This window comes from Benincasa hispida, chromosome 4, assembly GCF_027475165.1.
Source record: "Benincasa hispida cultivar pf3 chromosome 4, pf3_genome.v1.1, whole genome shotgun sequence".
NCBI lineage: Eukaryota > Viridiplantae > Streptophyta > Magnoliopsida > Cucurbitales > Cucurbitaceae > Benincasa > Benincasa hispida.
This window is the reverse complement of record NC_143481.1, coordinates 58,349,864-58,421,952: the sequence shown is the minus strand read 5'-3', so window position 1 is coordinate 58,421,952 and position 72,089 is coordinate 58,349,864. Positions and strand designations below refer to the sequence as shown.

The window sequence follows — 72,089 nt, the reverse complement described above, 5'->3', positions numbered from 1 at the left end:
TGTATCTTTCTCTCAATCTATCTTACTTTTTTCATTTTAAATTCATGCAATTTATTTTACTCTTAACTCAAACTCAAAATCCTCGTTTTTATTGTTTTCCAAAGGCCAATTTAGCTTAGAGAAGTTTTATCTTAGGCTCCCTGTGGTTCGACCCAATCTTGCCATTGATACAACTTATTAGTTGAAGTACTACATTGTGAATATAAATATTATTTGATTGATAGAAAGCCCCAACAACTTTATATTTGTATTGATTTCAATATTGTGAGTATAATCTCTAATATTTGATCATTATTTGATACTTTCTCTCGAAAAGTAATCTCTAATATTCGATCATTATTTGATACTTTCTTTCGAAAAGTAAAATTGTCTTGAGGGTTTTGCAGCTTGTTCTCAAGGTTGATTTGTCTCGAGAACTTTGTAGCTTGTTCTCAGACGTAGATTTTTCTCGAGGATTTTTCAGCTTGTTCTTGAAGCTATAGTTCTTGGGTTTGGAAAACATCTATTTTTTTTAAAGTGATTTTGGTCTTTAAAGACGTTTTTTTTAAGAGTTTGGAGAGTGTTATGCTTTATGGATTATCTCTCCAAAATTTCATCTGGAGTCTAGATTTTTGCTCTAGATCTTCTTTGAAGTTTTCAACTTCAAGAGCTTCAGAGAGTTTTATGATCTGTTGTAGTCTTCTAATCTTTAAAGCTTTAGAAGCATTATGTTCTTCACATTTTTAGAGCGATTCTTTCTTTCCTCCTTTCTCAAAGCCTCACATGGGCTTGGGTGTGGTTACTTATGAGCCCAGAAACTGGGCTTGGTCTAAGCCCAATCTTTTATTTGGCTGAATTTTCCACCATGAGTTTAAAATGGGTTGGATTTTGGGTCCAAACAAAAACTTAAATTATTTGACCCAATTTAATATTTTCAGTTTCAATTCAACTATTTAACTAAATTTATCGATCATGGTCTAGACTTAATCATTATTGAAATCGATTAGCCTGTCATCGTGATCAAATGACCAAATTGAAGACACGTGATATCTTTTTCATTTGTCTGTCTCCAAATTTTTAATTTAGGGGCACAATAATTCGTAAGTGACCCTAAACTAATAAAATGGTTTTCTTCATGATATGATAACTAGTGATTGACCAAAAATTCTCTTCCACCAATGTCAATCGACTTTTCTATAAAATTATAAAAACAAACAAATTTGGAATAATATTTAGACTAATAAACAAACATTTTACAAATTTTAAATAAGTTAACATACTTATTTATTTACACTATATTCATATTAGTGACATTTTATTGCTTGTTTTGTTTATTTTATCAATTCTTTTTTTTAATGATATAATGAAAATGTTGATTTGCTCCTTTTGTAGATACTGAAATCATGGACATGAAATTAACAACGTAAAATTATTAATTAAAGTCACATTTAATTCCCTGAAAACATAAGATAACTCGTTTTAATTAACTAATTAACAAGTTTTTTATTCTAGTAGAGTAATAAAGAATAATAATAAGAAAATTCATTAATGGTAATCTAAAAAATGAGCAAATTTGATTACATTTATTGTTGTTGATTATGTTCGTTGTTATTTACTTGTGCTATGTAATCGTGATGGAATGATAGGCCCATAACCAAATTCGTAATCAACAAATGCAATTTGATTGTGGAGTTGAGAGTGATCGATCCAATTGCATCTTGAAAATTACGTGGGATCCACTAGATTCCGTTATAGATACTATTATTGTTATAGTAGGAGAATTATAAATTTATCACCGTGTGATCATAATAAATATCGTTACTAATTGATCTAAATGGTAATGGTAACGATAACTGTAGGAAGACAATGATACTAGATAATGCAAAACTAAACATCCTTAATCATAATCAAATTACTTTAGCAAAATACCTAAGTAAACATGATAAAAAGAATAATTCATTTACGTTTGTGATTGAGGTTCATTACGGTTGATTCATCGATGAAATCTCGTTACGATTATACCAAATTTGATTACATATTTATAAAGCTAGTCTAAATTGTAGGAATAAATATATGAAAGAAAAACAAGATATAAAAAGATAAAAAGTTAAAATAGTGAAGTGAGAAGTGAGAAAAAAAAATTTTACTTTTTGAAAATATATGAAATATTATGAATCATAATTCTTAAGTACTAAATAAGAATATAGCCATTTAATCTTTATTTTCATTTGTTCAAAAGAAAAGATCTTTATTTCCATTGTCATCTTCTCATTTTAGTCCATCCATTAATAACTATCACCCTTTTTAATTTTCTTTTGAGATTTTTATTTTCTGCTTGTTTTCGAAAAGAATAAGAAATATATATTTTATTTTTGAAGAAATAGTTTATGAAATTATAAAGCTAAGAGTTTCGTGATACATTTTATAATATTTTCTTAGACACGGAGATTTGAACTTTGGATCTCAAAAAATTTATTTCATATACATAACTCTATTTGTTATTTAAGATGATTTATTATTAGTATTATTATCATTATAATCATGGCTATTTTCAAATATAGGAAAATGAACCAAAATATTTATAACTAATAGCAAAATATCAGAGTAGAGTATATCATAGACACATATAGTAGTCTTTTGTTATCTATTTGTAATAATATGTGTTTGAGATGTAAACTATTTTAGTTTGAGAAGAAAAATATGAAACACTGTAGCAAAGAATAAAAAATGATGAACGTAAAATAGTAAAATCTGTAACAAATAATAAATATTATAGCAAATAGAAGTTTTGAAATAATGTTGACTGTAACTAATTGAAAAATACAAAATAGTATTTACGTAAGAGGTAGTTATTATAGTTTTATGATAGTTTTTGCCTTAAACAGTCGCATAGTGATTACTTTTGTCATCAATTATTTTTGAAGTACAAAGTTATTATTTGATGGTAAATCACAATTAATCATATTGGACTCATCTAGTCTAAAGAAATGCAGGCCTAAGCCCAATAAGCTGATAACAATATTTGGATTTGGGTTAAAGCTGTTCTAACTTTCATAGTTTAGTCAATAAATCAAGTCTATAAAAACAGATAGGGTAACTAGATAAAAGACCATATTTTATTAACAGTTTTGAAATGAAGTCTTTTTTTTTTTTTTTTTTTTTTTTTTTTTTTTTTTTTTTTTTTTTTTTTTTTTTTTTTGAAAGAAATGACCAAGCTTGAGTTAAATTGAGTGGATATTAATTATTTGTGAAGTTAATAAAATTGTGCTCGGAAGTACAAGGTTAGGTTGAGTTGGGCCAAAGGTATCAATGCGGTTTTTCGTAACTTAAAATAATCTGATTTTATGTGAATTTTTTTTTTGTTTTACTTTTTGGTGTAATCATTCAATTATACACATATTTTTCTAAGTTTTCAGTACTCAATTGAAAATAATTAAATTAGATTTTTACATATTTACGTTTTGCTTCTTTTTTTAACAAAATTTTAAATAAATGACCCGATTAACCCGAATCAACCTAATCCAAATATTTCATGGTTGAGTTGGGTTTGGTTCATTTTTTAATAAGGGTTATTTGAGTTGAAAAAATTTACAACCTGAACAATTAGATTGAGTCTGAAAGTTTTTCAACCCAACCCAACCCATGAATACCCTTATCATGAATGAATCGTTCAAGTCTATTGGTTGCTGTTAAAAAATTCAATAGATTGCTCTTTTCGGTGGATTTTGTGAATACTACGTATTTATGGATTTTGAAGACTTTTGTAGACATTATAGTCTTACTTATGGATTTTGTAGTTGAAAATATTGTTGCTTTTATCTTGAATTTTGTAGACATTATTGTCTTTCTTGTGAATTTTGGAGACTTGTTTTGTTATCATAGGTTTTGGATATTGTTATTGTGGAATCTTATATGTTGGCATTTTATTGGTGAATAGTATTTTAATTTGATTCCATGTATGTTTCTTTTATTTCAATGAATATTATATAGTCGATTCATATCTTTGAACATTATTAGGGTATTTAACATTTTCCATATGAGATCGTGAGTAAAGAACTAAGATCCTTTCAATTTTTTTTTTAAGAGAACTGACGGAACCGAACCAACCCAACCCATTTTTTATGGGTTGGTTTGGTTTGGGTTCATAATTTAACAAGGGTTAGTTTTCGTTAGAAAAATACACGAATCGAAGCATCGGATTGGACCTAAAATAACCTTAAACCCAACCCAACCAACCCACGAATACTCCTAATAATAACTTTAGAACTTCATATATATTCAAATTTGTGCATGTAACTTTTATACTTAAAGTATATAAAATACTCATATTTCATCCTAGCAACAAAACTACAATGTTAGATACTCTTTGATATTTACATTAGATTAAAATTTCATGGGTAAGAATTAAAAAATATCATTGTTTAAAAAAAACATACTATTTATTATATTATTATTATTATTATTTTGAAATATTAGAAAGAAACTAGCTATCTAGATTCTAATCGTGGTATGATTTTCCATTTTTTTTTAGTTAAACAACAAAAAGGTATGGGGATTTGACCTACTCTAGTTGATAAAACAAAAGAAACTATCCAACTCTGATAAGAGTAGGGCCTTACCAAAACCCTAGACATCTAGCTTCACTTCAGGGAAATAAATCCTAAAGGTATGACTTCACTAAGCTTTTTACAACTCAAGAAAAAGAAAGATTCTCTAGACAAAAACCTCCCTAGCTAACTGCAATCCAAACCTCACCTCACCTTCCCAAGAAGTCCCACACCTGAAAGTAGAATCACTAAAGAAGGGTTCATCCCGCGTTCGTTTAGTATTGCTTTGTCTTCGCCATCTGTATCTTACTGGCGTGAGAGCTACCAAAACTAAAAGAAAATGAATGAAGAAGGCTTTATATCTCTATCCTTTCTGTCATCCTGGTCTGGGCTCTCACGTGTTCGGGGTCTGATTAGATCAACCAGCGACCGGTTTATTTACTCCAACTATTCCAAGAGTCTCCACTAGTTGAACCCCGTCTAGTAGACTCCCTATTTGGTAATAGGATATACTAGCATGCAACGAAAGCAAACAGAATCAATAAAAATTCTAATTACATTTATTTTAAGTTCTAAAGCATGCTTTTGCAAAAAATCACAAGTGGATTTTAAATAAAAATACCTTTGATGAATTCTTCCAAAACCAAGCCGCTCTTCACGTTAATTCAGCTTCAAAACGTTAGTGAACCACCAAGAGATCTTCTCTACTATTCTCGGCCTTGAATTTGAGTGGTGAAACTCGAATTTGAGTGAATTGTTTAGGTAAAGTTTCTGGATTTGAGAGGAAGAATATGAAGCTTGTAAAACTTTTTTTTTTTTACAGCAACAACACTTTCTAATCTCAGGCTATTGAGAGGTTTTTATCCTTCTTCAGCATGCAAGCACATCAGATCAACCACCATTCCAGCACCTACTTGAAGATTTAAGTGGAATTATGTGTGATTGCATGAAGAACACCTCATGCTTGGGTCAAAAGTGGAAAAAACCCACTTTCTCATTTTTTCTATTTTCAAACTAATTTCCAAATTTCCAAATTTATTTCTTTTAATTAACTCTGTAATTAATCAAATTCTCAATTAATCAAATCTAAAATTACAAAATCAAATTTCTTAAATTGAATTTTAAAATTGAAAATTAATTTGATTTTAAATTAATTAAACATTCATGTTTAAAATTTAATGTGTGATCAATTTAATATTTGATTTTAAATTAATTAAACATATTTAATTAATTAATTAATTTAATATCAAATATTAAATTGATCACACATTTAATTTTAAACATGAATCTCATTCATGTAATTAATATTTAAATCAACATTTAAATATAATTTTGTTTAATTTCAAAAAATTAAACGTTAATTATATCATATATATAATTAAACAAACCCTAATTTGATTTTGAACTTATTCAAATTCAAACCCTAATTCAATTTGAACAATTCAAATTGATAATATTCCAAATTCACTCAATTTAATAATTCAAGGTGTTCATGTTTTACGAGCTAGTAGAGGGACCTATGGACCTACAGATCATGAGCTCCAACAATTTAAGATTAATTGGCTAATACTCTTTAGACCAAATGAATCAGTATTCGTTAACTATCAAGTCATACCACTATAGCTCGATAGTTGCACTCTGCTCACTGTAGATATATTTGTGTCCACATGATTTAACCATAACCAATAAGTCGACCATTTACAGGTTATTTGTAATAATGGTTGGGTCAATATGTTGTTTTACCCCCGATATTACGTTTCGTTCCTTAAGTTTCTACTGATTCTCTAATGAACAATTGGTTTATGATCTAATCACTAAACCGGATCTCTCTCGAGCTAATGAGAGGGTGGAGCCCCTTGTTCAAGACATGGATTCAGTACTTAATAGAACAATTTTTCTCCTATCCCTAAATCGGGTAGGCATGAATTCCTTATTGTACTCTATGTTCCTAGCTATCTACCCGATCTTACCCCTGAAATGGGACGCTTATTGAGTTGGCGTTGTTGAGTCAACCCTCACCTATGGAAATCTAAGGATAATCTCAAATAAACAGGAGTTCATAGTTAGCTTAAGATTAAAATCGAGTTACCTAATTCATCTAAGCGAAATAGTCAGTCTTAAATAGTAAACAATATTATAAAATAAGAGTGACTTATTTCTTCGCAAACTCATTGCATAGGACGCCCCCACTCTTCATGTCAATGCATGAACGAATCCGAATCACTTCGTTTGTAACACCTTTACAACAACTTGTAATCGCTACAAAGTAGGCTGCATCCAATAGTGTTACCAAAATAAGACACCCAACCTTATTCGTATACTATAGACCATTTTGGCTATTTACTCAAACTTGATCCATCTTTATGTCTCTACAAAAAGTTCAAGTATTCATGTAATAGCCATGGAGCTTAGTTTATTGGATTTAGACTTTATGAATGCAATTTAAAGATTCAATAACAACTTTATTGAAGAAATATTGAATAACATCTTTATTGATAATAGAATGTGTCTTACAAAATGCAAGTTTTAGGACACACAACCCAACATTTGGCTCATCCCCTTCGTCAACTCTTTGATCAGGATACTATTACCTAGGTTCCTAAAGTTTGAATGGATGGCACAGCGTAGGTGGCAAGCTGTTATGGAGAGAGAGAACCTTTCGGTTTCCCTCGAGGGAGTACCCTAAAACACCTGAGTATAGTTAAAAAAAAAAAAAAAATCCTTTAAGAAATAGGGGCCATCCACCAAAGATGGCAATGGGAAAGATGGGGGCATTAATGAGGTAACTTATGCTATGAGCTACTCTGGTATGTTGTTATGAGCTGCTCTGGTGCTCAATCTTAGGTCTTAGATGTGAGTCAGGTCATGATAAAGAAGGTTCGGTGGTTGTATAATTCCCAAGCAGAAAGTCGTCTACTTGTAAAGTCTAAACGAAACAACTTTCGCTTTCCATAACCAAAATGAAAGAAAGCCAACTTCATTACATATATGATATGGTACCTCTTGAGATTGAAATCTCTTTACTACTGGTACAATCACCTCTCACGAGGTTGAAGTAGAGCCAAAATCTGTCCCATTGACCTGGCCAATCTCTCGGGTGTAATGTCTGAGTTGACATGTGCATTCTAAAATATTTCCATCATTTGTTCTCACTAGTGCTTTGAAGTTAAAAGAAGACCTAAGCCTAAACTAATTGACCCGACTCAATTTTCCTTTTTCTTTTTTTTTCTTGTTACAATTTATGCATGTAGTCTTGATACTCAAAGTAGACAAGATACTATCTTTTTAATAAGATCGACAAACTTACAACATACTTACAAATTTGTAGAATTTGAATGGAAAATGAACAAAAAAAAAAAAGGCCACGAAAGAATTCGAGTTTTTTTTTTTTTTGACATCGATGTAAAATCGTACTTTAGGATTTATTATATTTAGTGCATTATATGTGTCACTATTCATAAACATGACATAAATTCTAACAACATTGTGTCCAAAATTTAAAAATGCATGTTTTAAAAAAAAAAAAAAAAAAAAAAAGAATACATCTATTTGTCTGATGAAAAAACACATCTCCATTTCAATTATTTTAAGAAAATAACACCGCCTGCCTTCTCTTCTGAGAAAGTTTTTTTTCCCTTCATATTATAGAAAAAAAGTTCCAGATTTTGAATATTTTTCTCCCAACTTTAGAAATCTTTCTAATATCCATTATTTGGGTTCTAATTTTATCATTGTTTTTTTTTTAATACAAAAAACCACAACATTCTTAATGTCATTGCTTATTTGTGTTCAGAAATTTTTCATTGTTGATGTTAATTAAACTTGTTCAAGGTGAAAATTATGTAGCTAAGGAGATTGATTCTATCCATCAAATCGAAAATTTATTTGATTAAGTATGGAGACTAATTCATAGGGTTGTCCATAGAGCTGGAGGAGACTAACCTTATGAAAGTAAAAATTATGCCGAAGTATTGTATGCTTGCACATGCTTGAATCACTAGTGTAATAAATCCGACGATCTACAGCAGATAACAACTGGCTTGATTAATTATCCGAGAAGTTGATTAGCTAAATAACCATTACAAAATCTATTTCTATATAATTGAGAGGACTCGTGATATTTGAGGTACGCAGAAACACAATCTAACTCCCTATTCTCTAGCTCTCTAAACAAATACTAAATTGATCACTAGAGTGTTGGTGGTCGTGCACCACACTGGTGCAAGTTTTTCCTCTATTGTGCAGGATGATTGTTCGATTCCTCTGAAAGTACAAATTCACAGTTGGTACCAAATTTCGATATCAACAAAACAGATCTTCATGCTTCACTAGCTTCAAATGAGCTTCTCTGTAACATCATACTATACAGTGTTTTGAAGTCTTCCAAATGGCAAAAAACATTGTGACTTATGGAATGGAAGTTTTTGAGATTTGATTGTGATAAATGAGTTGATTTGGATTTTTTTTTTTTTTTTTTTAAAGAATTATGAGTTCTTGAGATTTTTATTTAGATGAGATTTTTTTCAGTTTTCAATTTTCTTATTGTTGGTTAAATCTTGAAAAAATCTTACTTCAATAAATTTCTTGGGTTTTATTTTTTACGTTTATTCTTTTTGGAGGCAACTAAGAGGCAACCACAATGATTATTTTAGGGATGATAAAGAAGAAAAATGAACAAATATAACATAATTAAATTATATATATAAACACGTATTAAATCCAAACAAAAAATAGTTAAAACCAAATTTCAAATTCAAACTAAAAAAATCCAATATCTATTGTGCGACCAAAATTACAACTAAGAACAGAAAAAAAAAAATACCTTTTATGACCTGAATATCTTGATCAAATCGTTGGATAGCTTTGACAAAAATAGTAGAAATTACCCACAAAATTTGCCTAATGAGGTCTAAGAAATCGCTAAATTTGAGCAGCTTCCACGTCGAGACTTCATGAGATCTCGTGCTAGTTTCGATGAAAATACCAAACACTGAATACATTGTTAAATTGTATGTGTACAAACTATACAACGTTTAACTATTAAGGTGAGAGAGAAAACAAGAATAAAAGAAGTGAGAATAAGAAAATACATTGTAAGATACATGGTTGAAAATTTAGGTTATCTAACACATGACCAGACTTGTCACACGGGATGTTTCAACATTTCCAGACACATCATAAATAAACACAGAAAACTAAATCCAGAACAAAATACAAAGTTTGGTAATCCAGTTCGGTGCAATACCACCTACATTTGGGGGCAGTGTGCTCGTGGAAAGATATATCTACTAATATAAAGTCAAGCAATTGTAACTATGTACTTATCTGGAATTAAATTACAGTGACAATAGAATAGCCCAACTTAGAGAACGATCACTTAGATTCCCCTTAAATGTAAGACTCCCTCTCAATGAAACTCAAGCTCCCCTTAAATGTGAGATCTCAACTTCAACGTACTTAGACTCCCCTTAAGTATATGAATATTAGAGAATGATCACTTAGGCTCCCCCTAAGTGTGAGACTTCTTATCTACCAGTATCTTTCCACCTTCTTGTGAATATCTCTTCACGTTATGAATTTAGGCTTCCTTAAGTTAGAGAATCTCTTCTCAAGAGATAATGTCTTGGGCTCCCTCTAAGACCAACCAATCTTCTCACGTCGCATGCTTCAACAACAAACATCGGCACAACTTCAAAATCAACAAAGATTCTAAATCAAAGTTCAACTATCACAAAAATATAACTTGTTTTGAATGAATCAATAAGATCTAGAGACAATCAAGATCAACAATGGCGAAAGCTTCACAATCTTATAGATTGACACACTTGTGTTTTTGGCACAAACACAAGACAATTGCTTGAATATTTTTCAAAACGACCAAACCTAAAATAGAACAAAATCATCATATATATTTAGGTATGGTTGAGAATATATTCAACGAAAGAATAAATCAACTCTGCAAGGAAAAATGCAGCAGAACACGAATTCTGAAAAATCCTGCTAATAGATAAGGAAAAAATATTCTGTGGATTTTTCTGTTCGTCACGTAACAATGTCATAGGTAATGTCACCACATGTTGTATCAACATTGCAAAGGACAAGAAACCACACCAATAAATATGTATTACACATATCAACATCTAAGGAACCAATCTCAAGTAAAAATTAGCACAACAAGGAATATATTACATAAACATGTTGCTCAAGTTTTACCTCCAATAACAAACACTCTAAGATAGTGACATAAATATAAAAAAAAAAAATGCAAATGTAGTGTTGAAAACTAGACAAATGAAACTTTTTTTTGACATTGATTTACATCAAAATGGTCTTTAAACAAATACCTTGTAAAATGGAAAATGCATAAAGCATGAAGTTTGAATCTAGTTTTACTGTCCCTACATTCACTACAGGAATTCTGACTTCTCCTGACGTCACATTTCGTCGGGAAAGTGTGGAAAATTCGTCGAGAGAGGATCTCCTGATGCATAAACGGTCGTCGAGAGTTTGATCGGGAGAAATTCATCGGGAGAGGATCTCCCGACGAACTTTTGAACGGCGTCGGGAGTTCCTGGAACTCCCAACGCCTAGTATACGGTGTCGGGAGCTCCCCCTAACGCGGCATCGGGAGTTCCCCCATAACTCCCAATGCCACGTAAGCGTCGGGAGTTCCCCATAACTTCCGACACCACATAGGCATCCGGAGTTCCACCATAACTCCCGACACTGTTTTAGAGTGCGTCGGGGGATCCTATATGCATGGGGTGTATTAAAATCTAATATATCGTTTGAAATTTTTAAAAATTTGATCTAAAATCCTGTAAAACATATTATACCAAATAAAGATTCACATAAACGAAAATGAAGTCCATTTTATAACAAGTAAAAAATTACATTATCCAAACGAAGTCGATACTAGAAATTACAATATCCAAACGAAGTCGATAAACATTCATATCAGAAATACATATAAGAAGTAAAATGAAAACAACATCTAGAACATTTTTCGAACACAGCATCTTCGATAATTGTCCCAGCTCATCTCCGAACAGAATTCTACAATAAAACAAAAACATTGAAATGTTATATCGATAAACAATTCAAATTCACGTTCAAACTCCAATACGGGTGGTAATGAACATCCAAACGAGTAAACAATGATGACCAACACATATAAAACTCAAATTTGTCCCCAAAATGGTTTGATGAATGAATATATGAAACTGGATGTAACTTAGACTACAGCTAACTATTGCTCTTTGCATTAATAATTTACGTTTAAAAGGAAAATAGAGAGGATCATCCCAATAAAACAACACTACTTTCTCCATATTTTGCTTCTAATCACAACAACGAAGACAATAAATGACAAAGTTGTTTCTTCTTTCTTTGACAACAAACAGAGTTTTTTAAATACCAAATAAACCAAATGGAGAGAATAAGAGTAAAAACAAGTGAGAAAAAAAAAATTAAAACAATATGTGACCCAAGAAAAATTTAGAAAGCTAATCAAATTGCATTGGCAACAAAAAAAAAATGGTCATCCATACAAAAATTTTATAAATCAACTTTTGAGAATCCTTACAAAAATCTCATAAAACAATATGTAATTTTAATTTTAGTTGCATTTGTGTGTGGTATGTGGCATCATTATCAACCAAATCAGAGCAAGATGCAAGGAGAGAGCAAGAGGCCATGAGAAAGAGAGAAAATGAATGTGGCTGAAATAAGGGGCAGATGAAAGTCTAAACTTTAAAGAATAGTATAGGAGAAAGCAAGAGGCAAGGAGAGAGCAAGAGGTAGGAAGAGAGCGAGAGGCGGGGAAAGAGCGAGATTCAGGGAGAGAACGAGATTCATGGAGAGCGAGAGGCAGGGAGAGAGCGAGATTCAGGGAGAGAGCGAGATTCATGGACTGTGATTAGGCTTTTGAAAAATCAAGGCATGGTGGATGCTTATCTAATTTGTATGAGAGTGTTGAAGCTTTAAATGACACATATTTACAACCAAATCAGAGCAAAGACACCCTTTTGAAGTCTAAAGTTTCACATTTCCACAAAATAGTGCAACTACACAGGCAAAAAGAAATGTGAGAGGAGGGTTTGTGAAGGATGTGGTTACTTACATGGTGATGGATGATTTGACTGTGAAACCAATGTCCACCCTTTCTAGTATTACTCTCTTGAACAAGTTTAATATCAAAGAAGTTGGTGCTTTGATGGAGAAATTCATTACTTTGGATGTCAATCAGGGTGTGAAGTTGCTGAGGGCATCTTTGCAATCCAAGACTGTTCTTACAGATGTCTAAACTTTAAAGAATAGTATAGGAGAGAGCGAGAAGCAGGGAGAGAGCGAGATTCAGGGAGAGAGCGAGATTCATGGACTGTGATTAGGATTTTGAAAAATCAAGGCATGGTGGGACGCTTATCCAATTTGTATGAGAGTGTTGAACTTTAAATGACACATATTTACAACCAAATCAGAGTAAAGACACCCTTTTAAAGCCTATTCACTGTCTGGCTCTACCTTGATTTTGCCTAATATTGAATCTTCAGCTGATCAAATGAAGTTATATATGTGCTCTTATAGATGTGACTATAAAGTTTCTAGTAATCCTAATTATCTTTGTCCGAGTTGTTCGTATGTTATGAACCAAGTCTGTGAATTTGTGAATCCACCTAATAGTGCGACTACACAGGCAAAAAAAAAATGTAGGAGGAGGATTTGTGAAGGATGTGGTTACTTACATGGTGATAGATTATTTGACTGTGAAACCAATGTCCACTATTTCTAGTATTACTCTCCTGAAAAAAGTTTAATATCAAAGAAGTTGGTGCTTTGGTGGAGAAAATCATTACTTTGGATGTCAACTAGGGTATGAAGCTGCTGAGGGCATCTTTGCAATCCAAGACTGTTCTTACAGATGTCTAAACTTTAAAGAATAGTATAGGAGAGAGCGAGAGGCAGGGAGAGAGTGAGATTCAGGGAGAGAGCGAGATTCATGGAGAGAGCGAGATTCAGGGACTGTGATTGGGCTTTTGAAACATCAAGGCATGGTGGGATGCTTATATAATTTGTATGAGAGTGTTGAAGATTTAAATGACACATATTTACAACCAAATCAGGGTGTGAAGCTGCTGAGGGCATCTTGCAATCCAAGACTGTTCTTACAGACGTCTAAACTTTAAAGAATAGTATAAGAGAGAGAGAGCGAGAGGCAGGGAGAGAGCAAGATTCATGGAGAGAGCGAGATTCAGGGACTGTGATTAGGCTTTTGAAACATCAAGGCATGGTGGGCTGCTTATATAATTTGTATGAGAGTGCTGAAGCTTTAAATGACACATATTTACAACTAAATCAGGGTGTGAAGCTGCTGAGGGCATCTTTGCAATCCAAGGCTGTTCTTACAGATGTCTAAACTTTAAAGAATAGTATAGGAGAGAGCGAGAGGCAGGGAGAGAGCGAGATTCAGGGACTATGATTAGGCTTTTGAAACATCAAGGCATGGTGGGATGCTTAATTTGTATGAGAGTGTTGAAGCTTTAAATGACACATATTTACAACCAAATCAGGGTGTGAAGCTGCTGAAGGCATCTTTGCAATCCAAGACTGTTCTTACAAATGTCTAAACTTTAAAGAATAGTATAGGAGAGAGTGAGAGGTGGGGAGAGAGCGAGAGGCAGGGAGAGAGCAACATACAGTTGAATAAAAAGTCAAAAAAAGAGGCAAGGAGAGAGCCAACAAAAAACAAATCAAAATCTAGTTGTTTGGCTACCATAACTGCATGATAGCCAACAATTCTTTAATTATCATAAAGCTACTTAAGACATAACTAAACTTTGCTACCATAACCGCAGGATAGCAACATATTAGACAACTAAATAATGTAGTAATCATACCTAATTTGATGGATCTCCTCTATGTGATCGTACCATGTCTTCAATCATCTTTTTCATTTCTTCCATTTGTCTTGCATGATCCTCTTGCATTCTTTTTTTAACGTCTTCAAGTTCCTTAATCCTCAACTGAGACTGTTGGAAATTGACTCTCAATTCATCCATTCCCGCCTCCGTTTCTTGAGTAGATGACGAGCTTGATGAGATGGTACTCCTTCTTGACTTAGGCTTAGGGGCCCAACCTAGACCTTTTGAATATCCGGGTCGTCTACCTAAAACCGTCTCACAGATTTCATCCCCTATTAGTGGTTGAGAACCTTCTACAGTGGTGCTGGATTATAATTCCAACATTTGATGCTAGACATAATAATTAAATGGGTAAGAACGAGCGACTAAAGTTAAAAGTGAAAAAAAAACACGACAGTAAAGAAAATAATGTTACATGTGCACTTTTAGCTGCCTCGTTCACAAACTTGCCACCTTTAGAGTGTGTTTCCCTAAATAGGTCAACACGTTCTATTTCTCGACCCTCCTTTGCCTGCAACTCTGTCTGAATTTGCAGGAATGACTTCGATCCACCTACGTGGTCGCATGTGTTACCACTGGAGTTTTAGTCAAAGTGGGAGTTTGAACGGTAATTTCTCTCTATTCTTCCTGTTCGTCACAAACATTTCCTACATTTGAAGAAAAAAAATATGTCAATAGTGTGATGTATTAGTAAATACAGCAAATGATACACGCCATAAATTTGTACCTGAAATGCTTCACTCTCGAAACGGTCACACAAAAAGTACCAATCTTCTAGCCTATTTTTAAGCCAACTAGGCAAATTGGCACGTGCCTGCTGAGGATTTCCACATTTTCTGTAATGTCTGTGCAAATCTACTCTAAATTCTTTGAACAAGTTTTGCATTTGATGTTCTATAAAACGGTTAAGTCGTTGACTGGACAGATCAAGTTTGAAATGAGCCTACAAAAGAGGGAGGGAAGAATTAGCATAGATGATGGTCATGACTGTAAAAGAATAAACTTATAATTACTTACCAATAATTGACTTTTAGCCAATTCTATGAACTCGTTTGGAACCTCAGCAAAAGTACGACAACGTACTGGAAATGCAGATCTCAAGGCGACGCCGATCGCGTTACTAAATCGTACTGAATGTTGAGATATCGGTTTCGTCTCCCCCTCATTTATCACAATTGGAATTTTCCCATGTTTTTGGACGTATTTTTCCAACTCGATGTTTCGTGAATGGTCTCGTTTCTTCCGATTGGATGCTGAGCCACTATTTGAAGAATAAAAAATTTAAAATAGTTTATGATGTATTTCAGTTAACAGAATATATTTCAAAATATACTAACCTGAAGTATCACCCACAAAAGATACCGTGTTGCCTAGATATAACTCTTGAAATTCTTCATCAGCCTCCGGTTGCCTATTGGGGGTTGACATCGTATCTATACAAAAAAAAAAAAAAAAAAAAGAGAGAAAACAATATTAAATTAACAATAAATAAGTGTAAGCTAGAGAAAAAGAGAATTGAGTAGATACATCATTATTCATCATCGTAATCTAATTCAAATTATTCATCAGCACTAGAACTGTTATTGGGAGATAATTGTTCTTCATCATCATCGTTTATGAAGTCATAATCGCCATGTATAGTAATTGGTCTTTCCACAACTGTAGGATCAACGTCAACTCTGCATAAAGTAACCTCCTCAATGGTTTCATCCACTCGGACGCCACCAACAATTTCTAGTAAATCTAGTTGTGCGTTTTCAACATCATCCACTTCCGGTACATCCCATATTCGTTTATTTTGGACTACTTGAACAACTTTCCAATTGCTACCATGTTTGATGTCATCAATGTAAAAGACTTGTTGTGCTTGGATAGAAAATATGAAAGGCTTGTCGACATACCAAAAGTGTGATGTATTGATCGATTTGTATCCTAAATCCACATGTGTCTTATTACTTTTGTTGTTATCTGTGTCAAACCATTTACACTTCAACAAGAAAACGTGTCTTCTGTTCACATATTGAAAATCTAATACTTCGTCTACAACACCGTAGAAATTGTTATCCACACTTGTGTTCTCACTGATCTCCCCGACCACTAGGACTCCACTATTTTGTGTAGCTCGACGATTATCACGTTCTACAGTGTGAAATCGTACCCCATTAACAATGCATTCATTGTAAGAGCGCACCTCAGACGAAGGTTCTATTGCAAGTGAAAAGAAATCATCTGAGATATCTTCTCTCTCGCGCCGTTGTAGAACCTGATAATTACTTATACATTAAAAATGAATACGAAAAATGAATCATCCCTCTACTGTTGCCTACAAAATGATTATGTATACCTGAGATTTAAACCAATTGAAAATTTTGCGTTGATATTTTATATATAAGTCAGAGGCGCTTTGAGTTTCACGACGAATTAACCTCAAATGTTGCCTACAAAATTGATCATTTAAATATTATATCAAAGGAGATACCCTATAATTTAGAAAAGGAAAAAGTTTGAAACGTACTTGCGATAGTCTGTTATTTCTTTACAATTGTTGAGAATGTACCAATGTGCAATACGCTTTTCCTCCGCTGATAGCGTCCGTAAAGTTGACGCCCCTAATGGTCGTACCCTCTGCCTAAATAATTCAAATTCACCAAATATCTCGTGATCAGGAATGTTATCATCATTTCGTTCATCTCTATTGAATCTCGTTTCAATCCCACTTAGATATCGCGAGCAGAAGTTCCATGATTCATTCATTGCATATGTTTCCGCTATAGACCCCTCGGGATGTACTTTATTCCGTACAAATTATTTTAATGTTTGTAAACTTCTTTCAATAGGATACATCCAACTGTAACTAACTGGACTCACCACTTTGGTTTCATATGGTAGATGAACTGCAAGGTGTACCATTACATCGAAAAAGGCAGGTGGGAATATTCTCTCGTTAAAATGAACCTCAGATCATCTACAACTAGTATTGTACTAATGTTTGATTTCCAATTTGAGTAACCCTCACTATTAAATTTATCAGAAGCTAATAGTTGGATAATCAAATTCGACATGCTGAAACATAAATAAATTCTATTAGAAAAGTGCATTTAAATCCAAATTCGTATTAGCAAATGTAATAATGTACCTATATTTCATTGTTTATTTACAACGATGCTTTACGGAGTCAAAATAGATGCTATAGAGGGGCGGTCATATAATCCTTCACTGAAGCAAGACATTCTTGATTAAATACTAATTCCAGAATAACTCTTTATTCTATTAGTTATTTAGTTACCATTTTCGATCAAGAACTTACAAACTTACAGTGAAAGTGTTGTCGTTGTTTATAAGTTTTCAAAAACTAAAACACAAAAGTCAGTCGATTATTAAGGAACATAAAATATTACCGACAAAATTGAAAATGACATAGATATTAGGGTTTCAAAATGATGGTTTTAGCTATAGATTCCTTTTTCTTTTGGGTCAAGTTTTATTTCTTTTGGCTACACATGCGAATGAAATTAGTTGAACAGTCAATCATTTAAGATATTAGTCAATGTGAGTTTAGTGAGCTAGTAGTCTATTTAGTAGTTCAATTATAATTTGTCATGTTACAATTTTTTTTTCTATTTATTTTAAAATGTATTTTTATTATAAATTTTATGTGATTAGAGGGAGTTGTAGAGACAAAGTAGATTCAAATATTACTCTTATTTATAATGAATTTCCCATCTTTGAAATTGTGGGGTTATAAATCCTAATTGGAAGGAAAATCGATTTTTTTTAAAAAAAATAATGTTTTTTTAAAATATAATGACAAAAATAGAGTTGGAGGGAAACTTTTTCTAAGAATAGGTGTTTTGAAAAACTATTGACAAAATTGGGGTAGTGAAATTGTGTACCGGGTACACGATTGCCATGTGGCAAACTCGTGTACCTGGTACATGAGTACTGTTTAATCCAGTCAGCACCACGTCGGCTGACTGGTTGACCGGTCAGACGCAAACTCGTGGACTTGGTCCATGATTTGCTTATCTTCTTTTTTTAAAAAAAGTTTGTTAACTATTTTTTTTTTAATTATAGATGTACAACACTATTAAAACTTTAGGAATTGGTCCACAAATTCCTTCATTATTAAACTTAATTATATATTTAATCTACAATGAAAACATCTTGCACTCATATTAAAAAAAATGTCATGATATTAAAGAATATTTACAATTAGTTCTTTAATTTACAATTTGAAAATGAAAGTTTACATTAAATTTAAAAACAACCCCTTTGGCCCTTACCCCTCATGGGGTTTTCTTTGTGTCCCTCTCAATTAGGTTCACCCTGTTGTTGTTGTTTCACCCTGTTGTTGCTGTCGTCTATGACGAATACGTCTTCGATCGGTGTCAGCAACATTGAGTCGTCTTGTTTGTTGAATAATACCTTCTACGTTGACCAATGTTTGCTGACATATTGAACCCAATTCTGGTAAGTTGTTCTGCACGGAATATTGTTGAACATCGTTGATAATATTATTCTGTACAATAAAAAAATAAATATTAAACAATATTCATATCATATATATGGAAAATGTCTGATTTTAAATCTCTTACCATGTAGTAATAGTAAGTGCTGTCAGGTGTTGTTTGTTGTGATTAATTTGAAAATTATTTGATTTTTGTTTCTTTTTTTAGAGTGATGTGTAGATTTTAATTTTATGTGATGGCTTTTCATGGAGCAGCTTGGGGGAAGAGATTAGATTTATCCTTTTCCATGGATGTTTGTCTTTGCACATAAGTCGGGAAAGAATGTACACAACTAAAAAATAGTAGTGGATACGTTCTTCGGTAGGTATGCTCGAATACCAATAGGGAGTAGTCTGTGAAGCAACACATGACAGTCGTCTGTTTTCAGCCCCGATATTTTTCCATCTTTGTCATTGACACATCAATATGTTAGATACGAATCCATCAGGGAATTTCATTGATTTCAAATACTTACAAAAAGAAATCCGTTCACCATTTGTTAATGTGTATGCTGCGTGTGGTTTACAAATCTGTTCTCGACCTGTATCAAGTGTAGGTCCTTTCTTATCTTCAAATCTTGTAAGTCTAATCGAGCGTTCGTTGTATCCTTTGTCTTTCTTTCAATGTTTAACAATGTGCCCACTAAATTGTCGCATATGTTTTTTTCAATATGCATTACATTCAATTTATGTCGTAAAAATAGTCTGGACCAAGAAGTTGGAAAAAAAATACATTTTTTAGTCCAGTTTAGAATTCGCTTTCTTTTTTTATCTTGTTTCGATGGATGTTTGCTAAGCACAACGTATTTATTTTTTGTAATATCTCTTTTCCATTCATTACGACTGGTGGAGGTCTACGTTCAACTTTTTCATCATGTTGTCTACTTCGACGCCAACTATGATTCTCCGAAAGATAACGTCGATGTCCCATAAATGATATTTTCCCTCTTATCCCGAAGGACGAGTTATCTTCTTTGCATATTGGACATGCTTGATAACCTTTTGTACTCCACCCAAATAAGTCACCGTACGCAGGGAAGTCATTAATCGTTCATAATAAGGTAGCATAAAGTTGAAAAAACTCACCAGCAACAGAATCATAAGTTCGCATACCAATTGTCCACAACTCTTTCAACTCTTCAATCAACGGTTGTAAGTAAACATCAATTTCCTTTCTAAGAGATTTTGGACCAGGTATGAGCAAAGACATGAAGAAGTTTGTTTTCTTCATGCATTTCCAAGGGGGTAAATTATAAGGAATTATCACCATAGGCCACATACTAAGAAGTGCTCATATTTCTAAACGGATTGAAGCAATCTGAAGCTAATCTCAAACGAACATTTCGAGGATCTAAAGCGAAATGAGAGAATTCACGATCAAAATGTTTCCACCCCTCTGCATCAGCTGGATGTCACAATACATCATCCGTTTCAACTTGCTTATCTTTATGCCATCTCATGTCGAAGTGCCTTCTTTTGATGCAAACAATTGTTTTAATCTTGGTATCAATGGAAAATGACACAATACCTTATGTGGTATTTTTTTTACCCTTGCCATCATTAACTTTGTACCGAGACTCACCACAAACAGGGCATTATTGCAAATCTGCAAACTCTTTCCAATACAATACACAATCATATTTGCACGTATGAATAGACTCATAACCTAGGCCTAAATCATGCAATTTTCACTTGGCTTCATAAAAGGAAGTAGGTATAGAGGTGCCAGTTGGAAACGCTGCATTTAACAATTCCAGCAACATGTCAAACGATTTGTTACTCCAGTTGTTCAGAACTTTGATATGCATCACATTCACTAAAAAGTTTAAGGACGAAAATTGCGAACACCCAGGGTATAATTCATTATGTGTTTCGGTCATTAAATCCTCGAATAAGTTCGTGGTATCTCTTTCTTGACCATTAAAGGACATTTTATTATTCTCAATCCTTCCTTCATTTGCATTTTCATTTTCAATTGGAACTTGTAAATCGTTTATAAGATTCAACATCTCATTTTCTTCGACAGCATTATTCTCTATACTATCTACTTCAACATCCTGTATTGAATGACTTGTATGACTTCTAGATAAGTTTACTGGCTCTCAATGATATATCTATCACAATATGAAGGAGATATTCCATATGTTAATAGATGTCGTTCCACAATATCTATCTTTTCCCAAATTGAATTCATACAATTCTTGCATGGACATCTTGCATGGACATCTTATTCGCTCGGAATCATTTACATGAAGTCTTGCCATATCTAAGAACTGTGATAGTCCTTCTCTATACTCCATTGATAACTTATTCCTTAGTTTAATCCATTTCTTTATTCATCATTAAAAATAAATATTTTCTGACCAACTTGTAATCCAAAACAATAACCTGGATTAGAGGACAAAATACAAAGTATGATTAAGCATTGAGTTCTATAATTTTCATTTGCAAAATAAACACATAGGTCCCTAGACCACTTAAATTGTCTTAACAACTTTCAAATGTTTTATTTAGTATATCTTCAAGCTTTCAATTTTGTGTCTAATATAGGTCTTTCATCTATTCAACATCTTCTAAAATTTACAAGCCTATTGGATACAAAATTTAAAGTTCAATTTTCTATTAGATACAAAATTTAGCTTTATGTCTAGTAGATTCTTTAAACTTTTTTAAAATATTAAATGCGTTAAGTACAATATTTTAAAAAGTAGGGAAGAAGAAGGGGTCTGGTTTAAACCATAATTTTGGGGATTGATAATACACCAATTCACAATAATCCACCAAATTACAGAAATTGTAACATATATTATAGTAAATTAAGTAATCCATAACCTTAAGAATTAAAAGGAAAAAAAACTCAATCCACAATAACATCCACAATCCATAATTCATAATTCACATTAGATTACCAACATGCTAGAAATTAAACATTAGCAACATTAATTACCAACATTAGTAACATGCTAAAAATTAAACATTACCAACATTACCAACATGCTAGAAATTAAAAACAATGGCTTAAATTAAGATACAAAATAAGAGAAAATAAATGAAATGGATGTACACGAACCTTGATGAAAGCTTGAAAATAAACAACAAATTTGTAAGCAATGAAGGGGGAAGGCGGCGGCAGACAGCGGCGTAAAGGGGGAAGGGCAGATGGCGGTGCAAGCGTGAAGAGGGGCGGCGACAGGGGGGGAGTGGCGGGGGCGTAAAGGGAAGAAGGAAAATGGGGTGGTAGGTGTGAAGGGGGGCGGCGGAGGAGGGGGGTTAGGGTTTTTTGAGAGGGAGAGAGAAAAAATTTTGGGGGAGTGGGGAAGAAGAAGGGGTCTGGTTTAAACCAGACCCTTCTTCCGATGCCGCCCGAGGTTAACACGCCGCTTTAATGCATCGGGAGTTCCCGGGGAACTCCCGACGGTCCTTTACTTCGTCGGGAGAGACCGTATCTCCCGACGCATTAAAACGGCGTCGGGAGTTCCCGTTTTTCTTGTAGTGATTGTATATGTTAAAAAGATGTGGAGTCATTTGATAGGTATAAAAAATCAAAAAATACAGTATGTATAGTTGTTGATATGATGGAATCACCTTTGGTTCCAATGCATGGCTAAACGGATGGTGAATGACGGAGTTCACAGTCAATCACAAATAGATTTGAGCAGTAGACTCGTTTAGATGAGCGACAACGACGAACAAACAAGTAAAGTTTCATGAACTCCATGACAAATCTAAACAAATGATGAAGAAAATAGATGACACACAAAACAGAGACCTACGACTTAGGAGGTTGAGCAAAGGATGACATATATGAGCGAGGGTGACTAATAATTTCGATAGATCTAATATCCATAAGTAATACTAACCATTTAAATAGAATGAGGAGAAGCATAGAGAATTTGAAAAAGATTTAGTTTGATTTTACATGAAATTAGGGGGATCCTAATGTCCCCAAGGACAAAATGTGCCAAAATGGGGAGTAATAGCCCCTCTACACAACGTAATGACCATAAATTAGAACATTAAAGAATTGGCCATCTATCGAAATGGAGGTCCCTTTTGTCCATTTTGTACCATTTCAAGCCTAGCTTGATCGAGTTGTGTCATATAACGATTAGCCTAAGAAAATTGGACTAACACGAAGAATGACAGATTTTAACTTTTCATTTAAAAAAAAAATAACAAATCAATATTTCATTAAAAATAAAAAATAAACGAATATATAAAAGGTTAAACTACCCACAACCATACAAATGAGATTGTAATTAACTTATTAAGAAATATTTGTAATTACACTATAATTAAAACGAACATCTAGAGACTATTGGTTGATCATGCTCGCAACGACCTCTTCTCTAATCAAGTTGCCACCATTTTCCTCTCCGAAATCTCCTCTACCAACAGTAGTGACACCTTCGACTTGAATTTTGTCTTCATCCCTTGCTTCGTCGGGCGTTGCTCCCTCTCTTTCCACCAATACTTCACCATCAGCTTTGACTTCGACTCATTCTCCACCGGCTTCATTTATTGCTCCTTCGGAACCACTAGTGATCATTCCAATTCCATCTTCTTCTATCTCAACTCCTCCGACACAATCTCTGTCATTGCCCTCAACTCCTAACAATGGTGCTGTCGTGAGTAGAATCATTGTCTCTGAATCTATTATTGCAGCCATAATTTCCTTTATCCTACTACTTTAAATGCAATTGATTTGTCTTCACTCTTTGTTCTAAATTTTTCAAACTAATTAAAAAAATCTAATATTTAATTATATAAAATTTTCAAACTAATTAAAAAATAAAAATGCAAAAATATAAAATAAGTTGAAATTTTTTTTAAAAAAAAAAATAACAAATAAATAAAATGATATTTGAAAAAAAATATATGATTGATAATTTAAAACGGGAGAAATATTTTAGGAGAAAATAAAGATGTATGATAAAAGAAATATGCAAAGAAAAAAAATTAGTTACTATGTAATTCAGATGAAGGTTTTGTAGTCATAAAAGATCTTTTGAAAGTTTTTTGTGATACTTCCGATGAGACATTTATGTGATCTGCAAATCCACTATAATTAATCTCCAAACTACGCCCAACAAATATACTAAACATAAAAACAAATATACTACAATTGAAAATCAATTAACCAAACATCTTACTCGCTTTTAAACTTACCCAAAATTATGTAACAATACTATAAAAACAATAATATAATTATACTATTTCATGTTGTAAACTCAATTATTTTTGTTAAACTTAAAACATGTAATATATCATATATATTATATGATATTACAAAATAATAATTATACAAAAACTTTAACATAAAACAAGTTTAGAAATTAATTAGTAATGGTTTATATTCAATCTAATATTTAGTGAGTAACTAAATATATTTTCAATCACATTTTAAAATTTTGTTTAGATTAAAATTTAATTTATAAATTTGCTATGAAATACATGTCTGAAAACATAAAATACAATTCTATTTTCATTAAATTTTTTATTTTCAAATTTATGTTTTTAGATTGCCTCACAGATTCTAAGAAACGAAAATAGGAATTGGAAATTGGAAAAGGGAACTAATTTTAAAAACAGTATAGGTAATGATTAATAAATATACTGTAATAATGGAAACTGGTTGAATTGTTAACACATTGCGGGGATAGCTCAGTTGGGAGAGCGTCAGACTGAAGATCTGAAGGTCGCGTGTTCGATCCACACTCACCGCATTTTTAGTTTTTTTTTTTTGGCATTATAACATGTCGAATCTTTTTTTATTTAAGAATATTTTCAAATCTTCGTCATTATTAATTTTAATTATCTACTGTTTGAGAAACACCATAGCTACTTAGGTCGATCATATTTATAAAATATAACAAAATTTCAGAACTATGAATGATAGACATAGACATTGATAAAAGTCTATCAATATCTATCATTGATAGTTCTAAAATTTTGCAATGTTTTGTAAATATTTTGATTTATGTTTCTATATTTAAAACAACCTTTGAAATTTATTCGATTTTAATTCATATACTTTAATAAATCTTAAATTTTAGTCTCTTGAAGTTAAATTTTATCAAAATTGGTCAATAATAATAATAATAATTTTCATGCACGAAAATATAATACGTGAATATGTTTTCAAAAATTAATATTAAAAATACTAATGGACAAGAAAAAGTTTTTGAAAAAATTAACAATAAATAAGTAATATAGTAGAGATTAAATTTAAGATTTATTAAAAATACAAAAAATTAAAATTTTAACATTTTAGATAACAAGAACTAAATTTAAACAAATTAAAGTATACGGATCATTTAAATTTTCTATTTAATTTAACAAAATATTTGAACTTCTAATCTGTTGATGAAAGACGTGTAGGTTAATCAATTGATATTTGAAAATTATATTTAAAGTTGTAGTGAAGAATTTCTATAATAATTGTAATTAATATTGTGAACAAAATTATATAATCCAAATTTGAATCATGTAGTTGGAAGGGATAAACATGTGGGAAGCATGCAGACAAAGGGTTGTTTTAGGGTTTTCGTTGCCTTTGTTTTTATGTCGGTTCAAACTAAAATCATATGAACGGTTCCAAACTCCGCCATTAAAGCCAAGTGGGCCATCTCCTTCCTCTTCCTCACACTTGTGGTTTTTCCTTTCTGGAAGTTACATTATTAATCGCCTTTTATTTTCATTTTGACACGTGTACATTCACATTTCAATTTGTATTTTCCTATATATATTAACCTCCGTGTCACGAGAAACACATTTTTTAAAATAAAGTAAGATTTATTTATATTTGTGAGACTCGTGTCTATGACGAACAAATTTCTAGTGTGAATAAAGAAAGTATAGTATTTTGATAGTAGTAAATTTTTTTTCCTTAAAATTTCAAAAATGTTTATTTTTTCCTTTTTTATTTTTTGAAAAAAATATAATTTTATGTATGAGTTTTGAGTATGGTTGTTATTTGATCTATTACACTGCTATTAAGTTTTGAGTTTAGTTCTATATTTCACCCTTTTACATTTATTACCTTTCACTTTTTTAGTAATTCTCACTTTTAGCCATCTTGTTAATTTTCTACTAATTGTATTAATATTTTTTTTTTAGTTAATTATAATTTCACCTTATTATTATTTTTAATTAATTAATTGAAAAATCAAATAAAAAAATGAACTTAATTAACATAAAACTTAAAATAATGTAATGTTCTCTAAATTATATAATATTGCAAATAATAAATATAAAAGATTAACATAAAAAACATGTTTATAAATAAATTAATAATAGTTTATTATCAATTAATATTTAGTGGATAACTACAAACTAGTTTTATGGTTTATAAATATAGTATTAAACACATTTTAAACAATTATTTAAATTAATACTACCAAACACAAATCTAAAATCAAGAAATACAACTTTATTTTTATTAAATCCTTTATTTTAAAATTTCTCTTTTCAAATTCCCTACAAAATAATAAGTCCTTAATGTCTTTATCTTTTGTTTCATAGTTCACATGGTAAAATTTTAATATATATATATATTTGAAAAAGAAAAAAAAAAAAAGAAAGAAAGAAGAGTTTAGCTATAATTGGATAAGTACGCAAAATATAAATTCCAAGTTGATCCACATATTTTTATCTACCATTTTTCCTTTATCTAGGTCAAAGTTAGGACGGTAGGTATACCATTAAGTTTTAAAAAGGAAGATCAATTTCACAAACAACAACTTCATTTGATAATCATTTAGATCTTGTCGGGTAATCATTTGGTTTTTTATTTTTGTTTTTGAAAATTTTGTCTATTTTATCCACATTTTTCTTAAAGCTACTTTTTGAAGTTCTAAAAAATTGGCTTGATTTTTTAAACCATGGTGAAAAATAAATAGCAAATGAAGAAATTTGGGATAGACGTAGGTCCATATACTTAATTTTAAAAAACAAAAATAAAAAACAATCTGGTTACCTAATGGGCCTAAGGTAATCATTTGGTTTCTAGTTTATTATTTTTTAAAATTATATAAGTCTATAGATACTATTTCCAACTCCAAATTTCTTCTTTTGTTATCTACTTTTTACCGGTTGTTTAAAAAACCAAAATATTGAGAAAAAAAAAAGTAGTTTTTAAAACTTTATTTTTAGAATTTGGAATTTGGAATTTGGCTGAGAATTCAACAATTTTACTTAAGAAAGACGTAAATTATGGTAAGAAATGGAGAGGAAATAGACTTATTTTCAAAAAAACAAATGTCTTGTTTGGTAACCATTTTGATTTTTGTGTTTGGTTTTTGAAAATTAAATCTATTTTATCCCCATTTCTTATAATGATTTGCATATTTGTTAAGTACAATGGTTAAATTCTTAGCCAAATTCAAAAAACAAAAAGAAGCTTTTAAAAGTTTTTTTTTTATTTTTAAATTTTGGTTTTGTTTTTTAAACCGCTAGTAAAAAGAAGATAACAAAGGAAAAGAAACTTAGAGGTAGAAGTAGTGTATATAGAATTAATTAAAAAAAATCCAAATGAATATCAAACAAGGCCAAAATAGTTATCAAATGAGGCTTTAATTTTTAATTTTTTTTTTTTTAAATAAAACTCATTTGGTTACAAATCCTCAAACAAAACTTGAGATATCTCTATTTACACCCTACAAAAAAGAAAATAAATAAAAAAACTTAAAAAAAAAAGAAAAAGAAAAAGAAAAAACACTTTGAAGAAAAGGGTAAAAATTTGTATTTTGGCAAAAAGTGGTTCCTTTTAATGAATTGATGGAAAAACACATAAAATTGATAGAAATGTAGAAGTTACAATATAATTATGAGTGGGAAATTGCATTATGCAATAGCCATTATTACCTATTCTAAAATAAAAAATAAAAAAGAAAAAAAGAAAAAAAGAAAAACTCCATTATTAAGGACAGCCTCCAAAAAAAAACCAAATGAAAACCCCACCAAATTAGTGAAACCCGACGATAAGGATCAAAGAAACCAATCCAAAAACGACACTCTCCCAACTCATTCCTCTATTTATACTCAAATTCCCTCTCATTCTTTCTTACCAATTTCTATTTCTCCTCTTCTTTTTCTTTTTCGATTTTATTCATATTTTCATCACTATGATTCAGTTTCTACGATCCTCATCTTTGAATTTCTTCCACCTCCCAACTTCTCTCTATTTTGAGTCTTCTGTGGCGGCGCTCCGGTGCGGCGGTCGTCGGGCTCAGTATTGCTCCAAATTTGTCCGGCCGACATGTCGTTTTGAATCCACTCAAGCAACACGACATGTGGATCAACTTTATCTTCCTAACCATGATCCTCAGGTTTGCTTGTTTTTGTTCTCTATCAGTTTTTAACTTTTTCTGTTTCATGCATTTCATTTTTCTCTCTCTCTTTCTTTTAAATATTATTATTCTCATTCTTCCTTTCTTTTTCTTTTTCCTTTTAAACTAAAAATACATCGGTAGGTCTAAAAAGTATTCCTATCCAACTCAATCTACGAACATCCCTAATTTAATATTTTTATATTTGAATTAGTTAAAAATTTTAAAGTTATAAATACTCCTAAAAAAGTTTGACTTAACTGGTATCGTATTTGTTTAAAGATTAAAAGATCTGTGATTCAAATCACTCGTACTAAAATAAATATATAAATATCCATATAGATTAAATTACATATTGATAATTTCGACATGTGATTAAAGATAAATAACTTAGTATAAGAATAAAATAATTTGTGTAAGAGAAATAATATTTACATTTTTTAAGGAATTGTTTTTTAACTTATTTTAATGTTTGTAACGTTAGGTTGAATTAAATCGAATTCAAAGGATTGTTTGTCTTACGAGAAAATTGGTTTAAGATTTGGATTATAAGAAAATGTAAGATGTTTTGATATGTGGAGATGTCTCTATCGAGATTCTCAGGTTGTGCATTAACGTTTTTATTTTTTTATTTTTTTTAATTGAAATATAAAGGGGAAGTTTTTGTTTTCCATTGGTGATACTTCAATATATATATTTTTCTAAATAAAATCACATATTAAAATTACAAATTTATATCCTCTCTCATTTTTTCTCTATTTTGATAATGCATAAGTATAAAATCCTCTAAAACCAAATACTATCAATCATATAATTGCCTTCTTTTAGAGTAACTTCAAGCATTTCTAATCAACATCTAAAATTAATATTTAGTATTATTTCTTTTTATAAAATTTTCAAAACTATAGTGAATTTGTTTTATAAAAAGAAAAAGACATGTAAAATTAATATAAATAGAATTCATAACAATAGCATGTTAAATTATTTAAAGACAAAAAAACTTTATATAAATTTAATTATACTAAACTTATATGTGAATTATTTGAATAAGAATGATATTGTGGGAATATAATACTTCATTTGACATTCTCATTTAGAATCCTTGTGAAACAAACATGTATATTTAAATGTTCTTTGAATCTTTACAGATTTTTATAAGAAGAATAAGTATAATAATTATTTAAAGATGTCAGACATTTATATTTTCGAGCATCTATAGTTCCAAACATTTAAAAATTCTTATTATTCTAATTTCCAAAAGAAAAGAAAAAACAACTCTAAATGTTACTACAAAAAAGTTAAATAATTAGGTTTGACTTTATTTAACTTAGTTTGAAGAATAAAAATTAACGATAAATTTGGAATGAGTTCCTTGTTTGATTCAAGTTTTGAAGCTTTAAGAATGAGAATATGTTTTTTCCATACATCCTTTATATCCATGAATAATACCCATCCAAAAAAATGGAATTTCTTAATTCTTACTCTCTCTCCTATTTTAATACATTTATTTATTCTTTTATTTTTATATATTATTAAAACTTTTATTATAAGAAAATTTTTATAAAATTATATTAAATTTTAAATTAGTGTATGAATTTAACTACTACTATTTAATAAATTAATTAATTTAAATATATATATATACATATATATTAAAACAATTTAATATATATGTAATGCCTACTCTTATTTTTCAATAAACGGTAAAAACTGGAAGGAATAAAACTATTAATTATATTTATAATTAATTAATGACCATTATGATTAATGTAATATAAATTTATTTTTTATAATTATAATTAATTTATCATTAATTAGAATTCATTGGTTGTTTCATTAATTAGTACTTCATAATTATATAAATTCATCAAATTCATCCCATCAAATTATGTAATCAAGTAGCTTTAATTGTAATTTTTCATTTACAAATACCTGTAATTAATTTAATTGTTAAATAATTAATTTTCTTAAAACTTTGAATTGAGTTTATTGTTTATCAATAAATCTATTAAAATTTTAGAGAGTTTTCATGATTAATTTTACAAATTAAATAAAAGAAATTATTCCCAAAAAATCTTGATAGCATACAACCAAATACAGTTATCTTTTATTTCCATCGATATTTCCAGACATCCTTAATTTTTAGAATATATAAAATCTTAAACCAAACGATCCGTAAAAAGCATTCGAAAAGAGAGAGTTTAAATGTGATATAATGGATTTATTTATTTGTTGAGATATTTATTGGTGTAGGAGTTGGATTTTCCCGGAGGAAGAGTTCCATTTACAAATGAAATGAGATTCATTGCTGAGTCGACTCAACAGCGAGTTCCATGTTATCGTGTGCTTCATGAAAATGGGGACACAATTACATCAAACAATTTCACTCAGGTCTTACTCTTTTAGTATTAATTAAATATAAATTTCTTTATATATATATATATTTAAAATTTATTTTCATCATATCAATTCATTTCAATTAAATTGTTTATTTGAGGGGAAAAAAAAACATATCAAAGTTGCAATGATATGAAATTTCAAATTTGATTAAAATTGAGTATTATAGTTTATATTTAAAATATATTTTTTTTACATGTGAGAAAATTAATGTACACCCTTAAATTTGCCATAGCTTATCAATTTTCACTCTTAATTGATGATCATAGACCATAACTTAAATGATTATTGTAATTTTTAGTATTTGTTCAATTTTTGAAAAATTATATATCTAATATTAATAAAAAGAAAGTAAGAACTAAAATTCATGAATTTAAAAAAAAAAAAAAAAAAAACTACTCTCTTTGCATAAAATTCATTGACAACCCCTTTCAAAAACCACAAATTTGAACAAAAAACTCTCCTTTTTTTTCCCTAAAATTTATTAATTTTGTACTTAATAAACATTTTATAATTCATTGGAGGATGCAAAAACTTTAGTTTTATATGAAATTGAAAGATTTAGGTGAAATTGATACTCTTACCAAGTTTAGGACGATGATTTGTTGTTTGTACGTTTAATTACATTTATTAACTAAAACTCAATCAAGAAACGATTTTCTTGTATGAGACCTTATTATATAATTTTATTATTATAATATTTTAATCCTTGTACTTCTTAATCGCTACATTTTTGTCTCAATTGTTGGAATTTGATAGTTGAGCAAAGACGTAGCGATTAAGATGTACAAAGACATGATTACGCTTCAAATAATGGACAACATATTCTACGAAGCACAAAGACAAGGAAGAATCTCATTTTACTTAACTTCATCCGGAGAAGAAGCAATTGCCATTGCTTCTGCAGCTGCACTTCTCCCCGACGACATCGTTTTGGCTCAGGTATATGAAATTATGTTTTTACAAAACCCGATCATTGATATGAGTCTATTCACAATAGAGTCTATCACTGATAAAGTTTACTATATTTGTCATTCGTTACAAATGTTGTTATATACTTAATTATTAGAACTAAAAGTAATATCTAGTACAATTAGTCGTAGAAAAATTGAACCTGTCACAACACGAGTCCAAGTATATGTCTTTTAACTAGTTATTAAGTTAGGTTATTGATCTGTTAAGCTATTAATGACGTAATAACGAGAAAACTAAGACAAATTTATTTAAAATTTTGATTGGGATTTGGCAGTACAGAGAGCCCGGAGTGTTGTTATGGCGTGGGTTTACGTTGCAAGAATTTGCAAATCAATTGTTTGGAAACAAATTTGATTATGGAAAGGGTAGACAAATGCCCATTCACTATGGCTCCAACCATCACAATTACTTCACCATTTCATCTCCCCTTGGGTAACTCTTCCATCCTATCAACTTAATTCACTTCTCTCCATCACAAATGATATATATCAAATCACACTATGTCGATTACGTCAACTAGTACATACTATTTTCGTTCAATATTTGATACGTCATTAAATGATATGTTGCTTTAATCTACGAATCTCATATAATTCTCATATTATTCATCGAATTGAAACAATGTCGGTTTTTATGTTATAGAACACAACTTCCACAAGCTGTTGCCATTGCTTATTCTCTTAAAATGGATAGAAAAGATGCATGCGCTGTGGCTTATTTTGGAGATGGCACCACTAGCGAGGTAAATAATGATTTACTCCAATAATCAATCATTTTGGTTAAATATTTTCTTCTAGTGAGGGATTAAAACTTTCCATTCTTAAGGAGAAAGGATTTTTTAATTACCCTTGAATTAAAAAATATATTTTTTTTAATTCTATTTAGACCATATTGTTTAAAATTTTATCATCATTATGCTTCAAGGTAGTTTAGTTATATGTCTTTTTTCGTAATTTCTCTTCCAAAATTATTAGAAATGGATAGAAATTTTGACTTGTCCTCTTAAATGGTCTAATTACTCTTTTAAATTTGTGTCAAAGCTAAATATAGGTATAATGTCATGTTAATGTTAACATATTAAAAGTATAATTAATAAACCAGATATTTAAACATGTATTTAATCTTTAATTCATACTTGTTTTATTTTTTGGAAGGTAGAGTTGTTTTACTTCTAATATTCTTTAATTTTTAGTTTTAAAATTTTTCCGTTATTGTAAGAAAATTCACTTTTACAATTTGAAAATGTTTAAGAAATTATTATAAAATTTTATATTAAAGAATTGGATCAGAATAACATATTTATATGCTAGGATATGGTTGGTAGACTTCCTTATCTCTTACTTAAAAATAATACAAAATAAATAAATAAATAAATAAGTTGTTGTTGATATGGCTAAGGCTTAGCATTAAAGGTTGATATTGAAAAGGTTTTTCTTTTCTTTTCTTTTCTTTTTTTTTTTTTATATTATTTTTCTTTTTTATTTTTATTTTTATTTTTAGAAGCATGGATAAGGGAATTATCTTAAAGGTTGTTTCTATGAACCTTTTAATCTACCAAAACATCATGGTGTTAATTAAAAGGTAAATTGGTCAAAAATAAAAAAACTTAAACTAAATAAATATTTCTAAGGAATCACTATATTAAACAAAAATAAGTTTGATTATAAAAACCGTTTCGTTTCAGATTTATGTCAATTTAGTTCTTGTACTCTCGAAACTACAAATTTATTAGAATTGACAAGTGCACTAAAGACAAAATTGAAAGTTGATAATTTTATTAAACATAACATAAAATTGATTTTTTTTAAAAAAAAATTGAAAATTAATGGAAAGTTTTAGAAATTGGTTTGAATTTCATACAGGGGGATTTTCACGCGGCATTGAACTTCGCAGCCGTATTAGGAGCGCCGGTGATATTCATCTGCCGCAACAACGGTTGGGCGATCAGCACTTCCGTTGAAGAACAATTCCGAAGTAAAAATTCCCTAGAATCTCATCTCAGATCTCACCAATGAATTATCCTAAAGCCGTCTCTAATTAAGATGTCAACGTTGATTTTCAGGCGACGGCGTGGTGGTGAAAGGCCAAGGCTACGGAATCCGAAGCATTCGAATCGATGGAAACGACGCCTTAGCCGTTTACAGCGCAGTTCGCAGAGCTCGATCGATGGCGATCGCAGAGCAAATGCCGATTCTCATCGAGGCTTTGACTTACAGAGTTGGCCACCATTCAACCTCCGATGATTCGAGTAAGTACCGCGCCATTGATGAGATTCAATACTGGAAAATGGAGAGGAATCCTGTGGATCGCTTTGCTAAATGGCTATCTAATAATGTATGGTTGAATCAAGAAGATGATTCCAACCACAAAACCACCGTCAAAAAACAGGTTAGTCTTGTTTTTATTTTTTATTTTTTTTGGAACAAATTGCAAAAACCATCCCGATAGTTTGCAATCATATTCGTTCTCAAACTTGTTAATTTATGCTCCATGATGTGTTTAATGGTGCTCTTTTGTTGGCTCAGTTGTTGCAAGCAATTCAAAATGCAGAGAAAACAGAGAAGCCTCCACTTTCAGAGTTGTTCAATGATGTTTATGATCATTTACCTAAAAACCTTCAAGAACAAGAGGAAGTACTGAGGCAAACAATGAAGAGATATCCTCAAGATTACCCTTCTGATCTTGCTCTTTAGATTCCACCAAACACCAATTGTCAACTTCCCAATGGAAGCTTTACCCAAATAAATCTAAACTCATATCATCTCATATAATGTAATATCAGCTTTGTGGGTTAATATCATGCTCTGATGCTATGGCCCTTTGGGAACTCTTGGCAATGATGTTGTTAGTGTAAATTGATATGAAACACAAGTTGTATTAGATAGTGAATTAAACCGTATTTATCTTACGAAAGACGTGATATGTTCTTCAACTTTTATCGATGCACCTAAAGTCAAAGTATTTGTTGACCTAAACAACTCAAGTCTTAAAAAGTACCTATCCAGAATAGAACCAAAAACTCGTTGTCTCAAGTATTTTATAACTTCTTTTCCCTCTAAACAAAGAGAATTAGTCAACAAAATAATTTTATGTTTGACCCAAATTATGAGTCCAAAACGAAATTTGTCCAACTTTTTAATAGTTTTCGACCTTTTGTTCGCATAATCCTCAACAAAAATTACCAAAACTACCTTATAATGCATGCATGCTGAGTCATCAACTCTTGTTCTCCTGTTCTTCCCCTTTAAACTCTCTTTATATGCAAGTTTCATTGATGAACTCTCTACGTCATACATCTGCATTTGCACATACTAAAACACTGTCATTTAATCTCAAGTAATTGGAGATTTTTCAAGAGTTATGTGTAATGAAAAGTTTGAAAGGCCGAAAGTGTCCTAAGGTATTTTTGAAGATAGAGGTTGAGTATGTTGCAGAGAGTGAGTGTAGCAAGGGGAAAGGGATAGCCAGAAAACTAAGCAAAGAGGTGGGCAAACTAGTGAGAGCAAAAGCAACATAGTTAATGTGTGTGAGAGAGAGGGGGATATAGCTAGAAGAACAGGTGGAGAATATTTGAGTGAGCACGAGCGCGAGAGTGAGACCAAGATAATTAACGAGAGTTTGAGTGGACACGAAAGTGAGAGCAAGTTGTAACGTTTCTTTTTAGCGGGAGGACTAAAAAGAGATCCCAACCCACATGCAAAATAGTTCATTTTGGTAATTCCACGCTAATATGACGTAAGCAGAATGACAAAAAAAAAAAAAAAAAACACCTTTTGAAAATTGAGTCAAATTTCATTTAAGACCTTCCAAAATAGGTCACCCGTTAAAAAAAAAAAAAATCTAAAACCAAAGTATTGATAGGATTTCAGGATCCGTCTGTTTCCATCTGTGAAGTCATAAATTCATGGTAAATCAAACTCACACCAGAAAAAAAAATCAATCAATCGTCAACCTAGTAACAACTGAAAGAATACAAGGAACTTACTGTCGGGCAGACATTTTAGTTGAACGAACTTATAATCCATAAAGGGAAAATTGAAGATCACAAACCTTTTGACTTCAGGTGTGTGCTGAAATGGAATGGAACGAGTAGCCTAAAACAAAATGAGAGTGCCCTACAATTTTTAGCATATAATCAATATGAGCAGCAGCCACCAGCCGAAGCGGTCGTCTCGGGAGGTTTCTCTTTGAAGATATTCTTTTTTAAACCTGTTGAGCCATCAGCCAAAAGACTGGGCGTGTCCAATATCTGCAAACACATTATTTTGGGGCATCAAATTATTGAATGGCTTATTGAGGATTGATGTGACAAATTACGAACACTTGGGGGTGTTTGGTCCCCAACTTCAAGTGGGTGGAGTGAGTAATTGCAATCCACTCCATGGTGTGGCTCCAATTACAATAATTGGTATTTCCAACTATTATTAGTCTTGGACTCCAACTCGAGTTCAAAATTTGTATTAAGCGTCGGATCATTTGGGAAGCAGAAGAGGGTTTCGAGTTTTCACGTACCTTCAACACAAGCTCATCAAAGCATTGCTCCACATTGACCCGAGTTTTCGCACTGCATTCGAGAAATAGGCATCCAGATTCTCGAGCAAAGTCAATTCCCTCTTTTTTACTGACTACCCGTTCACTTTCCTGAAATATTTGATCACTTGAATTGAGTTCTGATATCTTATCCAATTCAACTTCTTAATCTGACATGAATTTAGCAAATTTGTGTTTAGTGGATGATGTCTAAAAACAGTATTTGGATTCCATAACTCGAAATGTAAAAATTTTGAAACAGGTTTTCAGTGGTTTCATATTCTAAATTTTCTACCAAACACATTAAAAAAACAGGGAAAACATGAAATATTACTCAATTTTCCATCAAATCCCTTGGACCTCAAATTCCCATTTTAAGATGACCAACACATTGCTAAATATCTAACGTTAAGAGTAAGGGTTACTTGATCTAGATAAGCAAATATCATATCCATAGCCAAGAGGCACAAACCAAGATCAAAAGAAAAATATAGGGGGTGTTTCAGACATTGACTTGAGTTGAGTTGAGTTGTTAACTCAACTGTTTGGCCCACCAACTTCACAAGTCGTGTTCAACTCCACCAACTTCAACAGTGTTAACTATTGAAGTTTTCACATTAATTGAGAAATTTCATCTTTTCTTCTTTCTCTCCCTCCCTTCCTCCGATATTTACAATGACTCCACCCACTAGTTACCGTTGACAACCAACTCCGGTGACAATCATCGGTAGCAACATGCCCCAATGACCACCTCTGGATTAAACAACTCTGCACCCCAAACAGAGATTTCCTAACTCCACATACATTAACTTCAGACTTCATAATTCAACTCAGCGCCCCAAACAATCCCAACTCAACGCCCAAAACAGTCCCATAGTGATATATTTGTAACTATGGCACTTACTAGACTTAAATCTAGAGTTAACAACATAGGGCAAGTTAACCCTCGACCAAGATGCTAAAAGAACTACATTGGGCAGGGTAAATACTACTGAAAGTTCCTCCTCAGAGTTAAAAGCATACCTTATCCACTTTGTTTCCTACAAGCATCTTAATGCAATCCTGATTTGTTGAGTACAGATCGATTTCTTTAGCCCATATGTCAGACAGATTTGTGAATGTCTCTCGCCGGGTCACATCATACACTAAACAATTTTTAGGTTGTAAAAATGTTAGGTTAGCTTGAGAACGAATTGAATAAAAGGAAAAATAATCCAGAATAAAAATTTATCAAAACAAGTCATCCCTAAAAGCAGAATGATGAGCTGGAAACATTTTACAACAAAGAAGAGGGTCAATCAGAGCCTTTGAAAAATAGTATATACAACCTAAAGGTTTGGGTCTAATAGTACCTTCCCTGTTCTCTTTTGTTAATATATATAGGTTTGAATCTTTTGTTGGGGGGGGGGGCGCGAGGGGAAGCACGAAGGTAATATATAAAATCTAAAGGCTTGTGTCTAATGTTCCCAGCTCATCAATAACTTACAAATGTAAGAGTATATTCGTGAACTTAAGAAACCATTGAACAGGTCAAAAACTTAATAGACAGACAATTGAAAGTTGGACTTGTTAGATACAAAATCAAAAGGTTTGGCACTTACTAGACACTTCAAGATCTATGGACCTATTAGAAACTTTTCAAAGTTTAGGGGAGGGACTATTTGAAACAAACCCGAAAGTTCAGGGCTAAACTTATAATTTAACCTCTATATGTATATATGTATGTGTTTATATATCAGAGAGTGCCAAACAAACTTAGGTTCCTTAGGAGAACTTTCCTCTCTTCCAAACCAAAAAAGAAGTATCATGTGTGAAATGAAACTGAAAAATTAAAGATTTTACAAGTATTGAAACAGTAATATGTCAGTATTTCAAATGTAAATAGAAAGTGATGAAATCAATTGAAGATACCCATAATGATTCCTTGAGCTCCTCTGTAATATGAACCTGTTAAAGTCCGAAACCTCTCCTGCCCAGCTGCAAGTAGAGTTCATTTAAATACAATTCAATAAAAGAAGGTAGACGAACACTTAGGGAATAAGATTTAAACCGTACTAAAGTTATGATTTCATAATTATCAAATTTGTCACAGAATAACACAGCCAAGTAGACCTCAAAAAGTAGGTAGCCACTTATCAATTTCATCCTACGAAAACACTCCCCGAGTCACATTATTACACCAAGTAGAATGCAACATACTTCATGTCTCAGCTAATTCTTAAGACCTTCCCCACCCCCCCATATTCAGACGCTATCATAGTAAGCCCTATGTAGCATTAAAAAGGCATTAGGGTTTTGGTTTTTCATCAGTATTTTTACTTCATTGCAAAACAGAAAATGTTTTGATGACGTCCTTTATTTATTCCTTCCTAATAATTTCCAATAACAATATCATATCACAAGATGACCAGTAAACCTGATACTCATGAGACTTCAAAGATTCTAAGCCATGGTGAGTAAGTATACGTAAATTCCAACGACACTATTTTCTAATAGAATGATCAATCCAATTAGTGCAATTTTGCATGCATGGAACACCCAAGACACTGTTTGGTCAGCAGATGCATGTTAATCCATTCCCCACAATTCCACAGTTTTAATATTTTTAGATGTGTATGTTAAAGTTGAAAAAAATTGACTTTGAATAAAGGTTTTATAAAATAAATAACTTCGCAGATACTTCGATAACCTTCAGAAATATGTTAGATGTATATCTAACATTCAAAATAAAAATATAGAAATCAGAATACAGAACAATATAACACGATGGATGAAACCAAAAGAGGACCGAAACAAATCATAAGGCACCATTGCTTTTCCTCTATCATGTTTATACACATGCGCATAGCATGAAACAAAATGGAAAACATTTCACCTGTGTCCCATATTGCAAGCTTCAACTTCTTCCCCCCAACTGTAACATGCTTAATCTTGAAATCCACACCTAAAGTTATGTAGAGGATAAGTATAAATTTAATATATAAAAAGATGAGTAACAGACCATAAATTAATCTAATCTATTAGAAACAAAGAGAATATTTCATTGATGTAAATAAAATATTTTGAATAGAAAACCAAATCTGTTACAAAAAGGGACCCTGAATTGGTTGGGGGGATTAGAGGTTGGGGATAGTCCCCTTTGGCGCATTTACCTTCATCTTTATCACCTCTCTTCATTAAAATATCCCTTTGCAGCTTTTTATCCAATTTTGGCCATCCCCCATCTAATGGGGAGGTTTCAATGTTTTCTTCTTTGCCCCCCATGTTGGCTAGGTTTGGTTTTTCCCCAGGAGGTAGGGATGCTCGTTTGTTACCCCTAATTCTCCAACAAATTCAACTATAGTTCCTTCAACTCTATTTTACTAACTCTAGAAGGTTAAAATTTTCATTTGGTAAATCTTACACGGAAGTATTAGCACTATTTCGTGCTTGCTTTCACACAACTCTTTCATATGCTTTTCACCCCTTACATACATTACAATTCGTAGCCAAAGTATTTAATACATGAAAGAAAAAAAAAAGTTCATAAAACTCCTTTCCTTAATTTCAAACGTTTACTTTAGATTTTGAAAACATTTCTAAAAGGTAGATAACAACTCAATATTAACGGTCATCAAACAGGGCCTCAGTGTTTCTACTTGTGGAATTGAATACAACTTCAGTTCAATCCCAATTGAATACCTCAGAATTGAAGTTGAACAAAACATCCCAAAGAGAGAATTAGAGTAGAAATGAGAAGCGTACCAATAGTTGGAGAAAGATCCTCAAAGGAATCAGAAGTGAAGCGCAAAAGAAGAGTACTCTTCCCTACACCAGAATCTCCAATCAACAGCAACTTAAACAAGTAATCAAACTCGGGTTGACTCGAAGACGGTGCGGACGACATTAGGAACACAACAAACAAACACCTTAATCAACAAATTTGAGTTTTGAATCAATTTTTCGCGATCAACAGAAATGAAAATCTTCAAAACAAAGCAAATACAAAACAGAGAAAGGGAAAGCAAACAGTGAAATAGTAATCAGAAGACTCACTGAGTACGAGTAGAGAGAGAGATTGGGAGAAAGCTTTGAAATTATTCTTCACTTTGAGTTTAAAACTTTCTTCAGTTCTTGCCTGCTTGCTTTCTCTCACCGATTGATTCCTTTCTTCCTAATTATTTCATTTTATTTTATTTTTGAAAAATGTGCCAACGCCTTTGATTGTTATACTGTAAGAACGAATCTATTTTCGTGCATTGCAACCGTTGATTTCCTACCGTTGGATTTGAATGCTGGTATCATCATGCTCAACTTTTTTTTCTTTTTTGGAAAAATTATTATAGGTGACAAAATAAGAAAGTAAAAAAGCAAGCTTGTTACACAGTTTTCTTAAATTGTAGATATGGCAAAAAAAAAAAAAAAAAAAAAGAGACTTTTAATTTCCATTTAATATATGTGACAATTTTGCCTTTTTTTAGTTTACCGGTGTTTTTATTCCTATTTTTTCTCTAACTTATAGTGTTTGATAGTAACAGTTACGTATCGATGTATATCATTTTAGGTGTATCAATTGTACTCATTAAAAAAATAAATAAATAAAATAAATTGACACACCTGAATATCAACATTTGAATCTTCTCTCATGTATGTATCTTCAATTTTTAAACTTATTTCTTCTTTCTCAATCATCAATTTTTCTTCTCTCTTTAACATGATTCTCATACATTCATCATGTATGTATTTTGCTGCAATTTTATTTTAGGTCAAATTTTCATCTTCACAATGTATTGTATTTTTTTGTGATTTTTTTTAGTTTTGATTGTTTTCCGAAGATAGGAGATCTTTGTGTTTCATTTCAATGTTCTATTGTTTGGTTTAGTTGTTTTCTCTGATTTAGGTTTTGACGAATTGATCTATTTTTTAATTTTAAATCAAATTTTAAACAACAAATGACATGTTTAGTGTATCGACAATAAATTTAACAACAATTAATATTCAATCATTAACATATTTGAAGTAAAGAATACATGTTTCATTTTATATAATATAAGTGTATCACAGATCAATGTGTAACTACTTGAAGTAAGACAAGAGTGTATTAGTAGATATCTATTGACAATCAACATTTCAACGGTATCGATAATATATCTAACAATAATCAACTTCCAACTAGTACATTAATTATTTTAAAGTAAATCATATGTTTCATTTCATAAACATGATATTCAAGTATATCAGTAATACATTAGATATAAGATATGGGTGTGCATCAGATATCAAATAGTAAATACTTTCAGTAAACATAAGTCAATTAACATTCAAAGTGTATCAGCAGTATATCTAACAACAATAAACATTCAATCGCTAACTTATTTAGAAGTAAAGCATGCATGTTTCATTTTATAAACATCATATTTGAAGTGTATCAAAAGAATATCAGATATAAAACATGAGTATATCAAGCATCAATTAGTAAATATTTAAAGTAAAACATGAATGTATCATACATCCGTCAACAAACATAATAGCATTGGTATCAACAAACATATTAAAATTTCAAGTACATAATTGTGCTATCAAATATCAATCAACAAGCATATTCAAATTAATTTAAATGATATGTTATCAAAATTGGTTATCACTATAGTTTTTGTCACACGTGGATACTTGTTACACTATTTTATCCCTTTTGTATTTTTTTTCTCTAGATAGTGTATTGCTTAATATGGTACCAATATACTACTATCGTACTTCAAATTATGTATACCATGTAAATGATATATCAACTAATATATCTAAAATGAAGTATGCTACATATTATCAATCGTAGACATCATTTTAATTGATGTACCAAATTCATTAATGAGATATATTGAAGTCACTTCGAAAAGTGTGCCTAACTTTCCCTTCTTGTTGTACGACTGCAACTTTAAAATTCAAGAGATTTTTTACATTTACCATTTTTAGTGGATTGTGTTGGTTTTTTTTGGTCATTTTTGCAAAACCAAAAAAGTGAAGACAAAGACCTAATTTTGAAAATATTTTTTTGATTAAGTGTACAATATTGACCCCTTTCTTCCCCTTTTAATATACTGTTTTAAAAAAATTCTTAGAACTTTCGAACGTTTCATTCGTAACTTTAAACTTTAAAAAAAGAGTTAAAAAACATCCTTTTACGAAATTCTTAGTTTTTTAAAATAAAAACGGTTAACTTTTAAAAGTTTCATCAAAACCCTTAAACTTTGAATTAACACATCGTCTAAAAAACATGATAAACTTTCAAAAATAGTATTAATGCTCTTAAGTTTTCCAAAAAAGAAAAAAAGAAGTTTTTTTAAGAAAAAGGATCTTATGTTAGTATGGTATATGGACATGAGCATTTATATACATACCTCAGCACTTCTCGCTTTTATTTCTCGCCTTACTTCTTCATTACTCTTCTTAATTCTCTTTTTTCATTTATCAATCTCGAAAATTTTCTTCATTTCTCTTCTATTTTTCTCTCTTCTTAAATTTCATAGCTTTAAATAAAAAGGGAGAAACTCTCTCATTCCGCATGCCAAAAGATAAATATTAGAAATCTCAAAACCTAAGGCTCCGTTTGGTAACGATTTGATTTTTGAGTTTTCGTTTTTGAAAATTAAGTCTATAGACACAACTTCCACCTCCAAGTTTCTTCCTTTGATATCTACTTTTTACCCATGGTTTAAAAAACTAAGCCAAATTTTGAGAACTAACAAAAATAGCTTTTAAAAACTTGTTTTGTTTTTTGTAATTTGGTTAAGAATTCAACTGTTGTACTTAAGAAAGATGCAAACTATAGTAAGAAATGAGGAGTGTTGATTGATAAATTTTGGACTAATCACAAATTGTCATGTCATTTATCAAATTAATGAAGAAATTCCAAATAATTGAATTTGAGACTAATTAGTGTTGACATGTGTCCCAAATTGAAATTGAAGACATAAATTGGTGAATCCCAATGATGTCATGTGTTTTCAACTTGACCGTTGGATTAGATTAATTATTTTGGTCAAATTAAATATTAGAGTTTGGCTGAAGTCAATTTGGACCCAAGAATATACTTGAGTTTACCGAAATCTAATTAGTTCGGCCCAGGGGCCAGGTCCATGGACCAACCAAACTTAAGCCCACAAAGACCACCTAAGAACTCTATAAATAAAAGAGTTCTCTCTGTTAGTGGGGGTAAAAAATTTTACACTCCAGAGGGTCTAGAGAGAATTCTCCCAAAAAACAGAAGACTCCCTAACTTCTGAATCTAACCACACTTGAAGACTAAAGTTCTTTGGAGAATCAAACATTCTTACAAGACTTCAACTTCAAGAACATCACGTGCTCCACTTCCTTAAATCAAACATATGCATTCAACCGAGAGAGAATTAGAGGATCAAGTACTAGAGATCAAATCATATCATATCAAATTAACACAAACACAAGTTCAACTCCACGGAACATGTTTCTCCAAAACCTCATGTGAACAAATTGACATGCCTGATGGGATTTATTCAAGGAATTCCAACATGAAGGCTAAAGTTCGGGTGGACATAGATGATTGAGATTGGTTTTTTTCTTCTGTCGCAGTTATACTCAATCTTTGGAAGACTGAAGATTAAGTACTTTGAGGCTTGATATGATCAAAGACAGAAATTCCTTGCTTGGATTCTTTTGAGTTGCCGATTTTTTCAACAATTATATGATTGTTGTCAACTTTTGCTATGATAATAACATGATATGCAATAACTTCTAATACTTCCTCTGGATGATTATTGAGGAAGTTTCTTGGGAGGAATTCTGATAGAGTTACTATTGTGATGCTCGATGTGTAAGATGGTACCAACACGCAGCGGAAGTAATGAGGATCGATAAGCACTCTAATTGATTAATTTTAGCAGAAATGAAAGCATGCTTAAGCAGAATTTAATGGGTTTCAAGACATACCTTTGAAGAACCTTTGAAATCTCGATTTCCAGTTGTAAATCTCTCCAAATCATTGTGCAGACCACCACAAGATCTTCCCTACTATTCTCTTGATGCTCTAGATTGAGTTATGGGGCTCAAAATAAGTTGGAATCAAAGGGAACTTGAAGAATGCTCACAACAACAACTCAATGGAAGAACACCTTCTTCACACAAATTTTCAGCTAAAATTCTATCGATTGCATTGTATCAAATTCACTCGAATCTCTTCAATATATTGCAGACTATCATGCAAAGAGAATGATTGCATGAGATGCAAGTCATGCTTGGAGTAAATGAAGCTTGAAGATAATGGATTTAGTGTGAGCTACTTTAAAGATGAAGATGAAAAAACTCTTTTTTTCCATTTTGTGTTTTTTTATTTCCAAAATCTAATTTTGATTTGAAAATCATATTTGATTTGAAAATCAAAATTTATTAATTTTACAAATTAATTTCATAAATTAATTTTCTAATAAAATTAATAAATAATTATTTAAACAATTTAAATAATTCTAATTAATTTAATATCCAATATTAAATTAATTTTACACAAATCCATCTTCATATATTTAAATCATATTTAAATATAAATTCTCCCATTCTGTTTGATTCTAATTTGATCATTTCAAATTAACTTATCACGCTACTCTAGAGCTAATCCATTTTCGAACTAGTAGGGGGATTTCGTGGACCTACATATCATGGGCTCCACCGATCCGAGATTAATTGGCAAAACTCATTAGACCAATTTAACCCCATTCATTAACTAATGGGCCACTCCACTAAAGCCCATAGTTGAACTCCCCTCACTGTAGATATTTATGTTCACTCGATATAACTATGATTAGTAAGTCAACCCTTCATAAGTTGTTCATAATAACGGCTGGGTTAAATCTCTGTTTTACCCCTGAAATTACCTCTTGTTTCTTAAGTCCCATTGATCCCCTAATGAACAATTATTTTGTGATCCGATCAACAAAACCGAGTCCCTCTCGAGCCAATGAGAGGGCGGGGCCCCTTGTTCAAGACCCAAAATCGACACTTAAGGGAACAACCTCTCTACTATCCCTAAAAGCGGGTAGGAGTGAATTCTGTCTTGCACCTTATGTCCCCAGCTATCTATCTGGTCTTATCCCTAAAATGGGAAGTTATTGAGCCGGCGCTGTTGAGCCAACCCTCACCTATGCAAATCTAAGAATAATTCCAAATAAACATGAATTCATAGTTAGCTTAGGATTAAGGTCAAGTTACCTAGGTCATCGCTTTGAAATAGTCAGTCTTAAATAGTAAACAACGTTATAAAGTAAGAATGAATAATTTTGTGGTCCGATCTTGTACAAACCCTTTTGCACAAGGACACCCCCACTCCTCATGTCCCAACATAAACGAATTAGGATAACTTCGTTTGTAGCATTTTATAACTCTTGTAACAAATACAGAGCAGGCCGCATCCAATAGTGTTACCAGAATAAGGTACCCAACTTTATTCATATACTATAGATCATTTTGACTATTTACTCGAACCTGATCCGCCTTTATGTCTCCATATAAAGTTCAAGTACTCATCCAATAGTCAAGGGGATTTTAGGTTTATTGGATTTCTAATAAGCAAAACATCTATTTAATAACACATTATTGAATTTTCAGAATAAGTTCTATTGTTTACAAACCACGAGTTTTAGGATATAAAACCCAACAAACTCCCACTTGAACTAAAACTCTAGTGACAACTTATATATCCAATATATAAAACTGAGTTTCTGAGTTTTATAGAGAAATATAATAAACTAGGGCATTCCATACCCATGATTTACCATTCGGTATCCCAAATCAGATATTTCTCCGACTTGCCCTAGATTATTATTCATGTATTCCTAGTCCTACTAGGTGACTCTCAAATACTTTAGCTGAGAGAACCATTGTAAACATGTCAGTGTACAATAGGCTTTTAATTAAACTATATGGGATTGCATCTTATTCTCAATAATGGCCAGGAAGCACACCTTCCTCCCACTACATTGAGGTACTCTCAACTCTTTGAGTAAGATGCATCTGACCTGTCTCAACAACTCTTTGTTAACAGTCAGATCTAGAAATCTTTAAACTTCCTATACTTTGATCTAACCGTTTTAAATATCTAAATATTTGCAAATGGATTTTGATTCTTAATAGAAGTTGCTGTGAGATAGAACAAACATAATTTTCTGAAAATGAACATTTCATTTATCACAAAAATATATACAATTTTTTCTTTACAAGATTTACAAAACAGTAAGATCAAGCAGCAACTTCTCCTACTGGTCGAGCTGAGCAAACGATCCCCAGGAATTAGTTAGCTTGTTTACCTTTCTTTGCTCTCTTCTCGGCAAGATACTGAGGGAAATTTCTTCTCCAGTGCCTTTCTTCGTTGCAGTGGAAAAATTTCCCTTTCTCTGCAGCGTTCTCCTTGCCTTTCTTTCCGGTAAACTTTTTCTTCCCTTTCCCTTTGCTCTTCTTTGTAGGAATACTCTTACTCTTCGAAAAGGAGGCAACATCAGGCTTGGAGGACGTTCCTCTCTTTTCAGCAGTAGTAACATTTATTTCTGATTCTAGACCATTTGTTCTCAACATTATCTGGTAAGCCTGTAGCTCATTCAGTAGAGTAGTCAAGTTGTATTCAATTTTATTCATCAATGCATTCATACAAAATTGTAGAAAACTCTTCGGAAGAGATTCTAGAATAAAACCAACTTGACTTCTCTCGTCCATGACAATACCATTTACTTCTGTCACATTAAAGTGGACCATCATGTCCAGGACATGTTCACGAGCATTGGTCCCCTCTTTCATGCGACTATTGTAAACATACTTGATGGCATCATGCCTTAGAGTAAAAGATGGTTGTCCAAACATCCCTCGCAGAGATTCCATGATCTCTTTGGCAGTACTTATATCCTCATGTTTCTTCACCAAAACATCAGATAGGTCGACGAGGATATAAGCACAGGCTTTATCATTCGCCCTTATCCATCTGTTATACACATCCTGAACAATTCGGGTTGTGTTAGAGCTAGGAATGGGAGGACAATCCTTCATTAAGACAAACCGCAAATCATCTATCATAAGTATGTGTTCAAATTTGATTTCCAGGTGACATAGTTATCCCCAATGAGTTTATCCGATGCCAACAATTGTATTATTGAACTTGTCATTATGTAATTATAAACAAATTCTATAAGTGAATTTTTTTTAAATCCAATTAAGTTTTAGAAATTTTAATAATGTACCCAAGATTATTCTTTTGCAACGATACTACATCAAGACATTCTTGACTAAATACTATCTTCAGAATAACTCATATTTCGATAGTCATTTAGGTACCGCTTTTAGTCAGAAATTATTAACACTTAATAATTATATAAGTGTAACCCTCTGTTTTCAGATGTCAGAGGTCGGCCCTAACTATGCTACCGTAGTGGAGAGTCAAGGTTAGGAATGGACCTAAGAAATCTTATCCATCTCTGGAGCTTGAGTTGTTCCGAATCCTATGTTACAACCCCCCGAAGGGATAACCGTCGTTAAATGACTAGCAAAGGGACGCTTAAAGCTAACTAGCAGGTGCAACATAGGAATCTCATAGTTTAAACTAACGGAAGAGACCGCAGGATATGTTGATACATCTCCTTTACCCACTTACTATGAACTACTTCCCCCGTTCACCTTGTTATTGATTCATACATCCACTTTCCGAATGGAGGTCACTTCCAGGGTGACAAGAAGCGTCATATGAATCTCACGGTGTGAACTATGTGGATACATGGCAGTTAAAATTGTAACTTGATTTCTTTTCGAACAACTTCCCCTTATTCACCGAAATCTAAATTTAAACAAAAAATTACTTTCCGAATGGAGGTCACTTCCAGGGTAACACGAAGTACCGCTTAAATCCAAACTGTGAACTCTTAGGGATGTGAGAGCTAAAAATAACATATCGTATATGTTATTAATCTCCCACTAAAGTTTTCTAATAACTCTATCATATAGAAATTATTGGACTACCACTGAAGTGTTCTAATTGTTGGGTAAATTTACACTTAGGTTCTTTTCTGACTAATAAAAACAACCCTAAGTCTATGTGTTTATTCAAGTATAACACTTATAAATGGACTTAAACCTATGTTGTCTAGGTGATAAACCGTTTTATTACCTCACATCGCTCACGTATACTCATAAAACTGATTACCAACGCTCAATAATTCGGCCATAATCCCTAGGTAGGAGGTGTTCCGTAGACCGTCAACTTAAATACCCCTAGCCTTTGATAGGATTATATATTGGTCGAGTTTGTAACCCTAGTTTTACAAGTTTAACGATCTATTTTAACTATTAAAACATGTGGTTAACTTACGTGAGCATGCAACTGTTCTTTGTTATGGATTTTAAATGTCTACCTCAATTTTATAACAGCTTATAAAACTTTTAGACATGCTAAACATCCACAACAAATATAAAGGAATTCAATATAACACTTATATTAAATACAGGAAACCCTAACATGCATACTATATATTATAACAAATTATAACATACTTTCAATGTATGTTGCATGCTTCCTATAGTGGGATTTTAAATCTAAATGACATACTGTATGCACATACAAGATTTATTTAATTATAACATACATCCAATGCATAAATAATTAAACACAGACTGATATGGTTTTAGTTTTAGCAAAAACAAGCAAACAAAAGCCTAACTATTACAAAAACAGCTTCAAAACCACTCGAACCGCTCCAAACCGCTTGAACCGGACTCAAACCTTCTAAACCGGACCAGTAGTGTCTGAACCCGACCAGCCAAAAACCATTTGAGGCTGAACCAAATCGGACCTCAAGAGAACTAGTCGAACCGACAACTCTTGCTCTCGCTCAAAATCTCGCTAAGGCTGATCGTTTAGCAATGACGACCATTGTCATGCATTTGCCTGATCGTTTGGTGTTTGCGTGATCATTTAGCAGCAACGCATATCACCTGATCAAGCTACACGATCGTGTAGTGTCTGCTTTCTATCGCATAGTGTCATCATTTAGTACCGAAGGACTCTACATGATCTCTTAGTGTCCAACAATATCATACAGCTCCATCATTTAGCATGGACAATTACTACACGATCGCTTAGTGCCATCATCTAGCGCCTCATCTTGATCGTTTAGCGCGCACACAAAGGTAAGTGATCGTATAGCTATCGCATAGCTCTCGACAAATCGCTCAGCTGCTGCACATAGGTAAACGATCGCGTAGTGTTATCGCATAGCATTTCAACGCATCGCTTAGCTACTGCTCAAATGTAAATGATCGTGTAGTGCTACCGTATAGCACTTCAGCGCATCGTTTAGCTCCCACGCGAAGCTACACGATCGTGTAGTGCCATCGTATAGCAATACAACGCATCGTTTAGCTCCCGCAGGTACACGATCGTCTAGCACACAACACTTCAACGATCAACACACGAAGCTACACAATCGTCTAACTTTTCTTCACATCGTCTAATGCATGAAGCTAAACAATCGTCTAGCTATTGAAGCTCAACGACGATATGAACAGAGGCTGAATGTCTGGAATCTGCAACGCGACCTTTTCGCTTGTTTCTTTGATTTATAACTTAATTTCAACTCTAATGACTCCAAATAAAATACAAACTCTTGGGAACACATATAAGCTCATCAAGCAAGAGCCAATTGCAAATTTAATTGAGAAATCAAAAAGAAATTAAAAGCCAAATCTAAAAAAATCATATCAGTGCAACAGTTTCATATAACTCATATAAAACACACACCAAACAAAAATTAAACATAATTGAATGCTTATATGATGCTCTGATACCAACTGCAGAATGGTACTAGCACATAGCGGAAGCGAAGAGGATCGATAAGTACTCTAATTGATTAATTTTGGTAGAAACGAAAGCATGCTTAAGCAGAATTTATTGGGTTTCAAGACATACCTTTGAAGAACCTATGAAATCTCGATTTCTAGCTGCAAATCTCTCCAAATCTTTTTGCAGACCACCACAAGATCTTCTCTACTATTCTCTTGGTGCTCTAGATTGAGTTATGGGACTCAAAATAAGCTGGAATCAAAGGGAACTTGGAGAATGCTCACAATAACAACTCAATGGAAGAACACCTACTTCACGCGAATTTTCAGTTAAAATTCTATCGGTTGCATTGCATCAAATTCACCTAAATCTCTTCAATATATTGCAGACTATCATGCAAAGAGAATGACTGCATGAGATGCAGCTCATGCTTGGAGTAAATGAAGATGAAAATGAAGATGAAGATGGAAAAATTCTTTTTTCCATTTTGTGTTTTTCTATTTCCAAAATATAATTTTGATTTTAAAATCATATTTGATTTGAAAATCAAAATTTATTAATTTTACAAATTAATTTCATAAATTAATTTTCTAATAAAATAAATAAATAATTATTTAAACAATTTAAATAATTCTAATTAATTTAATATCCAATATTAAATTAATTTTACATAAATCCATCTTAATATATCTAAATCATATTTAAATATAAATTCTCCAATTTCGTTTGATTCTAATTTGAACATTTCAAATTAACTTATCACGCTACTTTAGGGCTAATCCATTTTCGAGCTAGTAGGGGGATTTCGTGGATCTACAGATCATGAGCTCCAACGACCCGAGATTAATTGGCTAAACACATTAGCTTGATTTAACCCCTATTTGTTAACTAATGGGCCACTTCACTAAAACCCATAGTTGAACTTCCCTCACTATAGATATATTATGTTCATTCGATATAACCATGATTAGTAAGTCATCCCTTCGTAAGTTGTTTATAATAACGGTTGGGTTAAATCTCTGTCTTACTCCTGAAATTACCTCTTGTTCCTTTAGTCCCACTGATCCCCTAATGAACAATTATTTTGTGATCCGATCAACAAAACCGAGTCCCTCTCAGGCCAATGAGAGGGTGGGGCCTCTTGTTCAAGACCCAAAATCGACACTTAAGGGAACATCCTCTCTACTATCCCTAAAAGCGGGTATGAGTGAATTCTGTCTTGCACCCTATGTCCCCAGCTATCTATCCAGTCTTACCCCTAAAATGGGAGGTTATTGAGTCGGTGTTGTTGAGCCAACCCTCACCTATGCAAATCTAAGAATAATTCCAAATAAATAAGAATTCATAGTTAGCTTAGAATTAAGGTGAAGTTACCTAGGTCATCGCTTTGAAATAGCCAGTCTTAAACAATAAACAACGTTATAAAGTAAGAGTGACTAATTTCGTGGTCCGATCTTGTACAAACCCTTTTACACAAGGACACCCCCACTCCTCATGTCCCAACATGAACGAATTAGGATCACTTCGTTTGTAGCACTTTATAACTCCTTGTAACAACTTCAGAGCAGACCACATCCAATAGTGTTACCAGAATAAGGTACCCAATTTTATTCATATACTATAGATCATTTTGACTATTTACTCGAACCTGATCCACCTTTATGTCTCCATATAAAGTTCAAGTACTCATCCAATAGTCATGGGGAGTTTAGGTTTATTGGATTTCTAATAAGGAAAACATCTATTTAATAACACCTTATTGAATTTTTAGAATAAGTTTTATTGTTTACAAACCACGAGTTTTAGGATATAAAACCCAACAAAATGGTGTTAGAATTGATGTCGCACTGAGATAAATTATGCACCAAATTGTAGCTATGTTATGCGATCAACTATGCGATTGTCACAAGTTCTCTTATATCAAGTCCAAGTACAAATAGGATATAAGTTTCTTTGTGCAAACCGAGGTCAAACACAGGGACTTGTTTACTATAATGTTTATGTGGTTGGTGTGTTTGCGACATGAGCTAATTAAATTACAATGAAGGAAAAACAATTAAATACATGCGATCATGAAGCTAAGTGATGAAATTAACTAAGCAAGCGATGAGAAATTTAAGAATGACCATGGGAATTCTAAGAGAACAGTAGCTTTAACTTATGGTGGAAAATGAATGGAGAAAGCAAGGTTAGAGGAAGTCAATTCCAAGTTCCTAAATCTAACATCAAGGGTAATCCAAGCTTTCTAACACTCGTTCATCGCACACCTCTCAGCAGCTAGCCATATTTGTCATATCTCTAAGATGCATGAATGATGTTGTGTTAAGCATAAGGTTATTTATATTTCTAGAAACACTTCTTATTTTACTCAGTGAGTTCCACAACTACTTACCCTCTCAGGCAGTTGGTTATAACTACTTGACTCTATGAGTGTTCATAGGTAAGAATTTACATAGTCATATACTAAGCAAACTGGATTAGCCCTCAAAACTTAGACTTAGCTCATGATATTATGCTTTCCCTTTATCATGTGCAATTAGTTACCCATGGCAAAAGAAAAAGAAATAGTAAAGATAGATAAGATGATAAAAGCAGTCATAATAATATATAGAGGTAAGAAATGTCGATTACAAAATGAGTTAATGTCTTAATCACAAAATGCAATACAACAAGGAAAAGCGAGAAGTAAGAAGTGATGTATAGTTATCAACAATCTCTTTCTTCAATCTGATGGGGTGCTAAGGTTGCTGGTGAGGCTCATGGCAGTATGATATGGAGAAGGCTCTCTCAAGCACTTGCTCCGACGAGTTTTTTTTTGTGGTAAATCGAAGGGTATTTTGGAAGTGGGAGAATGCTCAGGGATGCTATCAGATGTGCTCTTCCTCAAACTAAAATTATATGTATCTGCTCATCCATTTCTCTATATGTCAAGGCTCTATTTATAGAGTCGTGCGCTGACAGCTTTGGGTCTTCAGCTCTGATTAGTCACCATCTTTGACTTGGTTGGTGAAAATTTCAACACTGTTATCATGGTCAACATTTTGAAGTTGTGGCAGAAGATCCACTTGGATAGTATCAAAGATCCCAAGGCATGTGATCAAATGTTCGTTCATCGGGTAAGAGCTTGGTGCATGCGGATAAATATTGCGATCAGTTGCAAAATATAATGCTTCAGCGTAGGTTTAACTCATGATATGCGGTCAGTAGGGATTTTAAATGTACTTCAGTGAAAATATAGTTTTAAGTATGAATTTTTAGTATTATCAGTGAATATTCAGCCTATCTAACCTCATTATTCCAAGTAAAAGGTTACAATAACTAGTATTTCTACAAGTTATCAGTTACCGATCATCAAAGTTGAGGGAAGTCCTCGTTTTCTTCCTTAATAGGCTTAGTCTTTCATGTTTTATTCTTTCTTTAGGCTTCCATGCCTTCTTCTTTCTTTTCTTTTTTCTGAGTCTTGCTTCCTCTTTTGTAATTCCAAAAGAAATGTGACTCCTTTTGGCTGAACCCTGACTTTCCTCTCTTTTGACGAGTCATAAGGATCCACTATTCACCATTATCTTCAACAAGCTCGTCTTTATTTCGGGAGTTTGTAATTAAAATCTCTTGTTGGAACCAAACAACTATAGGCTCGACGGCCCCAAACTGGATCAAGCTTTCTCTTTAATCATAAGACGTAGCAATGGTGGAACATTTGAAGTTATCACAACTGCTGCGTGTTTTGTCTGAGGTACTTCATCAATATTCAACTCAATCTTCTTTCCACGAGCTAACCTTAGAATCAACTTCTTCAGAATGAAACATTTTTCAACTGGATGACTGGTGACCCAATGATACTTATAGTAGTTGGGGTCATTGATTTTCCTCAACTGCTCTGGTCACTTACAGTGTGGCAGTTGCATGAGTTGTTTTTCTAATAGTTGCTCCAACATGTTTACAATATTAGAGTCAAGAAATAGATAAACTTTTTCTTGTCTTTCTTTTAGAATTAGGCAATGCCTCTTGCCTCCATCATGTTTTTTTTTTTTTTTTTTTCAATTTTTGCTTCTTTTTCTTCGGAGAAATTTTTTGGTGGGGTCGTATTGACGACTATAGATTATGTTATGACACTATTCACAATCTTTTCAATACCTTTGATTTCTTTCTTATTCTTGTTTCCTTCAAGGACTAGGAAATTTTTAGATTCCCTTTTAGCGATGCTCAGCTCCATGTCATTAGACGAATCACCAACTTCTCAAATGTATGGGGTTTTATTCCTTTGGATGCAGAGAATTTATAGTGCATTCCTTAGGTGCACATTTTCACCACAAATAATTCAATGAGTCGATCTTTGCAGTCAAGACTTAGAGCTCTCATAGTTGAACTCCCCTCACTGTAGATATATTATGTCCACTTAATAACCATAATCAGTAAGTCGATCCTTCACAGATTGTTCATAATCACAGCTAAGTCAAAAGTACCGTTTTACTCCTGTAACTACATCTTGTTCCTTAAGTTCCTACTGATCCTCTAATGAACAATTTTGATTCATAATCTCTATGAGTCAAATCCTTTCTCTATCATGAGAAGGCGGGGCCCAGATTGTTCAAGACCTAGAATCAGTACTTAAGAGAATAACCTATCTGCTAACCTTAAATAGGGTAGGACTGAATTCCATCTTGCAAGGAAATGTCTCTAACTATTCATCCGGTCTTATCCCCAAAATGGTATGCTTATTGAGCAGTGTTGTTGGACTACTCTCACCGTTTTCAGATCAAAGGATAATCTCGAACAAATAGGAGTTCATAGGTAGCTCATTATTAAGATTGAGTTAACCTAGGTTATATAATAAATGAAATAGTCAGTTTTAACAGTAAACGGTCATTATAAAGAAAAGTGACTATTTTCGTGGTCTAGTCTATATGCAAATTCATTGCATGGGATGCCCCCACTCTCATGTCTCAACATGAACGTGGATCACATCGTTTGTAGCACCTTACAACTTCTTGTAACAACTACAGAGTGGGCCGCATACAATAGTGTTATTAGGATGAGACACCCAATTTTATCCATATACTTATTAGACCATTTAGGCTATATAGTGTCAACTTGATCCTGTTTATGTCATTACATAAAGTTACAACATTCAAACTATAGCCAAGGATATGTTTATTGGATTTTCATAATAAGATGCAAAATCAACAAGTCATTGTTATTGATAAAATAGAATGTTTAACACGAACTGTGAATTTTAGGACATTCCCAACAATAAGTTATTTGAAGTAATGGTTGATTATTTTATATATGCGATTATCCGTTAAAGAAAGATCTAAGGTTATTTTATGAAACTTTAATAGTATGTGGTAGACGTACAAGTGGATCATATTCAAGTAATAACTTAAATGGTGTGTAGTATATGGATAAGATAGGGTGTCTTATCTTGGTGACACTACTACTTTGTAATTGTTGTAAGAGCTGTAAAGTGTTACAAACGATTTGATCCCAATCGTTTATATGAAGACATGCGAGTGGAGATATCCTATACAAAGCATTTGTATAAGACCAGACTGCGAAATGCAATCTTTCTATATAACACCCTTGACTGAAGAGATTAACATTTTATAGGATGACCATAGGTAACACGACCTCAATCTTGAATGAGTTATGAACTCCTGTCTTTGAGGGTAGTCCTTTGATTTGTATGGGTGAGAGTAGCTCGACTCGGTGACTCAATAAGCCTACATAAGATACAATTCACTTCTTCCCATTAGACATAGGTGAATTGCTCCATTAAATGCTGACTCTGGGTCTTGAACAATGGGACCCCTTCCTCTCACTAGCCTAAGAGGGTTTTGTTTATGGTAGGACCATTAACAGGTTGTTCATTAGAGAATCAATGAGACTTAAGGTGTTGGATGTAATTACAGGATAAAACGGTAATTTGACCAAGTTGTAATTATGAGTGATTCGTGAAGGGTCGACTTATTGTTGAGTGGTTATATGCGTGGACACAAAATTATATCTATAGTACGAAGAGGGCAATTGTGGATCTTTAATGGTGTGATCTGCAGTTAATAAATATAGATTAATATAACTAAAAAGTTTAATTAGTTAATATCATATCATTAGAGCTTCTAATCTGTAAGTTTATTAGATTCTCTTGCTAGCTCATTAAGGGCAAAAACAGAATGATTTATTTTTGGATAATTTGACTTGTTCAAATAAAAAAAGGGAATTGATTGTATAAGATACAATTAATATAATGTATATAGATACATTATAATATAAAGTTAATTTTGAATAATATTCAAAATTATGCTTTATTATATGAGAGAGATAAATATTTGAATAAGATTGAAATAATAATTATGTGAATGAAATTCATATATAGGTTAAAAATTAATATGAATGAGATTCATATTAAAACTATAGGTTATAATTAATATGAATGGGATTCATATTAAAACCATAGGATATGTGAGAGGATATTATTTGAATATGATTGAAATTAAATTAAATATATGATATTTAATTATTAATTAATTAATTGTTAATTAGTTAATGTTATTATTTAATTATATATTAAATTGATTTAATATATTATTTAAATAATAGAAAATTAGAATAACTCCTATTTTACATGATGGTGGATGGGAATTATAACTCTCCATCCATCCATCTCTCTCACTTAAGGTTACAAAAAGGTTTTTTTCCAGAGGGAGTAGAGAGAATATAATGGTTGATCTCAAATTCTCTGCAAAATTCTCTCTACCAAAAACTAAGATCTCTTTCAACACACTTTTACAGAAACATTATTCTGTAAAATTTTCCCTTTCCAAGGATCCCACAATCCTGATTTTAGCCAGAGAATAGTAAGGTTTCCAAGTGGTGGTATCCTATTTCGATGGCACATGCATTCATGCACTTCTGTTGAGGAATTTGATTTCTTCAATTGGTATCTGAGCCAAATCGTGCTTTTGATTTTTTTTTTTTTTCGATTGAAAAACAAAGAATAGATGAGTAGCTTTTTGTACATTTGATGTATAGGTTTGCAAAATAGGCAATTTTGAATTTTGGCATTAGATTATTGTTTATTGTATTGGTTTGATCGATGTAAAGGACAGTTGTTTGGACATTTTATTTCTGTAATCAAGTCTGTAAGTTTGGGTCGCTTGTGGTGAAGTGTTTGCTGTGGAAAAGGTTGGAAAAAGAGATGAAAAGATCGTTTTCAAGTGCAAACCTGAGAGGTTTCAGTTATATTTCTGTTGTTCGTCATCGTTTTTGCGTCATTAAAAACTTCTAACTATCGTTCGTCATTGTTTGTTCGTCATGGTGATTCGTGTAGATAGAGGTGGAATGGGAGAAATTTCTTCAAACCATTTTTTAAAATTATTTAAATGTAATTTTTCTTTTATTAATTAAAATTTTATTATTAGATTATATTATTTTAATTAATTATTTTAGGATGCTAAAATTCATTCTATTTTGTTGTTTAATTTGATTTTTATGCATGTGATGTATGAATAAATTGAAGTATATTGCATAATATATGCCATATAGATTAAAAATACACCTTAGGATAATCATACTCATGCATCAGATTTTATATAAGTGTTATATTATATGATTGCATGTTTATTGTTTTCGTTAGTATTAATATAAGAGTTATATTAATAAATGAAAAGCATTATCATGCATCATATTTAAATATAAATGTTCTATTTAAAGTTTAGGATAATTCCTAAAGTATGTATATGCATGATCATACAATATAGTTTGCTTAATTATAATATAAGTGTTATAATATATGTTTTAATATATGATTAAAAACATACTTACTATATAGTTATTCATTAACATTAATATAAGAGTTATATTATGTATGTTAATGAAAGTGATGTATAGAATATGTTTTTATTAATTTATTTATAATTGTTATATTCAGTTGATAATACCATGAGATGCATATGATTCGATTATATGCTAGCTTAATGCAATGAGGATAAGGTTAATTAATTTATTTTAAATGGGTTAAAACTTGTTTAATTAATCTATAAATTTTATTTCTAATGAGATTAGATTTAAAATAAATCTTTCATTTTTTTTTAATAAGATTAAAATGAGAAAATAAAACATTAAATTTATAAAACATTTGCCTATAAGGACCTTTGTTTAAGGAACATTCTGTTTAAGATTAGGGTATTTAGGCTGACAGAAACGAAACACTTCAACCTGGGAACCAACCTGAAAGGTGATTTAGTCAATGTTTTGTATAGATGATTAGAATTTATTAAAATGTTTTATAAATGATAATCATACATTGTTAAACTATCCAATATAAGAGTTATATTGGACAAATTTAACAAGACTTAGATAAATTTTTTAGTCTAATTTATCTAAGTAATGAACCCTCCATTGAAAAATACTTAGCGGGAGGAAAAATGATATATATGATATGTCTGATTTTTTTACGTTCTTGAGTAATTCATATTGTGAGATTAATGCTTGACCTCGAGGTGTCTTTGATGCATCCCCTATGGATGGTATTTGCATGGGTCAATATCAAGGTGAGTTAGAAAAAGTATTTATAGTAAGTGGCAGAGGACATGCGTCAATACATCCCGTGTTCTCCATCATAAGTTAACAACGTGAGATTCATGCTTGGCCTCGAGGCGCCTTTGATGTGCCCCATTATAGATGGTGTTTGCTTGGGTTAGTATTAAGGTTAACTCTTACAAAAGATAAGACTCACTACTACATGTTTGGTCTTTCGTAATATACAATTTTTTTGTTTTTTTGATGGTCATGGCAAAAGACCACCAAGAAAAATATATTTCTTGACACAATAAATTTTTATATTTAACTTAATGTGCATGCACTTTAAGAAAAATATATTTCTTGATAAAAAAATACGTTAAGTTTCTTCAAAATGATAAATTTCTGATTTTCAAATTCGTTAAATGGTCAAAAACCATAAAGAAAACCTCTTTCTTGATGGGTAATCATCAAGAAAGAAGCATTACTTGATGGGCACAAACCATCAATGAATCTATTTTCGAAAACCAATATTTAATTCGTTGACGATTTGAAATTTTGGTGGGCGAATGTGAGATTTTTTGATGGGCAAAGTCTATCAGGGAAAAGTTTTTTTTGTTGATTGACGTTGACCATCAAGAGATGACCCAAAACGACGTTATTTTTATATAGCTTTTTCTTGTCCGTTAAGAAATCCTTACATGTTGACTGGCTTTGACCATCAAGATAAAGCCCAAAACAACGTTGTTTTATTTATGTTAAATGACATTATGTAGATAATAGATGATGATCATTTATATCTTCATATTGGTTGGGATATGTTCTTTGTATTGAAAGCAAAAAGACCTAATCTATCACTCTTGTTTGTATTGATGGTTGCTCTCTATGAGATGTTCTGAATATGGTTGCTCACTAAGGATTCAAGTGCAAGTTTGGGCCTTGCATGTTCCTTGAACTACTTGATTAATAATTAACTTTTTAGTATCTTATATGAATGATTTGATTCATTTAAACTTGTAAGACATTAAGAAATTAAATTTCTATCAATCTTGTGAAGAATGATCCTCATGCAAGTACTTAGATTCAAACATCCTTTCTTAAATCCCATTCCTTTATTTAACCTAGTATAGTTTTTGACTACTCCAATTTTTCTTTAATGTAGTTGCTATACAACATCCCAAAATTCTAAGTGAATTATATTAAATTAATGGATTTTAATTTCTCTTTACTTGTTAGATTTTGGAGGCATAATTGAGATAATGGTAAGAGATAATTGAATTATTTGGATTTGGTTGATTAAAATGTTTAGTAGATAAGATAAATTAGAAGTGAGAAGGGTTGGGATAAAGAAGGGCTGGAATTTTTTAATCATTGATTTGGTGATTGGTCAAACCTCGAATCAAATAGGGTTTTAATTAGAAAAAAATTGTATGTATTTAAATATTATAAAAATAAATAGATGTCCATTGCTTGGTGTCCTAAAAGCCATGTGTCAATTTTCATGTTATGTGTCTTGTAGGTAGTGTCCATGTAAGACCACATCCTCCTTGTCACTTTGCCTACAAATAGTGATATTTGGTAGATCGTAGAATCTCATATATTGGTGAGAAATTCACCTCAAATTTCCACTAAATTTTCATAATTTTAGTTATTTTACGATTTTAGTTATTTTATTTTATTATTTAGTTATTTATTTATTATATTTATATATTTATATATTATATTTTCTCCATATCTGTTGTGCTCCGTTATGCTTCTCAATTTCACAACATGTTATCAGCACAAGCTCCTGTTGCTTCCATCGCTGAAGGTAGGTCGGTTTTTTCCGTTTAGTATAATTAATAAATTAAATGTTATTTTGCATATTTAGTACATATTCAATTTCTAATATAAATACAATTTCACAATAGTATTGCTGCACTTGAGTGGCTTACAGCGACGAGATCTCCTGGATCGAGCTAAGAAGGGAAGTCAATTGGATGACAACAATGAGAGAGAGATGAACGACAGAGCTGTTTCGCGTGACTGAAAATAGAGATTGGACGAGGGAGAGAGAGATCGAGCGTGAAAGAGAGATCGGGAAGGTGATTTTGGAGGTAGCCATTTGAGATAATTTTTAGGGTTGCTCTAGGGAATTTAACCTTTTTACTTCTTTCAAATAACAAGTCAATTATTCTTGACATTTTATTTCTGTCAAGTAAGAGTTTATTATACTTGACATGGAAAACGTGTCAAGTTATGATTCGCATGAAAATATCTGAAACATTCCGTCAATCTCCGCCTTTTTAACCCTTTTACTTGACATTTTATTTTCTAAAAGGTCATTACTTGACGTTTTTTTTCTTCAAAGAAACGTCAAGTAATTAAAAACTACAAGTGTCAAGTAATATAGATTTTGTAGTAGTGATGTGAATTGATGCATGCTAAGTTTATATGGTTCTTGTTAACTTTCCTTATTTGGAAAGGTGTACACATACGATTGATTGTGTGCTCCTTCGGGACCACACCATGACTGAATATGTGCACATTTATGTCTGATCGTGTACCTCAAAGATACACACTATGATTTATGAGTGTTCCTTCAGATTCATATTTACGACTGATTTGTATACCTTTAGGATACACACTATGACTAATGTGTGTTCCTTCGGGTTCACGCCTACGACTTATTTTTGTACCTTCAGGATACATACTATGACTGATGTTGTTCCTTCGGGTCACGTTTACGACTTATTTGTGTACCTTCAGGATACACACTATGACTAATGTGTGTTCCTTCGGGTCATGTTTATGACTGATTTGTGTACCTTCGGATACACACTATGATTGATGTGTCTTCCTTCAGGATCACGTTTATGAATGATGTGACCTTTCTGAATTGCTACGACTGATATGATGGGTGTACAATGATGTCTAGATAGATTAGTTAAGAGGTTACCTAGAGGGCCCAGTAGTGGGTCACTTACTGGGCATTGTTTTACTCCTTTTCTTCTTTTATGTTTTTCAGGCAATGACAGAAATCGATTGACAAGTGATAGATGGGACCCGTGACAGAGCCATATGGGGACATCAAAATCGCTTCCTCTAAATCTATGTTTTTCTTTAAAGTTATTTGAAAGTTTTAATGTTGGACAACAAATTTTATTTTATTATTTTGATTTATTTCTTTGTAAATGATTTTAGGGGACCTCGAATAAATGTTTTTGTTTATTTGTTTTTATTCAGTTTTTGTAAATTGAATTTTGAAGCTGTCTCTATGGTTTTATCGAATTTTACTTTGAATGTCAAAATGTTTTGAATGTAAATGTGTAATTATGAGTATCGACCCTTGTCAAAATATTCGAAAGGTCGAGTTGTTACATTTAATTTTTATGATTTTGACTTCGACATAATGAGTGAATCAATATTTCCAATCTATCAATAAAATATGGACTAAACATGAAAAAAATAAAAATAAGAAATTAAAATGATATGTATGTGAATATATAAATATATATAAAGCATTTTAATCCATGTATACAATTTTTAATTAATTGAAATATTTCGTTTTACTTTTTGTTTTTATTATTTTTTCAAAAATATGTATGACATTGATATTTTATCGATATTCTCATTGACATTTTAGATAAATCGAGACATCCTTGTATTGCAATCAACTTCTACATTTTAAAACCTTTGTTCTCTTTTTTTTTCCTCACAATTTTTTAGGTTTTTAAATATGGAGTCGGACACTGACAAATCCAGTTTGTATAAAGTTATTGAACAATGTTATATTTAAAGATCACAAAGGCTATGTAAAAATATAGTATACATGCAGTGTGAACATAGTTCGATACACATAAAAATTTATATCATCAATTTCGAGGTTAAAGGTTCGATTTTCATTGATAAAGCCTTGACAATTTATTCTCATAAAAAATACACAATTAATTTTAATTTTGAATAAAATAAGCGACAGTATTTTTTAATACAATATAACTTAGATGATACTTATTAATTATGGATATCATTCTATCATTTTTAGAAGAAAAAATCATACAAAATAAATCCCTGATTTGCTATATATATATATATATATATATTTGCATCTTTACCATAATAATAATAATAAAACAACAAACCCTTGCATGACAAAATAAGTCAATCTTTTGGAATAAACAAAAAATTTTACAAAATAAGTAAACTTGTCAAATACATGGTTTTCTTTTGATAATAAATACAAACAATCAATACATCCACGTGAATATAATTCAACTGGCATAAATTTATATGCTACAATATTTTGACAATTAAATTTGTGTTTATTTAGTCTATGAATTTTCAATTTTTCGAGAATGATTTTCTTTCTATTAAAATATTCTTTCTAATCCAGGTTCTCTCTTAACCTTTTTGCTGGTTATTCTTGCAGCAAACAATGTCTAAATCTGATAAATTTAACAGAAGGAAACTAAAAAATAACTTTGTTCAATATTTTCTTGCCATATGTCTTCTCCAATAACAGCAATTTCTCAAAATAGACTCCCATTCTTCAAATATATAAACATCCAAACTTGTCTTAAATTCTTGGGCAAAAACCTAAACCACAAAACCCTCAAACTTTTTCACTAAAACCCCATAAATTTTCGCCATGGAGGAAACGCAGGTGATCATTGTCGGGGCTGGGCCGGCTGGACTCGCAGTATCCGCTTGCTTGAACCGTCTTTCGATACGAAACATCGTTCTCGAAAGAGACGATTGCTGCGCTTCTCTATGGCGAAAAAGGGCTTATGATAGGTTAAAACTCCATTTAGCCAAAAACTATTGCAGCCTTCCCTACATGTCATTCCCAGACAATGCACCGACCTATATTTCACGAGTTGATTTCCTTAAATATTTAGATGAGTACATGTCGTTTTTCGGGATCGAACCGAGATGTTGTCGGACGGTGGAACGAGCTTGGTACAACGAAGTGGAGGAGAAATGGAAGGTGGGGGTGGATAATACAAGTAGTGGTGTGCAAGAAAGGTATGATTGTAAGTTTCTTGTAGTAGCTACTGGTGAAAATAGTGAAGGGTTTTTGCCTAACATTCCTGGATTGGAGAGCTTTAATGGTGAAGTATTGCATTCAAGTGGCTATGATAATGGCCAAAGGTTTCGAGGGAAAGATGTTTTGGTTGTTGGATGTGGGAATTCAGGTATGGAGATTGCTTATGATTTGTCTAACCATGATGCAAATACTTCTATCGTCGTTCGGAGCCCGGTACTTCTTCTTCCATTGTTATCGTTTTTTCGTTGGATTCGATAACTATTTTAGGGTCAGTTTGATAACGCTTTTTTTTTTGTTTTTTATGTTGGGTAATTATGGTGTTTTTTCTTTGATTTTTATTTCAAATTGTTTTTTATATTTATAGATAAAGAAGATAAAGATTTTAAAAGAGTAGCTCATCTTCACTTGATAAAGTTTTTGTTTCTCTATTTAAAACATCATGTTTACAATGTTAAGATTTAATTAAGTTTCTTATCCCATGTGGATCATTATTAATTAAATTATTAAGGGTCGAGTATGTTTATAAATTGTAAAGACTAAATCGTTTGAAATTGATAAATTTAATGAAATAATTCAGGATAAGAACTAAATTGTTACAAATTTCAAAATATAAGAACTAAATTATTACAAATTTTAAAATATAAAGACTAAATTGTTACACATCAAAATTCATGGACTAAAAAGTTATTATAAGCTTTTACAGTTTAGTTTTGTATTTGTGAAACTTGGTTAATATTTCAAAAAGAAATTAGTAAGAAGTGAAAAAAAAGTAAAAAAGTAAAAAGTAAAAATATAAAATATAGTTATACGAATTAAAAACTTATTACTTATTTGGAAAAATAACGACTATCTTTAAATATAGAAAAATAAACTAAAATATTTATAAAATATAGTAAAATTTTAAAAATATTAGACGTTGATAGATACTGATAGACTTCTATTGTGGACAGGTACACGTGTTAACGAAAGATATAGTTCGATTAGGGATGTTTTTATTGAAATATTTTCCATGTAACGTTGTGGATTCAATTAGCATTAATCTTGCAAAGTTGAAGTACGGAGATTTTTCCAAGTATGGGATTCAAAGGCCAAGAGGAGGCCCTTTTCTTGTCAAAGCCAAAACTGGACGATCCCCTACCATTGATGTTGGATGTATGAAAAGAATTCAAAGAGGAGAGATCAAGGTTTGATTCGATACGGTTTTGATCCTGTTTGATAATTGTTTTTAGGTTTTGAAACACGCTATTTTCCTTTGGAGTGTTCTTATTAAATTTATCGAAGTGATTTCTTTTAAGGCTCAATTTAGTAACCAATTAGTTTTTTGTTTTTAAAAATTTTATTTGATTTCTCATCATTCCTTACTCATGGTTTTCATATTTTATATCTAAACATTTAGATTCTTAGTCAATTTCTCATCACAAAAACTCGTTTTCGAAAACTTTTTTTTTTTTTTTTTTTTTTTTAAAAAAATTGGTTTTGATTTTGAAAACAATCTTAAAATATATATGATAAATCGAAGAAACTAATGGTTACCAAGCGAGTTTTAGGTTTTAATTTTTTCTTTTTCTTAGAATTTGTGAGAAAACAAACATGAAAATTGTATTAGTTTCCTTTCGATTTTTTTTTTACCATGTTTTAGATATAAAAATTGAACTCTTAGGAAATAAAATTCTAATTCTATTAATATAATAAACATGCACATTAATTAAAGAAAAATTATTTCAAACGGTAAAACTGTTGAAAATATTTACAAGATATAGCAAAATTTTAGAACAATAGACTTCATTTAGTGTCTATCAGTGATATTCATAGATATTGATAGAAGTCTATCAGTATCTATCATTGATAGTTCTAAAATTTTACTATATTTTGTAAATATTTTAGTTTATTTTTTTATATTTAAAAATAGACCTTAATTATTTGGCATGACATATTATTCTCTGTTTAGGTTCTTCCATCTATAACATGTATAAAGGGAGAGCAAGTCAGATTTGCATATGGGATTATGAATTGCTTTGATGCAATCATTTTTGCCACAGGCTACAAGAGCACAGTCCTCAATTGGCTAGAGGTAATATAATTATACAATAACACTATTATTCATCTTTGTTTAAAATAATTATTTACCAATCATAGTTATATTGATTCCATATTCCAAATTGAAATAACCATTTCGAATCGTGTTAGCACTCAATAACTATGTGTTATATGTCGATTTTTTAAAAATTGTATATAGGATGACAAAAAGCACTTCAATGAAGATGGAATGCCAAATCAAAGGTTCCCAACTCATTGGAAAGGGGAAAATGGGTTGTATTGTGTTGGATTTGGACAACAAGGTTTACTAGGAATTTCAAATGATGCTCAAAAGATTGCAAGTGATATAAGCTTGGCTTTGGGTCTAAAAATTGCCATGGAGTGATGAGATACCAACACACTCATTCCAATATACAATATTTACAATATATAAATGCACAAGTATATATCTGTTTTTGTGTAATTTGAGCTTTTTGTCATACAGAAGAAAGTTATTAAAAAAGTTGTAAGTATTGTATTGGTATTAATTTGGTATTTGGGAATGACATGTTTGATTATTTTGGTTCGAAAACTCTTCTATCGTATAATTGCAACTACTATTATATTTCAAGTGCATGGCTTTTGCAATTTGAATGGATTAATTCATCGTAATCTTATCAACTTAAGTTTTAAGTTTGATTGGTGATTTAACATGGTATCAAACTAAGAATTCATGTGTTTAAATCCTCTTCGATTAATATTGATTTCCACTTATTAAGTCTGTTGCATACTTTCAACTCCAAAAGTGAGAGGTATTAAAATGTTGATATATATTTAAATTTAGGTTAACTAAAATATCATTTTAGTCTCTATACTTTCGAATGTCCAATTTTTATTTTTATATTTTTAATAAGTTTTAAATTAGTCTTTTGAAATTAGTAATAATTATTGAAAATAAGGTTATTAACCTAGGGGCATTTATGTAATTATGTAGACCCCTAGGGTTTCCTACTGTCTATTTGTATTGTGTCCTTGTATATCAGATTAATTAATAATAAAATATCTTTATATTGTGGTTTTTTTTTTCTGTAGTAGGGTTTTCACGTAATTGTGTTGTTATTCTCTTCTCTTCTTCTTCTATTTTTAACCATAATAAGTTTTAAATTATATCGCTCTCCACTGACTGAAGGTAATAAAAGGAAAATTCGATATCCGTGTACTAGATAAAATTTTATCTCTTGCATTTTTCGATATACAATCCGCAAGCACATTACCATTCCAATCAACATGTGCAAATGAAATATTAACAAAGGATCTAGAAATGGACCATCAAGCCAACATGCACCTTTCGAGATTGCAATCAGTTTGATTCAACAATTATTCTGCCATTAGGGATCACAATTGAAGCAAATTGAAGCCCTTCTTCTAATATCTCATGGACTTCCATTAGAGGTTCAGCATAGGAGAATTCCAAATATATACTTGAAGCAACAATGAGAACACCTTCAGAATTTCGAATTGCTATGCCAATGTCGGATGATCTTTTAGAGGTCGTTTGGTAGCCAATTGGTTTTTGGATTTTTGATTTTCAATTTTCTATATTTTTCTTTAGTACGTTTTAATATTAGTGTCTATAAAGTATAGACACGGATACACATACGAGATATGAATACGATAGGATATGGTGTACACCAATTTTTTAAAAATTAGTATACTGATACATTGGAAATACGTTTTCTTTTTCTTAAAAAATCTAGGATATAGATAAATTTAGCATTTAAGTTAATGATAATATAGTATAAAATATAATACAAACACTGAAATATAATACAAAAACCAACATCTAAGATGTTGAAGTAAAATTGTCAATAAAATGCAACAAAAAGTTACTTGTATTGATCAGAGAAGAAGAAGAAGATTGAAGGGAGAAGTATGAAGATAAACGAAGAACTTTTTCATTCAATTGTTGAAGATATTCAAGTGGGTTATATTTTGGTAGATGAAGATTAGATGATTTTAGAGTTTGGTATTTTATTTTTTTCTTTTAGTTTTGGACTTGAGTAGTGTGCTTTTTAAATAGTCTGCCTAATTTTATATAGAAAAAGATTAGATGAGTTGCTTATTATTTTTCTTTAAAAAAATGTAAGTGTTAGACACATCAAATCGCATGTGAAATATGCATCCAAAAAATATTTGAAAATATTGGTATCTGATACAGATTTTTTGTCCCACATGAAATATTTGTGTTTCATAGATTGATGTCGAGTATAACAACATATGTATTCCTTTAATATCCTGTGATGCACTTTGACATCCGCAATACTACGGTGCAAGACCCAATGCCTGCACTTCAAAATTGTATGCAAACATATGTATTCCTTATGATACTTTTATTTCAATTTTCGTTTTATTATAAACAATTTTTACTTTTTATATGAAATTAAATACTAAATAATATCGAATTTTTTTTCTTATTTTACACTTCAGCATCACATTAATTTTTACTTTAATGGTCATTTGAATTGCTACAAATTTTCTATAAATATATGATTTTTTTTTTTTTTTTTTTTTATCAATTTAAAACCACAAGGAAGCATAAAGAGTTGTTCTCCTAATTCTTATCTCCCATTTTTTATCTCCCTTATATATTTTATCAGTTTAAAAGTGATATCACCATAAAAGTACTACGATTTCCAACTTAGTTTTCTCTTATTTGTGCAAATTTATATATTAAATTTTGTATTTTGTAGGAAATATTCGTCTAAAGGATAAAAAAAGTCGATTTGGAACGAAAAAAAAAGACCAAAAGGAGTTAATTTTGAGCATAACAAAATTACCAAAATGCCACTCACCCCAAGTTAATTTGCACTTATTCTTTTTTTTCTTCAATTTCTCCGATTTTTGCTTCTTCCTTTATTTTTGTTTATTATTTTATTTTATTTTCTTTCTCCGATTTTTTGCTTCTTCCCTTTCTTTTTCTTTTTTTAGTTTTTCTTTCATTTGTCCGATTTTTTGCTTCCTTTTTTCTATTTAATTTTCTTTCCTTTTTTCAGTTTCTGCTTTTTCTCTTTCTCTTATTTTAAAAATTTTTTCTTTCTTTTATTTGAATTTTTTCTTCAACAAGCCAATCATCAAGTTTGATTATTATAATAAATAATAAATATAAATAGCAAATGAAAGTCTATCAGTGATAGACACTAATATTTTCTATCATTGATAACTTGATCTTTGATTATATTTTTGTAGTTAATAGCCACTTATAGAAATCTATCATCGATAGCCAACTTAGTGAATTTAATTAATAAAGTTGAATCTCGAACTAAAATGTAAGTGGAATGCCTAGAAGTTATCACTAATAGCATGTTTATCAATGGTAGAAGCTATCATCGAAAAGAAAAGAGACCTATAAATATTTGGGAAGGACAAGAAATGGGCAAAAACGTATCCAGTGGCTATGATTGATAGAAGCTACTACTGATAGCATGTTACCAGTGATAGAAACTAATACTAATAACATGTTATCGATGATAGAAGCTACTCGATAGGACGTTATCAGTGATAGAAGCTACTACTGATAACACATTAACGGTGATAGAGAACTATCATTGATAGCATGATATCAGTGAGATCATTGATAGCATCTTATTAGTGATGTTATTAGTGAAAGAAGCTATCACTGATAACCACAATATGAGTGATTTTAGTGATATCGGTGATAAAACTTAGGTGATATCTATATATCGAGTTTCTTGTGATAACCAATTATAGAAGTCCATCATTGATAGTCTTAAGTGTTAATATTTCAAGGTTGATTCTAATTGATGAAAGTCTATTCGTGATAACGACTGATAGCTGCTATCAGTGATAGTCACGATAAAAGATTATTAGTGATAACTACTATGGCAATCAAAGTTGTTGGTCTTCTTTCAAAGTTGATCATTATTTATAAATCTATCATTGATAGCCACTGATAGCCTTAAATAGTAATATTTCAACGTTGATTCCAATTGATGAAAGTGAATCAATGATAGCTACTAATAATTGATAGAAAATTAAAAGCTAATATTTCAAGATTGTATTATTTTTTCTAAAATTGAAAGCTATCGCTGATAGAAACTATCATCGATAGCAATTGATAGAAGCTATCAACAATAGCAGCTGTTAGCAGTTATCAGTGGTTATCACTGATAGTTGCTATCAGTGATAGCTTTTAATTTGAGAAAATCGGGAAGAAGCGAACAAAATGGTGGCTAGGCATGGGTTTTTTAGTCTTTTACCATTTTTTGATCTATATATGCAATTATTTTATCCTTATACTACACATTCTATTATTTTGGGCTTGAATTCTATTTATGCAACTAGCCCTAATTTCAATTCTTGAAGATTTTTCTGTATTCTTTATGCAATATTCATTAATTCTTGGATGAATTGTGTCATGATTCTCAATAAATTTTAGTTAAAATGAATTGACGACTCATTTTCATTAAAATTTTATTAGCAAATTTTGCATGGCATTGAGCATAATTGTGAAATAAGTTGCAAAAGTTAGGGATTCTTGCTAGAACTAAGACTTTTTTTTCTTTTAACATTCCTTCTTGTTTGACCTAATTTGATTCATCCAATAAATCAAACCAAAAATCTAAACTTTCTGGTTTATGAAATGTCATAATACTGAACCCTAGTTCTTGATGCAAATTATGATTTAGTATGGAAATCATTAAGAAAGAAATACTGTTGATTAATTTAGGGTTAAGCATGAATTTTGTTCTTGATTAACTAAATAGGAAATTTGGTAGCTATCTCCTAATTAGTTGTGGGATATATGAAATTGCATATGTTTTTAATCTAATGATAGATTTAGAAATTAACAAAACTATCCCCAAATACTTTTCATTGGGAAATTATTGTAAAACAAAATTATGCTCTACTATTTCTTCCATATTTCATTCTTTGCATGATTTTTAATTTCTTTTTTTTTTTTTTCAAAACAAAACCCCTTGATACATGGAATCATCAATTGTTCTAACTAGATATTGTTACCCTATGAAAGATCACGAACTTACTACTGTTGCTACTCTCTAGTAGTAATAGGAGTAAGAACGGAGTAAACAAATTTATTTTGGTCCTATATTTGTGAAGGCAACATCACAATTTTAGCTCGATCGAATTGGTGTTGTTGCCGGGAAACCGAGGCAACTAGTTATTCAATTTTTGAATTCATTAAAAAAAATGATCCAGAAAGAGATTGTGTGAGATTTAATGTCACACCCCGCCCCGAGCCTGCCTCTTGAGCTTGAGGGGAGGGGTAAAAGACCGCAGATACTACCCTTTGTGATACCTACTACCCATCTGAACCAATTTACGTTCAGACTTTAAGCCAAAGATGTAAACAAAACTGTTTGATTAAGCTCATTTTATTACAAATAGTATAACGTTTATATAACTCTCAGGTTTAACTATAAAGTTTACATCAACAATTCTAAAAACCTGAAAGTGTGACTGTGACTGTAGAAGACCTTGACCTTAGCAGCGTCTTAGAACTCTTCACCTTTCGCTACTTGAGAAGAAAAATATGAAAGAAAAGAATGAACTTCAAGAAGCTCAGTGAGTGGTAAGCAACTTCTAGAGTCTATTTCAACTCATAAAAAAACATATCACAACTACGAGGTTAACATTCAAATCTCAGCCTTGAATGAGTCTGTTCTCAACTCTATCTACACACACGGTAGATAGTTAAACTGATACTACTCAGAAGCGCTTACTCTCTTGCGTTCCCTATGTTTCCTATGTACACATAAATCCCCACTTATGGGCTCAGAAGCTAGGCCTGTTGGTTCTTTGACCATCCCATACGAGGTTCTTCCCATAGGCTCAGGAACTAGACCTCTCGGTCCCCTGACCATCCTGTGAGATTCTGCTGCGGGCTTAGTAACTAAGTCTATTAACCCCCTAACCATCCCGATCACATAAACTCATTCACATGCTAATTACACATTCACAACATAAGTATATATATATACTCTATAAGATATGCTTAAGACTTAAAGAAAATATCACTCACCTTGGTAGGGTAGGAACCTTCCTCTCTAGAAATTCCTTAATTTTCTCGGGATCCCTTTTGAACTCTAAATTCCATGTTAAAATTTAAGCTCAGATTACTCATAGTTTCAGACCTTATTTCAAGATACTTCGTTCTACAAACATGTTCTAAAATGTCTCAGGAAGCTTACCTTAAAATCTTAGCTTAGAACTCCTCATGTTTGACCGGAATCTTCAAATCATCAAGACTGGTCCAAGCTTACCCAAGAGCTCGACCCTTCTGTATTTTCCTTACTCTCCAGCCTGATTCCTTGGAGCTTCTTCTCCGGCAGCCCTACCTTGAAAACTAGACTTTCCTCGTCCCAAGCTTCTAGACTTCACTGTCCAACATCATCTTCTCTTCTTGGAACCGCATGGTCTTCCTCCGAAACTGTTCTTAACCACTCTTCCTACTATTTTTCAAAAGGATTCCGGGTTATGAACTAAAG

At 31.5% G+C, this 72,089-nt stretch overlaps 3 protein-coding genes across 6 annotated transcripts; 2 read left to right on the top strand and 1 right to left on the bottom strand.

Moving 5' to 3' along the window:
* Window positions 1-28,008: 28,008 nt before the first annotated feature.
* Window positions 28,009-34,586, top strand: LOC120075761 (2-oxoisovalerate dehydrogenase subunit alpha 1, mitochondrial). The gene is made up of 8 exons (XM_039029422.2): window positions 28,009-28,282; window positions 30,536-30,673; window positions 31,439-31,621; window positions 31,929-32,086; window positions 32,297-32,396; window positions 33,517-33,628; window positions 33,717-34,042; window positions 34,180-34,586. Exons 1-8 carry the CDS (start codon window positions 28,079-28,081, stop codon window positions 34,345-34,347), a joined length of 1,389 nt encoding a protein of 462 aa, XP_038885350.1. The 5' UTR covers window positions 28,009-28,078; the 3' UTR covers window positions 34,348-34,586.
* A 75-nt stretch (window positions 34,587-34,661) lies between these two features.
* Window positions 34,662-40,364, bottom strand: RAB18 (RAB GTPASE HOMOLOG B18). 4 transcript variants are annotated; one of them, XR_005481421.2, is made up of 8 exons: window positions 40,220-40,353; window positions 39,929-40,092; window positions 39,060-39,128; window positions 38,096-38,161; window positions 37,208-37,329; window positions 36,167-36,295; window positions 35,705-35,903; window positions 34,662-34,950 (listed from the first exon to the last, which is right to left on the bottom strand). XR_005481421.2 is itself a non-coding variant. In XM_039029423.2 (7 exons), the coding sequence occupies exons 2-7, from the start codon at window positions 40,068-40,070 to the stop codon at window positions 35,790-35,792; spliced, it is 642 nt and encodes a 213-aa protein (XP_038885351.1). In that variant the 5' UTR covers window positions 40,071-40,092; window positions 40,220-40,364; the 3' UTR covers window positions 35,496-35,789. The 4 variants fall into 4 exon arrangements, 2 of the variants coding, with proteins under 2 accessions (XP_038885351.1, XP_090169022.1); XR_016529189.1 differs by having other exon boundaries at window positions 39,929-39,991; window positions 40,220-40,325; XM_039029423.2 differs by lacking the exon at window positions 34,662-34,950 and having other exon boundaries at window positions 35,496-35,903; window positions 40,220-40,364.
* Window positions 40,365-63,147: 22,783 nt separating this feature from the next.
* On the top strand, window positions 63,148-66,098 carry YUC11 (Flavin-binding monooxygenase family protein). The gene is made up of 4 exons (XM_039030809.2): window positions 63,148-63,759; window positions 64,497-64,730; window positions 65,495-65,617; window positions 65,783-66,098. Exons 1-4 carry the CDS (start codon window positions 63,148-63,150, stop codon window positions 65,966-65,968), a joined length of 1,155 nt encoding a protein of 384 aa, XP_038886737.1. The 3' UTR covers window positions 65,969-66,098.
* Window positions 66,099-72,089: the final 5,991 nt, after the last annotated feature.

Bases quoted from the DNA above. Each gene is read 5' to 3' on its own strand.
- YUC11 (XM_039030809.2), top strand. From the start codon at position 63,148: ATGGAGGAAACGCAGGTGATCATTGTCGGGGCTGGGCCGGCTGGACTC. The intron at 63,760-64,496 runs GTACTTCTTCTT...TATTGTGGACAG, and splicing joins CTATCGTCGTTCGGAGCCCG to GTACACGTGTTAACGAAAGA. The intron at 64,731-65,494 runs GTTTGATTCGAT...TTCTCTGTTTAG, and splicing joins TTCAAAGAGGAGAGATCAAG to GTTCTTCCATCTATAACATG.
- RAB18 (XM_039029423.2), bottom strand. From the start codon at position 40,070: ATGTCGTCCGCACCGTCTTCGAGTCAACCCGAGTTTGATTACTTGTTT. The intron at 37,330-38,095 runs GTATCTTCAATT...AAAATTGTTTAG, and splicing joins AGCTCAAGGAATCATTATGG to TGTATGATGTGACCCGGCGA. The intron at 36,296-37,207 runs GTATGCTTTTAA...CAAATATTTCAG, and splicing joins TAGGAAACAAAGTGGATAAG to GAAAGTGAACGGGTAGTCAG.
- LOC120075761 (XM_039029422.2), top strand. From the start codon at position 28,079: ATGATTCAGTTTCTACGATCCTCATCTTTGAATTTCTTCCACCTCCCA. The intron at 31,622-31,928 runs GTATATGAAATT...GGGATTTGGCAG, and splicing joins ACGACATCGTTTTGGCTCAG to TACAGAGAGCCCGGAGTGTT. The intron at 32,087-32,296 runs GTAACTCTTCCA...TTTATGTTATAG, and splicing joins ACCATTTCATCTCCCCTTGG to AACACAACTTCCACAAGCTG.